Source organism: Coffea arabica, chromosome 2e (assembly GCF_036785885.1).
Source record: "Coffea arabica cultivar ET-39 chromosome 2e, Coffea Arabica ET-39 HiFi, whole genome shotgun sequence".
Classification (NCBI taxonomy): Eukaryota; Viridiplantae; Streptophyta; class Magnoliopsida; order Gentianales; family Rubiaceae; genus Coffea; species Coffea arabica.
In genome coordinates this window covers 21,271,433-21,339,518 of record NC_092313.1, presented here as the reverse complement: position 1 = coordinate 21,339,518, position 68,086 = coordinate 21,271,433, and the positions used below count along the sequence as shown (strand labels likewise).

General features: G+C 37.6%; 10 protein-coding genes across 16 annotated transcripts; 6 read left to right on the top strand and 4 right to left on the bottom strand.

The window, feature by feature from the left end:
• Positions 1-4,436: 4,436 nt before the first annotated feature.
• Positions 4,437-14,698, bottom strand: LOC140036875 (mitotic spindle checkpoint protein MAD1-like). 2 transcript variants are annotated; one of them, XM_072079905.1, is made up of 16 exons: positions 14,316-14,698; positions 13,491-13,590; positions 12,900-13,060; positions 12,149-12,346; positions 11,976-12,068; positions 11,556-11,672; positions 10,149-10,396; positions 9,683-9,854; positions 8,901-9,011; positions 8,618-8,821; positions 8,065-8,227; positions 6,387-6,477; positions 6,233-6,302; positions 5,997-6,125; positions 5,771-5,809; positions 4,437-4,795 (listed from the first exon to the last, which is right to left on the bottom strand). In XM_072079905.1, exons 1-16 carry the CDS (start codon positions 14,547-14,549, stop codon positions 4,706-4,708), a joined length of 2,220 nt encoding a protein of 739 aa, XP_071936006.1. In that variant the 5' UTR covers positions 14,550-14,698; the 3' UTR covers positions 4,437-4,705. The 2 variants fall into 2 exon arrangements, with proteins under 2 accessions (XP_071936006.1, XP_071936007.1); XM_072079906.1 differs by lacking the exon at positions 14,316-14,698 and having other exon boundaries at positions 13,463-13,591.
• A 6,859-nt stretch (positions 14,699-21,557) lies between these two features.
• LOC113731954 (auxin response factor 1) lies at positions 21,558-28,215 on the top strand. The gene is made up of 15 exons (XM_027257506.2): positions 21,558-21,932; positions 22,684-22,824; positions 22,912-23,027; positions 23,552-23,647; positions 23,774-23,830; positions 23,987-24,139; positions 24,222-24,306; positions 24,571-24,661; positions 24,778-24,942; positions 25,482-25,601; positions 25,717-25,792; positions 26,611-26,776; positions 26,862-27,304; positions 27,566-27,756; positions 27,874-28,215. The coding sequence occupies exons 2-15, from the start codon at positions 22,779-22,781 to the stop codon at positions 28,052-28,054; spliced, it is 1,986 nt and encodes a 661-aa protein (XP_027113307.1). The 5' UTR covers positions 21,558-21,932; positions 22,684-22,778; the 3' UTR covers positions 28,055-28,215.
• Positions 28,216-29,527: 1,312 nt separating this feature from the next.
• On the top strand, positions 29,528-30,049 carry LOC140036153 (uncharacterized). The gene has a single exon (XM_072077451.1). It carries the CDS (start codon positions 29,528-29,530, stop codon positions 30,047-30,049), a length of 522 nt encoding a protein of 173 aa, XP_071933552.1.
• Positions 30,050-30,783: 734 nt separating this feature from the next.
• On the bottom strand, positions 30,784-38,684 carry LOC113731953 (DExH-box ATP-dependent RNA helicase DExH9). Of its 3 annotated transcripts, none has more exons than XM_027257503.2 (15): positions 38,340-38,684; positions 37,832-38,106; positions 37,527-37,727; positions 37,208-37,426; positions 36,267-36,605; positions 36,008-36,112; positions 35,770-35,880; positions 35,100-35,350; positions 34,515-34,638; positions 34,158-34,440; positions 33,888-34,042; positions 33,277-33,426; positions 32,969-33,201; positions 32,262-32,526; positions 30,784-31,791 (listed from the first exon to the last, which is right to left on the bottom strand). In XM_027257503.2, the coding sequence occupies exons 2-15, from the start codon at positions 38,102-38,104 to the stop codon at positions 31,513-31,515; spliced, it is 2,988 nt and encodes a 995-aa protein (XP_027113304.1). In that variant the 5' UTR covers positions 38,105-38,106; positions 38,340-38,684; the 3' UTR covers positions 30,784-31,512. The 3 variants fall into 3 exon arrangements, with proteins under 3 accessions (XP_027113304.1, XP_027113303.1, XP_071936005.1); XM_027257502.2 differs by having other exon boundaries at positions 37,832-38,146; positions 38,340-38,683; XM_072079904.1 differs by having other exon boundaries at positions 36,267-36,612; positions 38,340-38,676.
• A 985-nt stretch (positions 38,685-39,669) lies between these two features.
• LOC140036152 (uncharacterized) lies at positions 39,670-40,662 on the top strand. Its single transcript, XM_072077450.1, has one exon. It carries the CDS (start codon positions 39,670-39,672, stop codon positions 40,660-40,662), a length of 993 nt encoding a protein of 330 aa, XP_071933551.1.
• A 478-nt stretch (positions 40,663-41,140) lies between these two features.
• On the top strand, positions 41,141-42,412 carry LOC140036151 (uncharacterized). The gene has a single exon (XM_072077449.1). The coding sequence runs from the start codon at positions 41,141-41,143 to the stop codon at positions 42,410-42,412; it is 1,272 nt and encodes a 423-aa protein (XP_071933550.1).
• A 1,372-nt stretch (positions 42,413-43,784) lies between these two features.
• Positions 43,785-45,284, top strand: LOC113728772 (uncharacterized). The gene has a single exon (XM_027253136.2). It carries the CDS (start codon positions 43,785-43,787, stop codon positions 45,282-45,284), a length of 1,500 nt encoding a protein of 499 aa, XP_027108937.2.
• A 108-nt stretch (positions 45,285-45,392) lies between these two features.
• On the bottom strand, positions 45,393-54,924 carry LOC140004389 (uncharacterized). 2 transcript variants are annotated; one of them, XM_072079902.1, is made up of 9 exons: positions 54,417-54,924; positions 53,106-53,243; positions 52,856-52,993; positions 52,495-52,653; positions 48,978-49,070; positions 48,567-48,683; positions 48,195-48,269; positions 47,809-48,032; positions 45,393-47,103 (listed from the first exon to the last, which is right to left on the bottom strand). In XM_072079902.1, the coding sequence occupies exons 1-9, from the start codon at positions 54,828-54,830 to the stop codon at positions 45,804-45,806; spliced, it is 2,658 nt and encodes an 885-aa protein (XP_071936003.1). In that variant the 5' UTR covers positions 54,831-54,924; the 3' UTR covers positions 45,393-45,803. The 2 variants fall into 2 exon arrangements, with proteins under 2 accessions (XP_071936003.1, XP_071936002.1); XM_072079901.1 differs by having other exon boundaries at positions 53,106-53,255; positions 54,417-54,923.
• Positions 54,925-54,999: 75 nt separating this feature from the next.
• Positions 55,000-59,137, top strand: LOC113731952 (NADPH-dependent pterin aldehyde reductase). Of its 3 annotated transcripts, none has more exons than XR_011840437.1 (6): positions 55,001-55,386; positions 56,246-56,315; positions 57,047-57,240; positions 57,422-57,594; positions 58,141-58,263; positions 58,891-59,137. XR_011840437.1 is itself a non-coding variant. In XM_027257501.2 (5 exons), exons 1-5 carry the CDS (start codon positions 55,105-55,107, stop codon positions 58,208-58,210), a joined length of 789 nt encoding a protein of 262 aa, XP_027113302.1. In that variant the 5' UTR covers positions 55,000-55,104; the 3' UTR covers positions 58,211-58,529. The 3 variants fall into 3 exon arrangements, 1 of the variants encoding a protein (XP_027113302.1); XR_011840436.1 differs by lacking the exon at positions 58,891-59,137 and adding an exon at positions 58,351-58,529; XM_027257501.2 differs by lacking the exon at positions 58,891-59,137 and having other exon boundaries at positions 55,000-55,386; positions 58,141-58,529.
• On the bottom strand, positions 58,899-67,679 carry LOC140036874 (DNA (cytosine-5)-methyltransferase 1B-like). The gene is made up of 13 exons (XM_072079900.1): positions 67,396-67,679; positions 67,138-67,242; positions 64,253-65,570; positions 62,418-63,849; positions 61,932-62,096; positions 61,532-61,724; positions 61,336-61,447; positions 60,962-61,109; positions 60,487-60,684; positions 60,105-60,383; positions 59,850-60,011; positions 59,328-59,546; positions 58,899-59,042 (listed from the first exon to the last, which is right to left on the bottom strand). Exons 3-13 carry the CDS (start codon positions 65,566-65,568, stop codon positions 58,899-58,901), a joined length of 4,368 nt encoding a protein of 1,455 aa, XP_071936001.1. The 5' UTR covers positions 65,569-65,570; positions 67,138-67,242; positions 67,396-67,679.
• Positions 67,680-68,086: the final 407 nt, after the last annotated feature.

The window sequence follows — 68,086 nt, the reverse complement described above, 5'->3', positions numbered from 1 at the left end:
CGAATCAATTTAAATGGGACAGAACTCAACTTGCGAGACCCTTGATCCCATATTTATTTATGAGTTCCCAAAACAACATATGTCAACTCCGACATCTATTGTGGTTATCTAACGAGTGGTCAAATTTTAGCGGGACAACACGAAGATTACTTGAGCTTTGAGGAGATCCTCATAAAGTTGAGTACCGCAAGATAATCCAAGTATATGGAATTCCAGTACAAAGATTGACTCAATTCATTGTAGGATATGATAAAATTGTAGTCGGCATTTTGACTTCAACTGCGAGATGACACAATCTCACCAGACAATACATCTCATGTGCACTTTCACTGTCAATTCAAGATTTGAAAAATCTTATGAAAATTAGAATCGCATCAGAGATATGATCAAAACTCCTTGAAATTAAGTGGACGAAAGGAAAGGAAAGGAAAGGAAAGAAACGACTCTGCACAACGTTGACAACACACATGTTAATTGTCATGGGTCCAGGTTAGTCGAGGTATCAAATTCAACTGGGCTTTTGTTGAAATTCATATCAAGTCGTTGTCAGAGGCATGAAAACAAGAAACTAGTAGTATAAGCTGAATCAGAAGGCTGTGGCTATTAAAACATTGGAGAATCAGTGCAAACTATGCATGATCTTTTTCATAACAGTAGTTATGCCAATCTTTTTCCTTGCTAGTGCAAAATGCTAGGTAGCAATACGTATGAATTGCTGCTAAAACTCAGCGATGAAAATCCTAAGATATGAACTTCTCACGGGCGCCAAAAGTGGTAGCGTATCAATTACTCCTAACAAACATGCCTCTCATCAGTTCCAAAAGTGCTATTTTAGCTTACCCATTACTAACATATCTCAGGTGACGAATCTTAGATAATGTAAGTTGTTGAAATGATGACAGTTTGCACCAAGAACGACCATGTGATGGTAGTATATATGCCAATTATGCATGTATGCAGTAGTATTGCATGCTTTAATTGGCAGGGGCTTTGAAAAATGTGTCACCTCCAATTGAATTGCTTCTAAGTTCGTAAAATCACTAAAAGGGTCTCCGAAGAAGGCGGCACTAACACCTAATTTGCACACTCAACCATGAGTCTTGGACTAGAGTCCACCACCACCATGTAAATCCAACCTAGACGATACCCATTACTTGCTCAAATTTTAATAGCAAAATCACTTTCCTTGTTACTGTCCATTTCTTGAAAAACAGGAGTCGTTGGAGTTTTGCTGAAGGATCCTCCATATATTAGTGACACTAATCATGACCACAATTGTATTGTATCCATCCTATCCCACTCAGTTCATCACAAGGGAATTCTCCATGAAGTTCGTTCATGGCTGGCTGGTCCTTGGTGGTGCTTCATGACGTGAGAGACATATTCCAGCACATGGCCTCCATCACCCCCCATGGATCATCCATACCTATCAACCTAACTAAAAAGCATTTTTGCCTTGATATGAATGCTATCTTTGTTTTCTAAGAGATTCCTAGCTTTATTTTCCTTCACTTTAGAGTGATCCAACGTTATTCACCTTTAGGTAAACACACAAAATGGAACCCTTGTCCCTCATTATAACGCATTCATAATTGCATGGGCTAAGTCCTCCTAAAGTGGAATGGAGATGTGGGAGAGCCATCCATTCTGATCAGACAGATGAACTTGGCTTGGATGTGGGATTCATGTCTTCAATCATGCTACTAAGGACTTTTCTCACTGCACTTGGAGCTGGCAACTGTGATACAATTGGGTGGTACATGCCATATATGGTAACGCAAGGATGGTTCCTTTGTGCATATTGAATGGATTCGGGAGGTTTCCCAAGTCCGATCGTCCGAGACATCACTATGTCCCGCGAATGCTTTAGGGTCCAAACAGGGCATCAGATTCCCGGCATGACGAGACTAAAGAGTTATGGCATCTCGCGATGTCCCATTACTATGGACTAAATTCAGCCGGGTACTATGTAGAAGTGCTGCAAATACCTAACATAAATTTGTGCAAGGGCAACCTTGAAAAGCTCGTGACTAATGCGACGACTTTCTTTCGTCCCTCTGAAGTGACAATATTTATAACCTATTTTATCCTACTTTAAGGGATAGAGAGAGAACCCAACTAAACTATATGAGAACTCTTATAAGGAGAAAGGAGAGTTCAACTGCACTATATGGGAGGGTTGAAAGAAAAAAACTCATTTAGACGAGAAATGCACTATGATACTTTTGAATTTTTTGTTAACTATAGATGCAAGAATTCATTCGAACACTCGACCTACAGTTCAAAAAAGAGTTTAGGCCAACTTACTAAAGGTAAAGGTAAGTGGTAAGTTGGTTATGACTAAGGCAATTACAATTTGTGCCCTTTTCACGATTTTCTTACAATTTGTTGGTGGGGTTTAATAAAAGTAGCCTTGAATACTGAGTATAGGACAAATTGAAGTCATGACCACCACCGTTGAACAGTCGAGCATTAAGCATAACATACTGAAAGATGAAGTGTGAATTAAAAAGAGTCCATCTAACAAATGCCCAGTAAGGGATAATTTCAGAAATCTCCCTTGAGGTCTTTAACAATTTCAGGAAGCTCCCTTTAGGTTTCAAAAATTATATTCATTTCCCTTGCTTTCACTATTTATGCTTTAAAATAGGCCTAATAGGCTACCAATTCTTTCAAATACCCTAAACTACCCTTTTGTCAAAAAGATAAAAAGGAAAAAATAAAAAGAGCTTTGTTGATTGCCTTTCTTCCAACACCAAAGCCAACAAACTCTTTCTGCCAAAAAATAAAAGTTTGGAAAAAAAAAATTCAACTATGATGATTGCCTCCTTCCAAGCAATGCCACCCCAAAAGTCAAGCAAACACCCCAATTTAAATCAAAATAAATTTCATTTATGTCCAATAATCCCAACCCCTACATTTACTACACAAGCCAATTAAATTCATCACTTGGTGCTAAAATGGATAAAACTCGACCTCAAATTTTACCCAAAACTAACACTTCATTAACAATCAATAACGCAGCTTTCGTCTTCCTCTCTTTGCAACCTTCTTTATTTTTTTTTTCAACCACCTATTTCTAAAAGCCCATCCATCCCTCAAATTCTTGACTTTTGACATCACTAAGTTTTATCACCCATAATCAACCAACATTGGATAAAATAAATAGATGTAGAAAAATCAAACCCATTACACTTAGAATTAAAAGGATAAAAAGGATGAACCTAATCTTATTTGCCAAAAAGAAGGGAATGAGGGGGATAAATACGAGTAAGGGATGATAGATAGAATTTATCTTGGATTGAAGGAAGAATATCAAGCAGAGAGGAACGGGTGGTAGGAATTTAGCAAAAGAGGAAATGGAAGAAAGAGTGAGGTAGAAAGGAAAAAGCGTGAAGAGTGAGAGAGAGAGAGAGATAGAATAAGTCAATTTTGGTTTTTTTGAAATTTCTGAAATTTTCCAAAAAAAAATGTCATTAAGTATCCTATATAGGGGTAGTAGAGTACTTTTGTAGCAATAGGAGAGATATGTGTAATTTTAAAATATTAAAGGGTGGTTTCTAAAATTATCCTGTCCAATAAATACTCTCGTTAAAGTGTATGCTGACATGTCAAATTTTTGAAAAAGTAAGATTAATTAAGAAAAGTATTATAAATACAAAGGTAATAAATGTTAGCGTGTGTTAGTGAGTACCCAATGAACATCCGTTAGAAAAACTCAACTAAAAATACATGTTTGTTGGCTACCATATATATACTGTGATATGATCAAACTGTAGATTCGTAGTCTACCATGTATATACTTTGGCACCAGAGTCTGCCATATGTACTACTTACTATTCTAGCAAATAAAAGCAAGTCAATGACAACGGCCGTTTTGGACGCTGCAAAAAGTGCGAATGCTGCTGCATCCCTCTCAAAAGTCTCTTGAATCAATTACCCACCTTGCTTCTTGGGTCTTACTTGTCACAGCATCTTGCGTTTTCAATGTGGAAAAGATGGAAAACAAGAAGACAAATTTGACTGCGGTATCCACTGCACTTACCTTTGCATTCATCAGATTCATAGCCAAAATGTCTTCCTACAATGTACATGTGATTTATGTCTACCCACTCTGCAGGACAATGTCCATAAACAAAACAAAGGACCGCTCCTGCTGTCTTTACTTTTCCACCTCTCCACAGCTTAGCACCTTTGTCTTCAACATTGTCTGCTTAGAAGTCCCTCGTAGCACCCTTATTATGGGGAAGTAGTCGACCAAGCAATCCTTTTACGGGGTTGAAGATTTAATGTAGGTATTAACTACTATTAGATTCTCGAGATATAATCCACTAACCATCGGTTAGATACCCGGCTTAAAAATGTTCAATTGAAAGAGTTTCTTCCAGAATTTCCTTTTTTTTTCCCCTTTTCAGCTGGCTTTTTCACTCGTCGAATAAACAAATTCCGGGCTCTTCTACAAAATCAAAATATTTTGAAAAACCAACAAACTTGAACTGAAAATAATCTAATGCTACCACACAGATTGTACAAAAGGATTATAAGCTAACCTAATTAAACGTAGCTGAGAACATCCACCGTGGAGAACCCACAGAATCGGTGGACCACCCGATCACTAGGACATCACACATTTAATGACATCACAACAACATCATCTCCCCTTATCGATGATGACATGGACAGCACCAAGGTATCATTGCATATTCTAAGATAGGGTCCGCTTATTGAAAGATTCCATGGTCAAGTTGGCTGTGAAAGCAGGGATGGAATTCATCTTCCGGATAAATATTTCAACCTGGAAAAAAGACGAGGAAAAGAACCATTTGAGCTTCAAATTATATCCTTGTCTTCTCCACTAAACAAGCATTAAGTAGTTCTTGCTGATGATTACCACAATAAAATGCTTAAATTTAAAATTCTCTTCTTTTACATGGCTCAGAGCTTTTAATAATCCACATAGTAACTACATAACAGTACAAACCATTTTCAGTGGGATATGCGGCTAGCATTAAAACCACATCAAACAACTAGCCAGAACTTACATATGCAGAAGAATATGATGACGGCATCCAGCACATGTAACTTTTAATGAGCATGTACATCTACATAGGCTTAATTTTATTATTATTTTTTAATAATTGTAGTTCAAACATTGTTTTCAAAACAGACTGCTATCCTCCTTGGTATGAGTTGCTTTCAACTTATGCCAAAAAAAAAAAGTATTCACACGAGCAATGGGTTCACAAGATAAATCCATATAAAGCATATGTATAGACAACAAAAATCGAGGAATAACTGTTGCCATCAGGTCACATAAATGTTCCAAAATCTTATTCTATATGGTCAGATTTTGATCTTAGGGGACTTCAAATCATTTTTCAACTATCGAAAAATATACAGTCCATCCCTTTTAAATGCTTAAGCTTCAGTCTTAGTATCTCATCCTCACTGCACCTTTTGGTTCGAGAAGTTCTCAAAACCACTGCAAACTCCCTCGCAATAAAAAGCGTAGATACAGTTCGCCTCTGTAATATAAAGACCATATCACCTTCCCCTTTAGGCATTTTAGCAAGCTACAAATCTTGCTCGGTTATCTTGCCAAGTGTCAATAACATCCTCACAACTACATTTCACTTGTGAATGAGATAGTTTCCAGCACCACCCATAATACAGGGTGAACAAGTCCGGTGGCAATTATGGAATCAATATGTTTGTTTTCAGAATCAAACAAGCAAGAAAGATCATCCATCAAGTGAATCAACTTTCGTACCTGGTGAGATATCTCAGGCTGTCTAGTGTAATCATTCACCTAGTAAAACAAGGAAACGAAAGTAGGTTAGTGACATGATCATTAGCAAAGAATCATGTCAAGTGGATTAAAAAAATTATTGATGAAACTTATACAATAAATTTTTCTTACTACCAGCCACCCTCCAAATTTGGAAAGCTTACAAATTCAAGTAATCAGGAAATGAAACCATAAAGTTGCAGATTACCGTGATATTTGTATTCCCTGATTCATATTCAAATTCAAGCCTCTCATCATCAGCTTGAGCATAGATAGATTGGAGTGTAAAACGTGTGACAGGGATTCCATCTGGTCGCTGATGATCGTCCATCACAATCTGAGACCACATTATAACAGGAATATCCCACAAAACAAGTGCCATACAATTTCAGCAACAGTCACTTGAGAAGCTACAATAAAATTCAGTTGAATTGCAAATAATACCTTGTAACCAAAAAGTTCACAGCAAGCCCTTCTAAAAACTGATATTCTCTCCGCAAATACAGTCTTGTATCTGTTCAAGTATTCAGAGCTTTATTTACTCTTGAGAAAGTTAAATAGCAAAGCAAATATTTAGACTATTTCACCAGCTGCTGACCTTTCCTCACGTTTTTCAAGAGTAGCAATTTGCTCTTTCAACTGAACAATCTTTCCAGAAACATAGGAGTCTACCAGTGTGCCAGCATCAGCTAAATTGTCCACAGAAAACAAAGCCAGATTATAAGAAGTTGACCAAGTATAACATGAGGATTTTAATCCATAGCGCCCAGTTAGTTTAGAACACACACAAAACCAATAGAGGTGTTTGTTTGTGGTCAGGCATTACAGAACTTGACAAAAAGGAGTTACAAGCAAATTAGGATGGTCCAACCAGTCCAAAAACTGTCTAACTGTCTTAAGCTGCCTCCTGCACTTCCATACAATCATTCTGCTAACTCAGCAAAGAGACAGTCACAGCACATTCATCCAGAACTTAAGTTTACCAACATCTTCACCCAAAACTACTATTACTTACTCATGCACCTTATCCAGTACCAATAATCAAATATAGCCAGCAATATGGTCTATCATTTTATTATGTTCACACTGTAGGCAGTTGATTTTTCACCACTTACCATCACTTCTTTTCCATAATCACCATAGTCTAGGTTGTGGATTGTTAAATTTTTCTCAGTTTCTCAAAGTAAGAATTCTTCATGGAACTCCACTGTTGGTCCCCATTCATGTGGCATGGACCACTGGTCCTTGATTTCAGTTACACCACATCTAAGCCCTCAACTTTCTAGCTTGAACCAGTTAAGCAACTCGTTAGAATTGTGAAGACACAGCGAGCATTGTAATTGACAGGAAATAAATAATCCAAACCCCATTTAACTTCCCACATCCTCCAATTTTACTCTCTTTGCAGAGGTCAAAATTAGGAAAATCAAACTGCATCTTTCACCTTCTACCATTGTGTCCAAAAAGTGCAATAATGGGCGGCATTAAAGAATGATTTAAGTCATTACGGAAATGAACTAATGTGGTAGAGGAGGCAAAGAATGTAATTTTCCATTCTTACAACAACTAACATGTTCTGCATCACCCACCAATGCGACCAAGACCAAGGGCTGCTTTACCCAGCTTGTTTGCAGAGTTTTACAGCATAAAGCATATGACAAATCCAACAAAAGTTTCAAGGAGGCACATGTTAGGCAATTTGTCTGCTTTATGGTAGCTGTTGTTATTCACCAAATAGGGGAATCACTGGACATAGAGTCAAGTCAGAATCAGAGGTTGGTTATCTTGCTGCTGCATTGGTAAATTGATGCTCCAGTGTCCTGATGTCTTATGAAGTTTATAGGTGGTGGCTGATTTTCATTTTGGAGCTCCAAAGTTAAATCCCTGAATTTCAAATGCCTATAACAGATAGTCTTTGTCTTAGAAATGCAACAGTTGAATTTCAGTAAGATTTTATGTTTTACTCAAACCATACCTTTCACAACATCATTCCTCTAATCAATCACCCTATTCTAGCAAATGCAAAGCCTAACAAACAGGCAATGCTTCGAATGAAACAAAAAAAAAAGCCTACCAACTGCTAAATTCCTGGAGTATTTAATCTGCAACTGTATATATTTATGGCAGCCTATTCTTGAGAAAAGTAGTCTATCTACTCCAAATCCTTCCTTAATTGGGAAGCCGATCCATATTTGAAACTGACAACAGTACCAAAACAAAGTGAATACTTCATGTTAATTATCCTATCACTTGCACTTTCAGGAGTCTCAGATTACCTGATTGCTTTTTCAACTCTTCAACAGCCTGTAACTTCTCCTTTGTCTTTTGCAGCTCATTTTGCAAAGCCTCTATTGTTTGTTTTGCCTCATTGTCTACAGCAAGAGTATTCACCATTCTCAAAACTTTTGTATTTGCAGATGAAAAATCGCCATGCCCCAACTGCAGCAAAAAAATAAATAAATAAAGGAACTACTACAACACAGAAGTTCATGATGCTAGAACAGAAGAATATACAACTTGTTCTCGTCTGCTAAAAATCTGCTGATTCTAACTTTTGCCTTAAGAAAGTCCTTTTGTAAATCTTGTTTGGCAACCTTCTAACTTCTAATGTACAATAGGTGAAACTTTTAAATTTAGTTCAGACTTCAAAGTAGCTCATCATCATTCTTTGCTCTCACTTTTCTTTTATAAAAACATTAAAAAAAAATGGGGCGTCTTTTGCCACTTCCTATTTGGTTACCATACCCATAAGCGTGAAAAGGTGCTCAAGAATGATAGGGACAGCAAACATCAGAACATCCTAGCAAATTTGTAGTTTAGAAAACAAACCTTGGACTCCAATAGAGCTAACTCAGAACGAAGTCGATCACCCTCCCTCTCTAATGACTTTATTCTTCTGGCTTCATCAGTTAGCCTCACACTTAGCAACTTAATTTCATTTTGCTGGTGGATATTAATAAGGTTTTGCTCGTGCAAATTGCTTTCTAGTTCCTTTATATAGTTCTCCTTCTTGGCAATAGATGCTTCCAGCTCCTTTCCTCACAAACAAGTTACAGGCATTTTAGTTAAAAATCCACAAAAGTATATGTTGAAGAACATTGACCACACCAACCTGAACAAGTGCTCCGCTTGTTACTTCTGGCCCACCCTGAGCATGCTTTTCCCTATTTAATTCATTAAACATATTTTTTAGGCGGTCTCTTTCTTCCAAAGCAGAAGCAAGCTGCAGTGACACAAACAAGCACAGCAAACCTCATAAATGTAGAAAATACAGACAAGAACTGAGTTTTGAGGAATGAGATGGCAGTACTTGATTTATTGCTAACCAAACAACAGAAAAATCAACCTGCACTATGTAGCTTTTGGAACTTTGACATAAAGTTTACATTCATCATTGCCTCAAATTCAAAACACAATCTTGGAGCAGTATCATAAGATTTCCAGTCATTGAACCATGAAATGGCCTACATATGACTTTTCACCAAACAGACCTTCAGAGAACAGTCAAAAGAAAAAGCACAACTAACTTTACCAGTTCTAGCAAATTGACAAAGCTTCAGAAAAAAGGAAGACCAAAGTGCTCTTGCCTCTATCATTCCCTACACCCTTCGACCCAAATTAGGTTATGAACACTCAGTTCTTCATACAGAAAAAGCATTTTCTATATTACTAGTAAGATAAAATAATCATGAATTTTCCAATAGATTATTACAGCTCACAGAGAAACAGAATGGCTTCTGAAGACAGACACAAGAATGTCCCATTTTGCTGCAGAAGCTTAGCAAAAGTTGCTGCACTTTGAATATGATGACAGTAAACTTCTTTTTGAGGGTTGGGAGAGGGGAAAAAAGAGAAATACTATCAGGCACAACAGCAAAGTCATGTCCTACTAACCATCAATTCAATCCTCTTGACCTCTGACTTTGACGATTCTGCCTTCTCTTTAGCCAATGTAGCTTCAGTAATTGCATTTTGTTTATCAAGCTCTGCAGCATCTAGAGCCACCTCAATCTCTTTCAAACGTACCTGTGCCTCGCCAACTTTCATCATGCTATCAATCACTTCTCTGAACATGATGCCAATCCAAAGTCAAAAAATCCCACATGCAGGAAATATTCATTAACATATAAGAGATGATGTCCAAAGAAACAGGGTTTATTAATTAAAATATACCAAATATTAATTTAGTATAAGCTACCCACTTTCCAGCATTAATGAATAAGAGAGCACTAAAATCCAAACTCATTCTTCAAAACATGTAGAAACTCCTTTATTTAGCAATTAAAAATTAAGTGAAGTCTTTTGCTTTTGGAAAGTCAAGTTGATGACCACAAAAGGTAGGACTGCGTCAAATACATACTTTTGCAGAGCTGCAAATTTCATAGGTACGTCATCAGCACATGACACGCCCGGAATATCTTTCATCAAAGATTTCCAAGCAGACAACTCATCCTGTAGCTTCTCAATCCTCAATTGGATTTCCGGCAATTTAAGGATGTCTAACTCCGCCCTTTCTCTACGTCTCTTTTCTTCTTGTAATTTCTCCTTCAGTAACTCAACATTTTCATGAGAGGATTTCAGTTTTCTTGCCTCATGTACTTCAGATTCCTGATTATTGGATTAAGGTGAATTTAAATGGCTTATCAAATACTTACAGCTGCAATGTGAAGGGAAGACACAAAACAAAAAAAGGAGATACATTGTACATATGAGCAGTGAGAAAGGGAAAGCAGTGTCAAAACTAAACAATAGAAAATAAAAGTGAAGTACTGATTTGGAGCATCTCAACAGTCAAAATCCCAACAAAAAATGAAGTAAGTATTGTTGTTGTAGGGTGGCCAAAGGCCGAAATGTATATTGGGGAAAAGAATTTTGTAGCCAACACACAAAACATTCCAACTAAATGACTTCATAAATAGAGAAGAGAAGTAATAAAACTAAGTCCACCATGTGAAGTTTTTCAGACCATATTACGTGATGATCTGAAGTTCAAGATATTAAGAGCAATCAAAATTGCAAAGATGCTTTCATAGTTCATACAGAAAACATTACATGCACTTTCAAACAAGTAAGCTGTCTTTACAGAAGAGGAAACAAGGAAACAGCATAACTAGATAAAGCTAGCTGATATTGTACATTGAGGCTATTCGGCCATATGAAGTGATAAATAGGTAAATTCTCCCAAAAAAAAAGAAAAGAAAAAAAGATTTGTATTACTGTATATCCCACTTGAAAGTCAGGATTTTCTGTGATGCACTATTTGGAACAGAAGAATCATCTTGCCACCCTGCAAGTCCAATTACCAGCTTTTGGACTTGCTATTAGTTTCTTTGTAAGCGACAAGCCGAAAATACACCCATTGTGAGGTATATTGTACATCTCTTTCCCACTATTTTGAGCTATTTTCTGCAGTACATTATACACACCAAAAAGGCATACAAGTGTGCAGTAAAGACCATGCAATCTAGCAAACAGGAAGCAGTACCCATTGGACTCCGTCATTTGATTAAACTTAGTAGCCAGTAATTAAATTCATTTTTCCTTAAATTTCTCGGCTTTTTGGTTTTTATTATCTTCAGTTGTGCCTAGAATATATTCAAAACAACAATTGTCCTATACCGAATCACATAAATACTTTGAGGCCAGGATCATTCCAACTCCATGTACCCAAAATTTGAGGCATCGGTTCTTCAGCATTCTCCAGTGACTTGGAATTAGTAAGAAGGGAAAACACATTTAGATCATAACAGATAAGAATACGACTTACATAATTCCTGAGTTCTTCTTGCAAATGCTTTAGCAATATACTACTGTCTGTAGAGGGAGATTCTTGTGGAGTAGCATGTAACAACCTTTTCTCCATCTCACCTTTCTGCTGCATGCACTGGTCAAACAAGAAAGATCAGTATCTTAATCCAATGGTAAGAAAATTTCAGCAAAATACTTAAACCCCTAAAAAACAAATAAAGAAGCATGACTGTGGCAACAGTAAAATAACAAAAAGAAAAAGTTCAAGAAGGAAAGCTAAATTCAAAAATAAGTATTCCGTGTCAATCAGTAAATCCATTGATAGGCTGGTATGGAAAAGCCAAAATCATGACTCGTAGCAAATGAATGAACCCCAAAGTCTTGGGTGAAGAACAAGGACTAACACTTCATAGAATATGAGAACTAGGAAATTTATAACCTCATGAAGTCGCTTTCTGAGTTGTTCCATCTGATCCTTCAATAGTTTTGACTCTTCCTCTGCATGTTTAGCTCGGCATTCCATTCTCTCAAGCTAAGCAGCCAAAAGAATAAATTTACATACAAATGTCCAAATAAACATGATAAAAATAAGCAAAACAAATAGATACCAACATCTGCACTAATTCTGGACACAGAAAGTTTTGAATCGCTTTTCAGGTGCGCAAGCTCATTCTGGAGCCGAATTTTCTCCTTTTCGGTACTCTGAGAGACCTTTTGTAATTTCGCCTCCAGTGCGCTTGCTTTTTCTTCAGCCAATGCTGCCAAAGATTGAGCCTTTTCGCGAAGATTCACCTCATTTTGGAACTTTATCTACAAAACCAAAAACAACAGTGACTTGTTACTTTTACACACAAAATTAAACAGGATAACCATATAAGCATATCATGTGGTGTCCATAATTATTCAAGCTAATTGCAACGTACTCAAAAGTATGTATTTACTCCACACCAAGCCCAAAGAAATGTTAGTTTGACACAGAACTGCATGCATAATGATTAAGAACTAAAAAAACATGAGACACGTTGCAACATAAAAGCCATGGCCACAGGTTTCACAGCACAAACTTGCAGAATCAAAAGGAAGCTCCTAAATAAGCCTCTGATATGGTGCTGTAAGAAAATTACGCATTAAACCGGTATCAGCCCCAGTTTTCCATTTTCTACCCACTTATAACCCAGATTCCAGTGCTTCATGCAATAGAAAAGAAATTTGTGAAACTTATAAATCTCAACGCAGATTGAACTCCCTCTACCAAAATACTTGGAGTAGCAGGACTCCATAAATTTACATCAGGAACAAGTAAGCCAACTTCAGGAACAAAAGAAAAATAAGCATGCATAAACTGAAGCTGTATGGGAAGCACCTCAAGCTCATTAAACAACTGCAACTGTCTCCGGAGACGTTCTTCAGAAGAGTTGACCCCCTTCATTAGCTGTTCTTGAAGATCCTGTTCACGTCGTTTTGCCGCTGCAAGTTCTTGCTCTGCAGATAAAAGTTTGTCTCGAAATCTTTTCCTTTCAGTTTCTGCAACAGCCACAAACACATCACAGTACTAGTTGACATCAGTAAATATACTCATCAAGAAAAAAATTCTTCATACAAAAGAAAGAACAGGGGAAATTAGATCACAAAATTTGTCTCTGTCTTTGAGTACCCTAGAGTACAGCTCCTTGTAGTGTGGAAAACACACCACTGAGAAAATCTTGATACATAAATTTACAATCTTTTAAATATATTAAGTTGGGTGCTATAGATAATTTTTTCAACTAGACAAAAGTATTTTACACTGCCAGATGTTTTCAAGACTTCAGTAAGGCATTTGCTAACCTTAACCAAGCCTGTATATCAAGACCTTGATTAAGTGAACTTATAGTTCATTGCACAAAAGAGAGAGGGGGGGGGGGGGGCAAGTGATCTTAATCTTACATTGAACATGTATTATTTTGTTACCCACCAGCTTTGCAAAAATCTTCATTCAATGCATCAAGTTTGGATTGACACTCACGAGCCTGTTTTTCTGCATTGCTTAGAGCATCAAAAAACTCAGCTTTTACCTGCAACAATGAACAAGTATTGCAGCCATAAGTGATAGCATTAGCAGATTTATCAAGCAAAAAGGATGTCTAAACATATAACGTTTTCTGTAAGTGCAAATAAGTAATTATCTACCATACCAAAAACAGCTAAGTTTGGCACGACATGCTGTATATTAGAAACATAGCAAGATGAAAACCTGCAGCTGAAATATTTCCATAATAAAGTTTCTACTTCAGTTGGGAAGATTATAAGTGGAGCAAAAAAATGCTTGATATCCGAGAAAGGGGCCTGTCTTCGTTAGCTTCGTCTTAGGCCAATTATGGACAAGCAATTATGATAAGGCTGTTTGAAAAATTCCGAACATGTTTTGTTATCAAAGTTTGTGAAAAGACAATCAGTTGTCTTAAGCACCTGAACAGTTTTGTTTTCTCAGAATCAGCATATTTCCTCCTTAAAATTAGCTAAAAGCAAGGCCGGATGCAAACTAGAACACATCCAGAAAACTTTCAACTTTGAAAAGGCTACAATCAGCTTATTTTTAAGCTAACGATATGAAAACATGCCGCGCACATTTTCAGCTCAAGAACCGCCAAATTGTATAAAAAGTAATCAAAAGAATTCAGATTGAACATACAAGGGATCCAAAAACCTCCTAAACTCTTCGGCTACTCCAGAACTAGCCAAGCCACCTACTAATTTTCCATCAAATAAATAGCAACAATTTGAAACAAGAATAAAGTACCATTTGACGGCATTGATAAGTACAGAGCATATGGTCGGAGGTGATAGGATGGTCATGAGACGATTCCGGCACCGGAGCCGACGGAGAGTCCTCGTAGATGACCAGCTGCTTGTTACTATTAGAAACATTATTTTTAGTATTATTAGGGCTACGACTATTCAAAAATTGATTATCTTCTTCAAGCAACGCCGATTCTGCCCTTCGCTTTCTCGGCGCTGGAGTTCTCAGAATCATTGTTTGCTAATACAAATAATCAAAATTTAAATGCGCAACTGAGATTCCTCTCGTTCCTCTAGTCCTACGTCTTCAATCAATCTTCCTCCCTCTATAAATTCCCAGTGTCAAACGCTTGCGAAGAGTATCTGCAACCTGCAAGTTTGAACTGGATTATCAAGGCGCCTTTGCTAAAGCCTATAAGGACCGGAATTTTTCAGCTGCATCGTTTGCGTTTGCTCCTTTTTTTTTAAATATACGGGTCACTTTTTGGGCTTATCGTAATGTATCCTCCAGTTTAGCCCATATTAATCTCTCTCTCTTACACACACACACAGATGTTTTATATTTTTTTTTATTAATATGAAATGCCTATTTTGTCCCTTATTTAAAATTATATAAAATATGAATTTATATTTCATAAACTCAATTAGGCTCGATTAAACTTAATTGAGCTCAAAATAAGCTCAATTGTGCTCGTTGAGCATGAGTTTGAACTAATACAAAATAAAATTGAACTCGAACTTAAAGTCGAATTAGACTTATAAGGGTTCGACAAACTCGAACTTGAGTGCAAAATTTTTAACTCAAGTCCAACTCGAATAATGCACTACTCGATTTCGATTCGATTACATCCCTAACTCTCACTTTTCAAACTTCATAATTTATCTTTTTCCTAAAGTATGATAGTGGTTTATGTTCCGTAAAATTGAGTAACTTACGAACTTACTCAGTCAATACTTGAGTTTGAACTCACATTGACCAATCTCAAGCGGCTCAAATTACTTGACGAGTCAAGTTCAAATTTAATATGTGAATCTCAAAAACTCGTCGAATTTAATCAAACTCAATCGAGTTTCACATATATATGTTTTTTAGTTTTTTTATTTATTAATATGAAGTGTCTATTTTGTCTCTTGTTTTAAATTATATAAAATATTAAATTATATTCCTTAAACTTGATTAGGTTCGATTAAATTTTATTGAACTTGAAGTAAGCTCAATTGAACTCGTTGAGCATGAACTCAAGCTAATGCAAAATAAAATCAAGTTTGAGCTCGAATTAGGCTTTCAAGAATTCGACAAGATCGAGTTCGAATTCGAATTTAAGTATTTTAACTCGAGTTCAAATCTAAGTATTTTAACTCGAGTTGAGAGTAGTGACTTTTGATACTCTTTCATGTTCTTGCACAATGACTCGAATTTCATAGTTTATCTTTTTTCTGAAGTATGATAGTGGTTTATGTTCAGTAAAATTGGTTTTCAAACCAACGTTGTTGACATTGCATTTTTCCTTCTTTCGTTATTTTTCTGGTACAAACTAAACAATCTTTTAACCACTAAGTTGATTTCTATTGCGGACAACTGCATATTTTTTAGATATTTCATCATACAGCCAAACTACTACTCTTACCAGAATAGCATTGGGCAAGAACATGCCTTTGCCCCCCAGTTCTACTGATCACATCGTCCACCAAAAAAAACCTTCACGTCTTTCGCCGACAGAAACCAAAATCTCCTGATAGACCGGGGGCTTGAGCAAATCTTGCCACCCGCAAATGCCGTCATATTTCCTATTTTCCTTGGCCAATTTCCTTGAGGGAGCTTTGTACTGGAAGCCCGTCATTATTCCAAGAGGATAAACGGCTAACGAGACAAGGGCCCATCAATTCGTCCTATGGGAAGTTTCTTGTTTCCAGGACTCTTTGATGCCATGTTCTATCATCTTCCTGACATTCAAGTGTTGTGGCAAAAGGGGTTCTGAATGATGTAAAAAGGCAAGGGAATCATCCAAGACGACTAGGCTGGGATTTGACGGGCAACCTTACTAGCTAGCATCTCAACTTGAGACACCCTCAGGCAGCTCATTCATCATTGTGCTTTTGATACTTCAGAAGAATCAACATCAACAAAGTGTTCATTCACCTGGCCAGAAGGTAGAAGGACATGCCTTATCAAAACAGTTCTTGATGATTTTTTCCTTATGTTTTTGTCCTTTGTGCTTATAATATGTTGATTTGGCCGGGGGAAAAATGAATTATTACAATTTCTGCACGGGTTAATTAGTATGGAAGGGGATCCTCACCGCATCCAAATACAATTCCCTCTCTTTTTTTGGCTCAGAACTTGTGAATTCAAAGACAGACAGATAGACAGACATGCAGATGAGATGGAGGACCCTTCCTTACCTCCTACAAACTCATTCTCTTCTTGAATCTTTTCAAGAAAGTTGGAAAAGCAAGTGATACAATCATGAATATATCGACCAAGTAATGTGGAAGAAAATTGTAAACCAGAGTCAAACTTGACGGCCTTGCAAATATGGAGACAAATTTGTATACAGGTAACTACGCTTGACTACTGAACAATGCCAGATCTCTATAAATTAGTCAGCAGTACCACCTGCATGCATGGTCATGGTGGTATCATCTTTCATTCCTTCTCCAAAGAAACCAAAAGGACCTGTGGTCGTGTGTAGTTTTTGACACTTTCAATAATGTAAAGAAAGATCATTTTTGACCTTGTTTGGATTGCTTGTTTCCGTCGGAAAATATTGTTGTTTTCCGTGATCACATTTCCCTATTACTTTTTTCCCTCACATATATCAAATTCCTACAGTAATTTTTCTATGAAAAATGACGAAAAATGCAATCCAAACACAATTAGTTGGATGGAACGACTAAAAAATTTTAATGTTTCTTAATTATGAAGAATATTGTACTACAATTCTAATGTTTTACTGAGCTTGCTGGTTAAATTCTGATTTGGATAAATCCACTTCAGCAATTTACTCTAATTTTTTCATTTATAAAATAACTTTTCTTTCTACACTACTGTAATTATATTTAAGCGTTGTTTGGACAAAGAAAATTTGCAAGATTTATTTCAGATTTTGTTTTGCTTGCATCATACACACAATTCCCAATCACCTTTTTATATCACATACATCACATCACAAAAAGTACTACAGTAACTGGATCAAATAAATCATCCAAATAAATTCTTATCCAAACAAACTTCATCGACATCTGTGTGAGAATCATGACAGCTTTATGTGGGCACAAGCTATAATAGTGAACATGCATCTATGAGTCAATACAACTAAATTGAAAAAAGAAAAAGTTAACAACAAATCTCAGGATGAAAGAAAAAATATTCAATTTGTTAGAAGAATGGTTATTTTTAACTTGCTGAGAAAATAATTGATAAAAATCAATTGGTGTACTTGGACAACCTGTACGATTGGATAGCCAATTTGTTCCTGTTTGGATTGCTATTTTATGTAATTTTTGTTGAAACATATACTACAGTGATTTGATGTGTGTAACATTAAAAATTGATTGAAAAATATAGTCACGGAAATCACAATTTTTTTTTCTTTGGGAAAAATGGCAATCCAAACAAGTTAGTTACTTTGCCTGTTTGGTGCAAGGCAAAATTACCAAACAGACCTCCTTGGGATGCAAACCAAACAAGTTATGTTTCCTGTTGGTGAAGTCGGGGATTATCTACAGCGATTTGATGTATGTGAGATAAAAAAAATGTGATTGAGAAATATATTCATGCAAACTTAAATCTTTTCAAGAAAAAATGGCAATCCAAACAAGTTAGTTTTTTTTTTTTGTCAGACACTATAAATTCTGTACTACACCTACTGTTACTCTATACTAGAAGGAAAGGGATTGGAAGGGGTCAAGAAAGTGACTCGGCAGGGATTGAACCATCACGGGTGCAAGGGATTTGATTCCTTAGTTTACATCGATGTAGAATTTTAAAACTCTGGCTCTGTTTGGATTGTAAATTATTTGAGATATTTTTACTGTAGCACTTTTTGTGATGTGATGTATGTGAGATAAAAAGGTAATTGGAATGATAAAAAGGTGTGTTGAAAATTGTAATGATGATGTAAACAAATAAATTTTGGCAAATAATTCTCAATCCAAAAATGGTCAACTGCTGCGATAGCAGTTGGTTCAAACAAGTCAGTTACTTTGCCTGCTTGGTGCAAGGCAAAATTACCAAACAAACCTCCTTGGGATGCAAACCAGAAAGAGCAGCATTTTTCTACTACCTTATATGTGTTCCTGTTGGTGCAGTTGGGGATAGTCTACATGCTTCAAAACTAGGCAAACAACCAAAATGTTAGCGGGCTGAGGCTACCCTCCAAAAGTAACCAGGCAACGTGTGGACTCTAGTATTCTGATCAATGCCAAGCAAGCAGCACCCTCAAAATCCCTATTGGCCAATCAAATCTCTCATCTGTGTTTAAATGCTCTATCACCATGTGTCATCCCCAGGTTAAGTTGTCAGCATATGCAGCAATAATTGCCTCCAACTTTCCTTCTCACGCTTTACATTGGCCATAATAGTTTAATTCATTTATTCTTTTTTTCTCCTTTTTATTTTTTTTTTTACTCAACCTCTTTTTTTTTTTTGGGGGTAATTGTTGCCACAAGAACTCGTCTCTTACTCTTTTTTAGCCACTTTTGGTACATATGAGGGGGTCTTTTTTTTTTTTTTTTGTTTTGGGAAAATATGAGGGGTTTTCCGTTAGTCCTAGGATGGGGTGAAAAATAGAAGGGTAGAAATGAGAAAGTGAAACACCATTATTATGTGTTAAATGCTAGAATGTAAATGCTTTAATGGTACTCGAAATGACATAAGTGGAGGTTACATACTACTACTGCATCACTTATCTCACAGTAAGGGGAACGAATGAGTTAAACTGTGAAATGACCATTTTTTTTAATGCCTTTTTATTCTTATATGACTTTTTATTTGTTTTGTGACAAATCCTTTATAAGGTTGGACGTAATGTATTTCTTTTGTAATTTAAACACAAAGAGCCTGTTTAGATTACAAATTTTTGAGATATTTTGTTAAAAAATATATGGCTTGTTCTCAGTTGACTATTTCAATTGATTATAGATTATGATTTTCGATAATCTATTTTTGCCATGTTCTCAGTTGCTTTTTTAATCTGATTATATATATGTTAATGATAAAAAAAAAGTTAAAATTTATAATCACCCAAAAAGTAGTTTTTTACTGATAATGATTATTCTCTATCATCAAATTTAATAAATTCTAATGCAATCAAGAACAAGGCCGTAGTGTAACATTCTTTTTAAAACTGCAACGTATGATGGTAAAAAAGTGACTGAAAAAAATGCAATAAAAAAATATTTTTACGAAAACCCACAACATTTTTATGCAAAAAATGCAATTCAAACGAGGCCTAATTTGTTGAAAGGTAAAAATGAGTAGTTATTAAACCAGTGTAAATCTTCAGTATGTCCATGTCAATTCGCCAATTGAGATGCTTGTTATACCTCATTAAATCCAATTATCTACTAAATAAAAGTTCAATTACTCTAGACATATCATTTGACTCATGTGAAATCAATTTATTTGTTCTCTGTGCAAAAAAAAAAAAAAAAAAAACTTTGTATTATGATTTCTATTATTCAAGTAGTTTTCTTTACCCACACGGGTTTTTCATTCCTTTTTTCAGAATATCTGAAGTTCATCTGGGCCAACAACTATACTCGGAAATCCATCAGTATTACCACTAATATAATGGGCTAAAAATTTATATACAAGAGGTCAAGTTGACTACTTTTGCCCAGACAATCAAAGCCACTTTGAAAAGTCAGGGCCAAAGCACTAAACTAAACTGAAATTCCATTAATGACATCCATTCCACTAATAAAGCATGTTAATCACAACACACCCAAAAAAAAAAAAAAAGAGAGGAAAAAAAAAAGAAGATAATATCGCAAGCAAGTTAGTCTTGTTGTAGAAAAAGATACCTAGGTGGTAGCCTCTCTTTTCCTTAAGAGTAGTTTTATATTTTCTTGAAACCATCAAGTGCAATAATTACTTGCTGCTACTTAATTAATTAAGTTTATAGTTAATCCCCATTTCTTCTTATTCCTCATGGGGTTGTCCGCTTTTGGGTTGAAATTTTTTTAATAAGCGCGTGGACGCTGCTTAGGAAACCTGTACCCAATTTTAGGACACGCTTTTTGTTCCTTTTCTTTACTCCCTCCGCCTTTCTTGCTAAGGCTCCGTTTGTCACACTATTCGGAGTCCAAACGGACTACTCCTACTTGAGAGAGTTAACTTTTAACCATGGTCAAGGGCTAATAAGTCCACCAACTTTTAACCATTGGTTGTCAAGAAATCTCCTCTCGTTTGATGAAAATGTTGCTTGAAATCCTTGAATATTTTTCTTCTTGTGTCAAATCGAGATTAAGAATCCACGTCAATCCCAGTTTCATTGACATTCTCTCATTGAAAATTGAGATTTCTTTGCTACTTTAATCATTAATCTTCAAGAATCTAATTTGACGAGAGTTTAGTCACTGTTTCAGCTACAACACATATATTATCGAATCTAATATTTAACTTCGTCTCACTTAAATCTACTCGTTATTTTAAATATTTAAAATAATTTGTCATAAAATTTCGTTAAGATGTAGGCAAGTTAATTAAAACATGTCACGTCCTCAACGAGTTTATCTAATACAGTGTCAAATTGATGGCTGTTATTGATGTAAACAACTTAGCTAAATTTTTGTGGGATATTCTCCATTAATTTCAGTTGTGACTTAAAAGCAAAAACAAAGAGAGAGAGAGAGAGAGAAATAAAAGCTCATACATTTTGGAATGTCATTTTTTCTCAAAAAATTTTTATATTTTACTAATCACTTCTTTTACTTCACATAATTTTCTTTTACAAAAATTCTAAAAAATAACAATAGAAACGGACCGTAATAATTTCTTTCTGATATTGACATAAAAAAAAGAAAAAAAAGAGTCTAATCTCTTTGGAACTATTAGCATGGTATTAACTTCCCTTGTGTAATGTGTATGCCGCAGACCGTACATTCAACCATATACCGGGACCAAGGAAAGCAGTTCCACCCAAGGGGGGAGAAGGAAAAAATAATAATTTTTACTTGGGCAAACAACCTATAGATACAGGAAAAAATATATGTATGGTTTGTGGAGAGAGAAAGCGAGAAAAAGCACTGTCGGCTTCAACCAGGCAAAGACCATCACACCCTCTCTCTATACATATCCCTATCTTTACTCTTATATATTACTATAAATTATTATAGTTGTGGTTGGATTAAATCCTGATATTTTTGGCTATTAGATACAAATTGATCGATCAATCCGAGGAAATTTGATTTTTATTCGAATTTTTGGGAGCAGCTGGAGCTAGTAAAGTAATAGTAGTAGTATCTAGTTGAAGCTGCAGTAGCTGAAGAAGCTGAAGCTGGTGAAATCTTAGGAAAAGGAAGATGTAAGAGGATATTGAATTTGTTTAATATGGAAATGGCGGAGATTCTCCGGGTTTGGATATTGAAGACCAAAAAGTTCGTCAATAAATAGGTAAACAAGATGTTTGGTAACTTTTTTCATTTCCTTTTTTTGTTTTTGTTTGTGCTAATTATTTTATGATGTTCTCACGGGCTTAAACTTGTGCAAGTACATGTAGGAAATTTTGCTGATTGTACTATATAATTTTGTATTTTTTTTTTGGGGGATGTGTGGTTTTTTTGTTGTAGCACTCGGATCTTCGGATCTTGAGTTTGTGCAGAAATGAATAGTTTTAATTCGACTTTTTATGTCTATGTTGTGAATGGTTCATGGATGAATGAATTTATAGTAGCCATCAAAGTTAGTTTACTTCCAGTGTCTCTGTGTGTGAGTTTGGGGTGTGGGTGGGTTATGGTGTAGGAGGTTTGGCTGTTTAGGAGTCATTGGAGATAAATGGATCTGATGTTGAGTGTCTGGTGACGGTGTTGAGAAATTGATGAATACATTGGGAAACGTAAAAGACAGAATTTGTTGACTTTACATGGCAAATTTTTGCAGAATTGAAGGATAAATAGGATCAAACATTCACTTTTACATGTGATTCACGTATTCTTGCTTTTGGATTTCAGTAGAATAAAAGGTTTACTTTCTATTCCTTCTTCTGCCGCATTTAAGATCAGGAGAACAATACCAGAAGCTATATAAAGAATTTACTTCTTTCCTTGTTTCTGTATATATTTGCTAGTGGCTAGTTATGTAATTTTTTTTTTATGTTGATTTTTTATTGATGAATTTCTTCTTTCTTTTCTCTTGGCTCCTTCAGTGCTGCAAAACTTGACCGTCATATATAAGTTTTTGGTTGGTCGGGAGCAATCAAAGCTTAGGTAGTCAATATTGAGTAGATTGAGTGGTCTCCCTATGGCACACGTTGCTGCAAATCATTTTTCTGGAGGACCTAACCCAGGTTTAAGTTCTTTCATGTTAAATTCTTGCAAATTTTGCATACAATTGATGTGTGCTGGTGGTTTCAATTTTATGCTTTCTGTGACAGGGTCACCTAATGATGCTCTGTATAAGGAACTTTGGCATGCTTGTGCTGGACCCCTAGTTACTGTACCTCGCGAAGGGGAAAGAGTGTATTACTTTCCACAGGGACACATGGAGCAGGTTTTTTGGTTTTCATAAATTTCACCGTCCTCCATTATTTCATTGAAATTCAAATTTGATAGGATGAGTTAAATGAATCTTTTTAGTAGCTATTTGCACTTAAAATATTTTTTCTGTGTATTCTCTATTCCACCATGTTGTGCAGTATTTATTTATGTTCATTTCCAAATCATTTGCTTAGTTTAATCGAGTATGGGGAAGTACTGCCATTTTTCATTGCTTCTTGTTCGGTATTGATCATCCAGCTGCTGTTTAAATAAACTATCATTTTCTCATCTTTGAAATGTACCCCTTGCCATTCCCCTCTAATGGCCTTAATACATTTTTTCTGTCCAATTGAAGCCTTTGAGTTTTTGAAAATGCATAGATCTTCCCCTCGTGCAGTGTTATGGACCCTTTACTTATCTAAAAGTTGCATATTTGTCAATCTAGGGATGGTTTGTTTAATTTAATTGGCGTCATTTTCTCTTGATTAATGAACTGATTTTAGCTGGAGTTATTTATAAAGTGATTTCGTATTACAGCTTGAAGCATCTACTCTTCAGGGGCTAGATCATCAGCTTCCTTCTTTCAATTTGCCACCTAAAATTCTGTGCAAAGTTATGAATGTTAATCTTCGGGTAGGTTTATCTGGATTATCTTCTTTGCCAGTAATTGGACTTCCTTCTCCGTTTGCCTGCACATCAAAAAGACTTTTGCTCTCCCTTGATTCACTTATTTTTCGAATATTTCTGCTGGGATTGCAGGCTGAAGCAGAGACGGATGAGGTCTATGCACAGATTACTCTGCTACCTGACTTAGATGTATGCTTTCTTAGTAAAACTCTTGTTCATTGATCTTAATTGTCTTCTTAAACATATTGTGCAAGAACCTGCCTGCTCAATTTATTGCTTTCCTTCCTATTTTCATTTTCCCTTGTTCTTGTGCTTGCTTTATTTAAGTTTCCTTGTTTGTTACAGCAAGGTGAAGTCACAAGTCCTGATCCACCGCTGCCAGAACCTGAGAGATGCACTGTCCATTCATTTTGCAAGACCCTTACAGCTTCTGATACTAGTACACATGGTGGATTCTCTGTTCTCCGGAGGCATGCAGATGATTGTTTACCTCCACTGGTATTGATCTTTTTATACACTGCTCCAGATTCCTACAAATGTTAGCTTATGCTAATGTGGCTTTTGCATCATCCATTTGCAGGATATGTCCCAGCAGCCGCCTTGGCAAGAACTGGTTGCGACTGATCTTCATGGCAATGAATGGCATTTCAGGCATATATTTAGAGGTTGGGATGCTTTTGATTTCTTGATATTGAGGACTGCAAACCTAGATTGGGGTTCCATTCACTGCTAAATATGGGAAAGTACAACTCTTGAATTGTTCAAAAAGCTTCTAGTGACCAACAATAATAGAGACATTTGTCTCTAATGTTACTTGAGTTTACGCAGCTTGTGGTAACATGAATTTGGGATTCTTATACTTTAGGCTCTCTGTGAGTTTGGGCTCAGTAGTATCTTGTTTTGAGTTCTTACAATCTTGCTGCTTTCAGGTCAACCTAGGCGTCACTTGCTGACAACTGGCTGGAGTGTATTTGTTAGTGCAAAGAAATTAGTTGCAGGGGATGCATTTATATTTCTAAGGCAAGTAGAAATGACCATATAGATGTATGTTTTACCTTATCTTGAAATTGCCCTTTTTTTTCCTCGCTTAAATCTAGTCCATTTACGAATAGCGTGTTCTCTTATTAATTTTCCAGAGGAGAAAGTGGAGAGCTTCGGGTTGGAGTAAGAAGACTTATGAGGCAACCAAGCAATATGCCATCTTCTGTTATATCCAGTCACAGTATGCATCTGGGTGTGCTTGCTACTGCTTCTCATGCCATTTCTACCGGGACTCTCTTTTCAGTTTTTTATAAACCTAGGTAATTTGCTCTCCTCTTTTGACATAATGCAATTAAAAAGTGTCTATGATAGTTTGGATTTGTACATTATTGTTTTACTGCTGGTTTTAAAGCATGCAAATGATTTTGATCTTGATCAGAGTGCTAACCAAGTTTGATTGTCTTGAGAGTTCATCATTAATCGTTTTCAATACAGTGCTAGCACCATATGGGATGAATGAGATATCTTCCCTTTTAGGTAGTTATCCTTGAACTAAGAATCAACGCGTAATTTATCACATCTTGCATAACAGATTTATTATTCATGTAATGTTTTGTCTTAACTTTACAAAATTAACCAACAGACTTATAATTTACCATAATACTATGTACATATTACAGTCTCCAACACGCTTAAAAGAATTTTTTGAGTTGGCTTGAAAAGTTTTTTATCTTCTTAAATTTACCACTTTAAGTAATACTTGCTATTGTGCTATGTTTTTTGAGCTGGCTTTCTAGTGGATCCATTTTGTGTGTGCGCAAGAAACTGTTCTAGTAAACTATATTACTTTTTTGGTCAGGACAAGTCGATCTGAATTTATTGTCAGTGTAAACAAGTATCTTGAAGCTCAAAGTCACAAGCTCTCTGTTGGTATGAGGTTTAAGATGACATTTGAGGGTGAGGAAGTTCCAGAGAGAAGGTATTTCTACAGATTATATTCTTTGTTGACAATCTTTACCTGCAGTCCGCATCTCACTTGTTAAACAGAAGAACTTCGGAATTATGATGGTCTGTGTATTTACATTTTCTTTCAGGTTCAGTGGAACCATTGTGGGCGTTGGAGAGAATACGTCATCAAGATGGCCTGATTCTCAATGGAGATCTTTGAAGGTAAACATGGCTATTTGGTGGAATTTTGTTGGATAATGAGACTTAATTGTGATGGTTGAATGTTGATGTCTTGTGACACATTGTGATAATTCGACATTGGTTATGTGATTCAAAATTTGCACTCTTCCAACCCCTTTTCAAATTTGCTGTCATGTCATCACATATGGAGAAGAAAAATAGCACTGGCTCATTTCACATTTAATAGAAAAACAAGCCTTTAAAATTTGAAGAGGGAGAGATCCTATGGTTGATGCAAGTTAGATCAATGAGTTAATGTTTGGTTGGTTGGAAGCCCTGACATGTGCCTTTTTTTCTTTCATGTTCTTCTCATTTTTTAGTGTTAAAGAGATGGTCCTGGCATGGAGGGCGTCAATATCTTGGGGTTTAGTATGGACTATGATTAAAGATGCAAGTGAATTGCATTTTGTTGAGTATTTTGGATTTGAATGGTTTCACCCTTGCGAGTCAAGTTTTGTAACCCAGATTTCAATGTCCCATGTGAGATGATAAGTAGTTAAATTGTGGGGTCTATCTTTTCTTATTCTCACTTTGGTGAGGGGTGCCCTTTATTTTTTCCTTTCCTTTTGGTTTTTTTTCCCCCGGCGGCCAGGGGGGTGGGGTTGGGGGGGGGGGTGGCTTCTGTTGTGTGTTTATGATGAAACCACCACCTCATGCAGATAGTCTGAATCTCATTTTTTCTTTATTCATTACTTATGTTATTTTGATGAGCATTGATAGTACTGTTATCATGAATGTTGATTCTCCTCGGTTACAATCTTCTTTTGTAACATATCAAATATCAATTCTCTGCTACTCAGGTTCAATGGGACGAACCTTCATCCATTGTGCGACCAGACAGGGTTTCACCGTGGGAGATAGAGCCTCTGGTTGCAGCAACTCCTCCAAATCCTCTGCCTCCACAAAGGAATAAGCGGGCAAGACCACCAGTTTTACCTTTGGCAATGCAGGATCTTTCCTCCCTTGGTACTACCTTTTACTGGGAGTAAAATTTTTCTTGCTTATCCACTTTCTTTGTACTTTAATTTGAGGTTTGCCTATCTGCTCATAGGGGTGTGGAAATCTTCTGTCGAACCCTTGTATTGTGATACATCACGTTCACATGACTTTTATCCATCTCCCAAATTATCTGCTGCAACCAAGGCCAGCAATCTAGGTTACAGCGATATCAAATCCATGTTTTGGTCCAACCAAGTTGAAACAGCGACAGAGTCTGTTGCACCTGTTACTGAAAAGAGACAAGTTAATGGATACAGGCTATTTGGGATTGAGTTACTGGAACGTGCAACAGTTGAAGACACTTCAGCAGTGGTTGCATCTGGAGCTGTGGAGGGGGATCAGCCACATCTCTCCCGAGATTCTGGATCTGACCAACTTTCGGAGCCATCTCATCCTAATAGGTCTGATGTGCCTTCAGTAAGTTGTGATCCTGAAAAATCTTGCCTAAGATCTCCTCACGAGTCACAAAGCAGGCAAATCCGGAGCTGCACCAAGGTATTGTCCACATATATAGATTACACTGCCAATCGTTTGGTATACTTCGGCCTTTAATATTTGATTTGCCAGATACCAATAGGACTAAGCACCATCAGTCTTTACAGATAATATTCATATTAATTTCTCTTTACTCACTGGAATATGGGTAATTCTAATCTTTTCAATTTTATTGGAGAGACGAGCTAGTTTTCTTTCTGTTTCCTTTGTTTTTCTTTTTTCCCCTTCTCGTGTTCCAAGTTATTGATTTTCTTTGTGCAGGTTCACATGCAAGGAATTGCAGTTGGAAGAGCAGTTGACTTGACACGGTTTGAGGGGTATGATGATTTGCTCAAGAAGTTAGAAGAAATGTTTGAGATTGATGGTGAACTCTTTGGGTCTACGAAGAAATGGCAAGTTGTCTACGCAGATGATGAGGATGACATGATGATGGTTGGAGATGACCCATGGCAGTTAAGTCTTGGTCCTTTTTCATTTACTTCATTTCACTTTCCAGCCCTCTTTCATTTACTCTCTATTTTCTCCATCTCTGATTACTTAAAACTGGATTCTGCTGTTAATGTGCGCAGTGAATTCTGTGGCATGGTGAGAAAGATCTACATCTACACGAGCGAAGAAGCCAAGAAGCTTTCGCCAAAGATAAAGCTCCCCGTTGGTGAGGTCAAATCTAGCAAGGCAGCTACAGATGTGGTGGCTCTGGGCACTGAGGAGCAGTCATCAAATGTGGGGTCTGGGGGGCATAGTTGTTAGAAATTTAGGGCTTTTTTTATTTGACGATTTCTAATAATCGACTGGAGAAAAAAGTAGTTTTGAAACTGACCTCATTCCGAACGCGCATGTAAACAGCTATTATTGGTTCGATTTACGATTTTATTAATATACGTGTAAACCGTGCATCGAATCAAACCAAACTGGAAAGGGCATTTCCAACAGAACTTCCTTGGTAGTGTTTGTATATTCAAATTTGCTTGGCGGTGACGTTAGAAGGTTCAGAAGCACCCGGAAAAAAATAATAATAAAAAAAGGATAAAAAATAAAAAAGTCTCCTGTAATAAATTTAATATATAGAAAAGTTTGTTATGATTTCAAAATATGTAATACGGCAATTCGTATTTTGGACTAAATTATAAAGGTGGCGGGATTCGCTAAATTTAACGGAAATGGACGAAATGATTCAAATGTCCTAATATAATTAAACAAAAGACAGATCAAAAAAATTATTTGTTTTATTCTCTAGATAGAGAGAATTAAGGGTTAAGATGTAGAACAGGTATATTTGTTAAAAATTAGATATAAATTTTTTTTTAGGTTCCAATAAATCATTTCCGTTAAGTTTAACACATTCCGTCATCTTTACAATTTAGTTTAAAGCATGAGATGTCATGTTATACGTTTTAAAATCACGGGAAACTTTTCTGTATATTAGGTGAGTTTTTTTTTTTTTTATATTTTACCCTAAAAAAAAAGCTCTTGACTTCTTACAAATTCCTGATAATATAGCAAGGCAATTTAAAAAATTCATTTGCTTCCTTAATACTACTATTATCATTTGTTATGCAACTTAGTAAACTAAGGTCTTACTTGGATTGCTTGTTTCCGTCGGAAAATATTATCGTTTTCCGTGATCACATTTTCCTATCATCTTTTTCCCTCACATATATCAAATCGTTACAGTAATTTTTCCATGAAAAATGACGGAAAATGCAATCCAAACACAACCTAATATTCTTCCCCAAATTATGATTGATGTGGAGGGAGGGCGAACTTTACTGCCCTTTTTTTTTTTTGGTATTTCTCGGTCGGTGAATATCCAGCCAGGTTAGTATTATATTGGTCATGATCCGCGATTCTAAAATGCAGCAAAAGGGCAGAGGATTTCAATCAACGACGAAATAAAGAAAAAGCACGAAAAAGACTTCCTGTTTCTCCATTACAAACGTTGGGACTTTGGAGGAGCCATAACAACGGTCATAGGATTTGAAAAAGGAGCTGGTGAGGAGAGTTGCAGAAGTTTTTTGACTTCTCTGTCTTTGAATGCTTTGTTAAGTGTCCTCCGTAAGGCTGTCAAATCTCTCTTCCACTTCCAGATCCGTACTAACCACAGCCAAGTTATCTCTTCTATTTGAATAAATCAACTTACAAGATTCCGCTGAACAATACCGCACCAGTGGACTTTTTTTTTTTTTTTTTTCATTTTCTCCGCGAAAAACAAGAAGGCCAGCCATGAAGATGATGAAGGCCGTGAAGAAGCTCAAGTTCTGGTCAAGAAAGCAGAAGAAGAAGAAGAAGGCATTGTTCATTGATAACCCACCACCACCACCACCGCCACCACCATGCCATTGTCAGTACCAATATTACTGTCCGCCGTATGAGCCCTCTGCCCCACCATTACCAACATCATCATCTTCTTCATCATGGGTTGAGTACGATCACGAGGCTCAAGACACCGTCTATGCAAACTCTGAGTTTATCTCATTTACCTCGTCAAACCCAGCTCAAGCTCAAGATCCCACATTTGGTCCACGAGACTTCAGTTCGGTTCCGCAGGATCCTACAATGCCAGCTGCTGCCAGCATTACTTCCTATCAGCAGTACATGGTGGCACATCCTGTTTACGGTGTTCCACTTGTACCTCAAGTTCGAAGAGAAAGGAGGGGTGGAGCTTTTGGATGCATGTTTGCCTTTGGGGCTCATTTGTTTCGTTGCTTCTTTCCATGCTTCCACATTCGGGAAGCCAACAAGTGACCAGTTTGCTCCTCTGCATCAAGCCATCATCAGCAAGAAGCATCATGTAGCGACAAGGAATTTTCGTTTGGCACAAGCCTACTGATATTTCTGGAATATGAATCGTTTAATGCCTTGCGTGAACGGTGAACCACCAGGAATTTAAGTAATAATGGCCTCTACACTCTCAGGGCACGGTTAGTCCAGAGTCCAGAATTGTACAGGAAGGGATGTTGACTGCGACGACAGTCCTTCCTAATTTTGTCCAAACTCGTGTTTCTAGGATGGATCAATTCTCATTGTTAGTTACTGGACGACCGAAGAAATAGTAGTACTCCATCACTTTCCCTGCTATTCTGCTATTTGCTTTTTCTAGTTTCTTAAAGTTATGACTGGACATTTTTCATCGATTCTAGCTCAGAGGGTTTGGATTTCGCTCGGTTGAGAGGATGATACCGTACTGCAAGTGGGAAGAAAATCTGGTTTATTTTCTTTTTATGCATGGAAGAGAAATAATAGCAGCACGGAATATTAATAAACTAGTTGAAGTGCAGGTGATTCAGGAGATGGCCAAAACACATTTTATTACTCTACAATCAAAATTTCTTCTAAAAAATCCGTCCGAATACCTAATTAATTAGAGTCTGGTAAAATCTAGAGCCTCCACTCACCGACACGCATATCTATATGTGTGTGTGTGTGTCTGTGCCTAAATCAATAAAGACAAATGCAACAACGTTCAACACGATGCTCTCTAGAACTGAATTTCTTGCTGCTAATTATTCGCAAAAGATGTAAATTTCAAGCTTCACACACACATATACATACAGAGAGAGAGAGAGAGAGAGAGAGAGAATCATGCTACAATAACTAAACTACACTTGCAAAACCTTGATCTAAATCTACCACTGTTGAGTGGCACAATACACAGAATGATAAAAAGAAGGGTATTTCTGTTTATAGGTCACAACAGACCAAGGTCTAAGATTTGTAGCCAACATGCCGTACAGCAACGTACGAGTTGGTGAGATGTAAGTGAAGGTTCCACAGAGCAAACTCCAATCAGTCCAGGCAGCTTTGTGCTCTTCATCAAGTTGTACAGCGAACCTGCTATAGTCCAAGTTGGTAAGCTATGAGTGAAGAACCCACAGAGCTAAATCAAAACTGCAACGAGTCCTGCAGATTTGTGCTCTTCATGTCAGCGCCATGTGCATTGATTCTAGATTGTAGCCCTCTTCAAACATATGTTCACCCCTAAGGTATTGAAATTAAGTTTTTTTCCACCCTCAGCCTGAACTTGTTGCAACTTACTGGAGCGGAAAATAGTGAAAGCAGACACACCATATAGCATTTGAGGGTAGATTCAACCCAAGAAGTAACCTAAGTAGCCCCTTGCCTTCATGCCACTTGCCAGTCCCTTAATATGCATCAACCAAAACACCGTAAATTTGCCATAGCCTGGTCATTCTTCTCCCACAGTAAGACTACAAATAGAGAGATGCTGCAAAAACAATATCCCTCTTTATCTTAATAACTGCATCTTCAAACTTTGCTTCAAGCTCAGTTTCTCCAATGGATTTTGCTGCTTGTATTAGTTGCTGAAGAACCTCTTCCAGCCTCCTGATAGCCCTAATTAAGCTGCCCTCAAAAACCTGAGTGATTTCCATTATCTCATAAAATTTCGATCCTTTGGCCCAAGCAAAGACGGCCTCCATAATATCAGGACGGAATGAACTTACAAAATTCTCAACATCAATTTGAACCTGCACAGTGCAGAACATAAATTATGTCCTAGACAGTTTCATCAGTAAAGCAAGAACTGTCACTAGTTCAATATTGCACTTTAGAAAAAATTAATGCACTATTTCTCTTCCTCAAATTTTCTGTGGCACACTAACTGGAATTTTTTTTTTTTTGAACATTGGATTAGTTTTACTGGCGTAAGATTGGTTGCAAATAGCAGTAACTACCAGCAATTGTACCCCTTTTCCAAGTCATGATTAGCCTTTCGAAACACAAACTAGACAGATTTCTCCTGCATATCTTAATTTAACTTGGCCGCAATCTCATGTCAGGATATGGGTTCAGACAGACCACTAGCTGATCTCCAAACAGAACACATGGGCAATCATACTACATGATGTTGTCTAAACTACCTTTTGGAGTATAAAGCTTGAAATCTTTTGCTTCTAAGAAAACTGTAAACATTTTTACCAAATTTCAGAAATATTACCTTGCATTCAAGCTGGACCTTGGCAACTCTCCGAGCTGTATCTTGTAATTGTGTAAAAAGTAACTCAAGCTCATCCCTAGGCTTTTGAGCATCCTGAAGTTTCTCTTGCCAAACAAAACAAGACAACAGAGACACCATCTCTTCTACCTTTATGTCCTTTAGAACCCCATTAAACATGAGCTCTGTCAGGGTCAACTCATCTGCACTACTTATTTCACAAGCAACTTTCCCCTTTAACTCGACAACATCATCACTTGTGATGTACCTACGCATATTCTCAAGCAATTAAGGACATTTTAGATGATCTTTTAATATTTAAGAACAAGAGATTAGGCATAGAGAGTTAAAAAGGCCACAAATGCATATTGTTTAACAGTTAAAACATGGTTACATGAACTTGAGAAATAACATTGAGACCCAAATCTGGAATCTTGGTGTTTCATCTAGCAATAATAACATAATCCAAAGAAGATAAATGTGTGAAATTGCAGAAAAGATGTTGAAAGCAAAACTTAAATACTAAAGCCAACAAAAAGTTGAGTACAAGGAACAGAATATGGGTATAGGAGGATAATTAACACAAGAAGTTAGATCAGCCTCTAAAACAAGAAGGAAACTATACCCATTCCACCAACAAAAGGAAATGCTGAGGAAATTCCACAGTGAAATGAATTATATCCATTCAAATATACGGGAAACTATCTTACCCTAGTCTCCGAAGCACTCTTTTTCTTGCTTTAAGTTCATCTTTGAAAGCCAAGGCTGTCGAGGAACGCATTGTTCTCTTGATTGATTTAATTTTGGCAGTAAGCTGCTTCTTTGTATGCAAAAGTTTGAGCTTTTGCTCAATAAGTGGAGATTTTGCAATTTCATGTTTTTCAAACAGGTTCTCAAGGGCCTCTATTCTTCGTACAGCTTTTCTGTATGAGCTACTCTGAACCTATAGAAATGCAACAAAAGAGAGAATATCAAATTGGTTGCTAAAAACCTGTGCAAATGAAAAATCTACAAGTACCTTCATGTCATCTTCTGGGTCTAATTGAGGCAGTCCGTCTTTAGCAAATCTAGATAGAACTTCAGACACCTTTTTCAGGGTATTTTCCCGAGCTTCCACTGGCAAAAGATCCTTGGGTATTACAAGTCGAACACTACTCAAACTATCAATCTGTTCAAAAAAAGCTAAGTCAGGTAAACACACAGATACATATGAACATGCATCCACACGAACAGACACACAAATAGATATATCAATATAACATCTGTTTCATAAGTTTTCCCATAAAGATAATTTAAGGAAATACTAATGATGCTAACAGGAAGAAATCACCGATTATAAGGATCACCAATCACATGGATAATCATAAAGCAGTTACTATACCTGTCTACTTACCATCTAAAGGAAAGTAAACAGGTAAAAGAATATGTATTTTGACACCAAATGCTGGACACCTGTAGCATGCAACTAAAGCAAACTACATTTTCCAGCTCTTTAATAACTCATGTTTAAAATTTAGGACTTCGTATTTCACATTATAATGCAAATTTCCATGTAGCAAGACAAAAGCCATGGATAACGAAATCTATAAGAGCAGATTATGGGTATAGAATGGTCAAAAAGACTTTTGCCTGAGATATAGGAAGAGAAACAACAGCAGGTTCCCCAGGATCCTTCAATGGTACAATCGAAATTGTTCTTTTACCAGCTTCATCCTTATGGACTGTACATCTTGTAAGAATATCCACTGTATAACTTGCATCCTCAGGCTTTTTATTTGTATCATCTGAATAAAATTAATGTATTTGTTATTAAGACCTTTTAGTAAACAAGAAAAGCTTTTTGCCAGAAAAAGAATATCACGAAAAGAAACCTTAACACAGATTAAGAATTATTTTCACCTTCAGAAAGACCTTTTATCCTTTCAAAATTGATAATGACCCCCCATGTGACATCATCCTTGACGGAAAATGATGGCAAATTATCATCAACCTTTATGAGCTGGATGCTTACAAGCCTGCCAGGCTGCAGGAAGGGTAAACAATACTTTGGAGAGAGGACAATATCACGCACATCCTTTTTTAAACTCTTAAATTGCTGTAGTAGAGAGTAGTAATTCTCCAAGCTATCTTCTTCCTCGAGTATGATTGAATCCCTCTCTTCTTCAAGACTTTTTGCTTGTTTCTGCAAGTGCAAGTGAGACGCATTATATTTTAGAACTGGTTCGTGAGTCAGAAAAGAATAACCAATTGACTAACCACAAGATCGGGAATGGCTCGATCCGCTTGGAATTGATAGAAGGAATTGCGAAGCAAATTCACAGGATCACCATCTTCAGACCGTATCTGATTCAGAAGCATATTGTAGCTCAAGTGGAAGGCACTGAAGCACATGAAAACAAACATCAAAGAATGCAAAACATCCTATGCAGTACTTAGAAATGGATCCGCAAGAACATTGCCTGTTATTACTTGGGTCATTTTAAAAAGGGTCTAAGCTAATAAAAAGTTTCATAAATTACCTCAGTGTCCTCCAAACACATTTACATGTTTAGGAGAAAGCACTGAATTGAGCCAAAATTATACAGCCCAAAGTTGTAAACTCATTCTTCAATCAAACAGGGGTTTATGGCTCCAAGTAAATGCAGAAGGTAGACTGAATTTTAGTTGGATAGTCATAACTAAAAGTGTCACCATAATTCAAATAAGCCACCAAATTTTCCGTCAGAACCCTGATGGAAGCCATAACTAGCAAAACTTATAATATTTAATGACTGAAAATCATTGACCAGATGCCTCAGATTTAGGTTCATACATAACCACACTAACCAACAAAACAATTACCTGTTCAAACTATCAGCACTTCCTTTTACCATTAACTTAGCTGTAGAAGGTTCCAGCTTCTCATCAACCATAAGAATGCAAATTCCTCGCTCATCAATCCCCCTACGACCAGCACGACCACTCATCTGAATATACTCTCCACTGGATATCCATCTAAACTTATCTCCATCAAACTTGCGAACATTTGTAAAAACGACCGTTTTTGCAGGCATATTCAGTCCTATACTGAAGGTTTCTGTGGCAAATAAACACTAAAGCACCATATTTCAACACAGCAATGTTTAAAACTAGACAACAGACTATAATATAAACATGCTAGGAGTAGAAGTAGAGGTTGCAGGAGAGGAAGTAAAAAATGAACAAGCGAATATCATGGGATAAACCATTACAAGGTGTCATGTGAATCTTGTAGGCCAAAAAATAAGTTGTAGAACCACAATTGTTTATGATTCGTGATAGTCTTTTTGCAGTTATTATTGCTGAAATCACTTGTTCATAAACTCCTTTTTTTGGCATGCTACTTTAGCTGTTTATATTAAACAGAAACTCATAAACAGATACCCATCTTAAACTTAGAGAAATGGCTTGGGCACGTGACAAGCATATAAATTGCACAGAAGAGACGGTTGAATTTACATCCACTATAAATGACAGAATTTTGTCCTCCAACCTTGATTAAGCCTTCTTGGAATAGAATTTCTATCACTTCCTTTAGTATGGGAAGCAAGCCAGAATGGTGCACGCCAATTCCACGTTTTAACAGAGGCAGCATATTGGAGACCTGGGGTTTGTTTAAATACAGACACATTCAGAATCTAATGAAAAAAAATACTACTGTTGCAACATAGAAGCAATTAGAAAGGAAACTAATGAAAGACAATCTGCTAAGCAAAACTAGCAAGAGTCACCTGTGGCAGCTTTTTATCATCCTCTGACAACATATCCATCGCACTCCAGAATATCGTTTCAATGTTCACCTTCTCATCCTCATTGTTAAGATCCATTTTAGCCATCTTAAAAATGAGAAAAACAAAATATTAAATTAAAATACCTGAGCTCAGATTCTCTCTCTTTTAGTGCTAATCTGTTTAGGAGGGCAGTGAGAAGCACACTCAAGAGTAAATAACCTTGCGCTCTGAAATTAAAATATGATACCAGTGCTTATACCTGCATTGCAAGAAATTCACATTCTCTTTTGCTGAAGCTAAAACATATGACAGGATCATATTGGCGCTGAATAATCATTTTTACCATCTTAAATATGTCACTGTCTTCGCCTGCTTTACCAACAAAAAGCCCCTTCTGCCATTTTCCATTCTCCCTTTTCTTATCCCCTTCACCAGGAGGAACAAGAGCATTTAGAGCTTTCTGAAAACTATTCTCACGAAATTTTCCTTTTTCGTCAACCACTAGGTAAAGACCATTGCCTCCAGAAGGGAAGATGTAATGCTGAAGTGGTGTTGGTCTATAATCAGTATAAACGATATGACATGGTTGCTGATGGACCTGCATGCTGGGAAATAAACATTAGAACAACCATACAACTAAAAGCATCACTACAACAAAACTTAATCATTGGATATGGTGGTCAGTCATATTTTCCAACATGCAAATTTTCCTTGAAACCGATGTATTTCTGGCATAAATGGTATACACAAATGAACTCATCAAATGATCAAGAGTTTGAGCACACAGAAAAAATGACAAAAGATTAGACTCAGACTGGGCAGAAGCAACTTGATCTTCAGTTAAACATTTCTATAGTCAAGAAGGAATGCGTTTCTATCCACATTTTAGCAACTATACATCTGCAGGATTCCTGCTAATATCCTGTCCCATCTTTCCTATCTTTATTTCTTCTTAATCCATATAATACCATGTGATGTCCAGACTTTTGATGGCTCAGACACTATGGCCTGTAGATGGACTTTATAGTACAACAATTTTGATATCCAGAAACTTTTACATCAGAAATGTGTTGCTATTGTTCATCTATAACAAAATTTTTTACTCCACACAAACTGAATATCTGCAAGCTCCAACTTTTATCTTAAGCAACAAAGCATATATGTATGGCAAAGCATAATGTACTAGGAAGCAAAAATCACCTTTGCAACCCAATCTGCAAACTCCTTAGCATTAGGGACAGTGGCAGAGAGAAATACAAAACGAGAATTCTTTGGAGCCATAACAATACTCTCTTCCCATACAACACCTCTTTCTCTGTCACGCATGTAATGCACCTCATCAAAGATAACCCATGCCACCTCCCTCGTAACCTCAGACCCCTTGTACTGCATGCTACGCCAAATTTCTGTTGTCATTACCTGAAATGAAATCAACCATTAGAGCCCCCACAAGCACCCACTGTATCAAAAACATGTAAAACAAGAAAAAACAAATGTCCCACCAGCAATTTAGACCTACCAAGCAAGAAGCATTAGGATCAATAGTGACATCCCCTGTCATCAAACCAACATCCGAAAGCTCCTCTTTAAACTCTCTATACTTCTGATTACTGAGTGCCTTAATTGGTGAAGTATATATCACCCGTTGCTTATTCTGCAATGACATGGCAATGGCGTACAATGCCACCACAGTCTTACCAGCTGATGTATGCGCAGATACCTACATGATCAAACCACCTATAAAAATTCACACTTTCTACACATTCCATCGTATTTCTTCTCTCCCCGCAACACTAAATTTGAGAGAGAGAGAGAGAGATTTACCAAAACAGATTCCCCATTCTTCAGACACTTAATTGCTTCCGCCTGAAAAGGGTCGAGAGTAAAAGGAAATTCCTTGGCGGGTTTTGCATCTTTATCAGGCAAATTGGAGGTCGAAGCACGAGGAACATAGCCTTCAGGGTAAGATACATCGTGGACACAGGCAACTGGTTCGTCCAAATTCAAAAGTTCATTACCTCTCTTCTGCTGCTTCTCAGCAGGCGTATCATATCCCTCGATAGGGTTTTCAATTGACTTCCTTTTTACTGATCCCATCTCTGCTCCCAAAGCCCAAGTAAACAATTCAAACGCAATCAGCTGAAAACAGTCCAGGAAAAAAATATGCACAAATAAATGCCGGGAAATGCATAAAACGAAATAAGTGTATTTCTTCTTGCACGAAAAATTGAAGAGAACATATTCATACAGCAGAAAAGTAATGAAACAAGGCAGAGTAGACACGAAAGTTAGTTTCAGGAAAGAAAATATCCAAAACAGGATGATGATAGACCTTGTGAAAATTCCCTAGCTTGAAGTAATTTGAGTTGGAGTTTTGATTTTACTGTTCCTGTATGGTTTCTGCTAAGCTCAGTTGCTTGTTGCGACTCCCTCAAAATATCTCAAGCTTTAATAGACTTGAATGAAAGCTTCTGTGGGATTACTGCTTGCTGGTAGTAGTAATTAATAACAGTTGGAAGCGTATTTCAGGCGGTTATGGCCGATGGCGGCGCAGAGGAGGACGGTCCTGTCCTCCTCCAGATGCCTGCGAGGTGTTTGTAAAAATTCTCCCCTTTGTTTTCGCGGGAGAGAGAGAGAGAGAGAGAGGCGGCTTCAGTCATATACTCCACACACCTACGATTATGCTCATTGGTTCTTAATAGTTTTCTATAGACCGTTAAGCCCAGAAGCTTTGGGCATCCAATTAGTGATGCTACTAACAATTGTTTAAGAAGCCCAAGAAGTTACCAGTGCTCATTTCTGATCGCAGGTTTCAATTTCCCAACTTTCCTTATTTATTCTTTTTGTAAAGGTTACTATTGTTAGAAAATCTGGTTGTTACTACAGTATATATTCTGAAAGGGCAATCTGAGTTAACATATTCGTGGGGTTTTCAGAATCACAAATTTGAGATGAGATACTCGTTGAATAGGGACGCCTAGGATAATGCCACTCTTGAGAATTCTGAAATGAAGATAGATAGATGATCCGAGGACTACTCTCCAATAGTGAGAGCTTCTCTCTCTAGGAATGAGAGCTCCTCCCCTCGTTGTAGGAGGGTAAACCTGAAAACTCCCGCCAAATAACTAAAATCAAATTTTCGAATCCCAAAACACAACCTCCAATCTTTCAGTAGGTGAGAATGATCGAGCAAAGATCTCCAAAAGATTGTTACTTAGTCACCAGTACCTATTGAAAAAAGTGCCGTTTGTTCACATTATCAGATTCGGTTACAGACGGTGTTTCTCTTCTACCAAGACCAGTTTTTCTTTTCATGCAGCTGGAAACACAAGTAATGAACCATGAGCAGGAGGCAGAATCCATGTGCACATTGTTCAGAACTTGAATTTCCTCTTTCTGTGTAGAGGGGGGAGGGGGTTTCTTCTCTTTTCTCTGTTTTTCTTTCTTCTCTGTTTTTCTGTTTGTTGTCAAGTTTCGTTTTTTTTCTTTTTCTTTTCTTTTTTTTCTCTTAGATTGTCGGCTCTGTTTTCTTCTAATCTTTGGAAAAAAAGGTTTCCTCTTTCTGGTTTGTTTCAGGGGGTTTCTGCTTCCTCAACTGGTGGTGCAGGAGCTCTTAGATTCGAGAGATAGTACGGGGAACATCGTGAGCTGCCCATAAGAAGATGGAGGAAGTCCTTGTTAGTGCACTGAAAAGGTTTGATCTGTCAGAAACTGAGGTGGAAGGAATAGATCTGGAGGATGAGGACGTGGAGTTAAGCATACAAGACTGTAGGGGAAGCCTAGTGGGGAGAATAATGGGAGACAAGATTGCTAATTTTACAAGAGTCAAATACTTCACAAATCATGTCTGGGGGTATCCCAGAAACCTAAGAGTTACGGAAATAGGACCCAATGTCTTCCAGTTTCAGTTCGAGAAGGAAGCTGAAAGAGAAAGAGTGCTAAGAGGAGGACCATGGATCCTGGATAATCAGGTGTTAGTGATTAGAGAATGGAATGCAGGTTTTGAAAAGAAAATTGAGTGCTTCAGATTTTCACCCTTATGGATTCAGATATGGAATCTGCCAACCCACTGGATGAGCAGTGCAGCGGGAGTAAAGATCGGAAGGGTGTTTAGAAATGTAAAGGAAGTCATTATACCTCCTGGAGGGGGAAAAGAGGGAAGGCACATGAAGATACTGGCAGAGGTAGACCTATTACGACCTCTTATTAGAGGTACCACTGTTAAGCTTAATGAGGAAGTTGTTTGGGTAGAATTTAAGTATGAAAGATGTCCGGATTTCTGCTATAAATGTGGGATAATTGGACATGGAGATAAGGCGTGTAAACTGGAGATGAACTTGAAGCAGACGCACAAAGAGGCTCAGTTTGGTCCATGGATGAGAGCAGGAAACATTATGCTATCTCCAATTAGGGAGGGCCTTGGGAAGGAGATGGTGGTGAAAAACCATACCATAGGACAAGGGGAGGATAGAGTTCAAACAGTTAGGACAACGGAAGGTTTAGACTCAGGAAAGCAGATTGAAAAGAGAGGAATAACAGAAGGGGGAGGGAAAGGGGTTGGGGAAGAGAAAGAGGGAAAGATAGGGAAGGTAAGGGACAAAGGGGAGGAAATTGGGGAAGGAATTGTTAGAGGGGAAAGGGAGGGGGGATTTTGAAGGTGTCGCAGAAAGAAAAAATACAAAGGGTAGGAGGGAACGAGTTAACAAATAAGAATATGGATGAGGAGAATATAACTAGTGTGATGGAGAATAAAATGGAGATGGATGGGCAGGATGTGGAGGCGGGATCAGGAAACACATCTTCACCTGCACATATGGACATTACAAATGAGAGCATGGAAGGGGAAAACCAAGGAAAGCTGGTACTCATGACTAAGCAAGGAAAGGAAGAAAAAAGGAAACAACAAAGAGGATTTCACAGATCAAAAAGATCACCACTAAGGGAAATGAAGACAAACATCCAGGTGGTGGCAAAAGGAGGGAAAAGGAAAATATGTGGAACACGAGAGGTTGGGGTGCCAATGGAGGAGGATGACTGGGAGGAACCATTACAAAAACTACTCAAGAAGGAGGTCCAAAAGCTCAAAGAGCAAGGGGAATTGGAGGCTATCCCTGGAATGCCTCCACTATGCAAATGAAGACATTGGTGTGGAATTGTCGAGGTGTGGGAGGACCCTTGACAATTCCCCAACTAAAGGAGATGATATATCTCCACTTTCCAAGTATTGTGTTCCTGAGTGAAACAAAAAACAAGAAAACTGTGATGGAAAAAGTGAAGAGGCAACTGAAATTCGATCAATGTTATGTGGTAGAACCGGTAGGCAAGGCAGGAGGTCTAACTCTATTCTGGAAGGAGGAGGTGCAGGTGGAAAGTATTACTGATGGTAACTTCTTCATAGAGGTAAAAATAAAGGACCTGGAGGCAAAGTGTGAATGGTGGTTAGTGGGAGTGTATGCTAGTACTGATGAAAACATTAGAAAAGAGCAATGGAGAAAGATAGAGGAAAAAAAGAAAGATTGGGGGGATCTCTGGATCTTAGTGGGGGACTTTAATGATATAAGATCAGGGGAAGAAAAATGGGGGGGGAGAGTGAGAGCCGAGGGTAGTTACAGAGAGTTTAATAGGTTTATCAAGGAAAATGATTTGGTGGATATAGCTTTTGAAGGAAAACCATGGACATGGTGTAATCATTGGGAAGGGGAGGGAGAGGTGAGGGAGAGACTGGATAGATGTTTAGGTTCTGTGAACTGGTTCCAACTTTTTGCAAAGGCAGTTTGCATTCACCAAGAAACCGAAGCCTCAGATCACAGCTTTCTGATCCTGGACACTATTCCCAATCAGAGAAAAACAAAAAGAAGGTTTTACTTTGACCAAAGGTGGGCAAGAAATGGGGAAAGCAAAGGTATCATAGAGGCTGCATGGGGAAAGGAACAGAAGGGATCAAGAATGTTTAAAGTGATGAGGAAAATTAAAGAATGTCGAATGGCACTGTTGATATGGAACAGAAAGCTGAGGATGAACTCTGGGATGAAAATGGAACAGATTAAAAAGAAAATGCAGGAATTAAAAGTGTCAGATGGAGATGGGATACGAGGGCAGCTAGTGGATATGAAACTTCAACTCAGCAAAGCGTACAAAGAGGAAGAACTTTACTGGAGTCAGAAAGCAAGATGCAGGTGGCTGCAGGAAGGGGATAAAAACACTGCTTATTTCCATGCAAGTGTGATGGCCACAAGGAAAAAGAACAAAATCACAGCTTTACAGAGGAGCAATGGGGAATGGTGTGAAACTGAACAAGAAGTGACAAACGAAATTTGCAGCTATTACCAACAGCTGCTCACAACAGCAAATCCTGAACAGGAGCAAGATGTAACTCAAGGTGTTCCAAATACTATCTCAAGATAGATGAATGAGCAACTGATACAACCAGTGAAGGAAGAGGAAATCAAAAAAGCACTCTTTTCTATGCATCCTAATAAATCTCCTGGTACTGATGGTATGTCTCCGTTGTTCTTTCAAAATTATTGGAATATTGTTTGCATAGATGTGGTTAATGCAGTAACTAGTTTTTTCCATACGGGAAATATGCTGAGGGCGGCTAATGAAACTCTTATCACCCTGATTCCTAAGGTTGATAATCCTTTAAATTTGACTCAGTATAGGCCTATCAGCTTGTGTAATACCTTGTATAAAATCATTTCCAAAGTGCTGGCTAATAGGCTAAAGATTGTGCTAAACAAGTGTATCAGTGAGTCTCAATCTGCTTTTGTTCCTGGTAGGCAGATTATGGATAATGTCCTTATTGCTCAAGAAGTCATGCATTTTCTCAAAAACAAAAAAAAAGGGAGAGTAGGCTATATGGCTCTAAAGTTAGATATGTCTAAGGCTTACGATAGGGTGGAGTGGAAATTTGTAGGGAGAATGATGATGCGCATGGGCTTCTGTCCTATTTTTGTTCGATGGATTATGGCTTGTGTATCCTCTGTGTCATATTCTTTTAACCTGAATGGAGAAAGGGTGGGATATATCACAGCCAGCAGGGGGCTGAGACAAGGGGACCCCCTTTCTCCGTATCTCTTTCTAATTTGTGCAGAGGGACTTTCTTATATGATCAACAGGGAGATGAACCAAGGAAACATCACAGGAGTCAAAGTATGCAAAAATGAGCCCCAAATATCGCACCTATTTTTTGCGGATGATTCGGTAATTTGCTACAAAGCAACAGTTCAAGAGGCAAAGCAAATAAAGGAAATCTTACAGGCTTACTCAAAGGCGTCGGGGCAAGTGATCAATTGTGACAAATCAGCTGTGTACTTCAGCAGGAACACTACTAGACAGGCCAGAGTAGAGGTGTGTCAAGAGTTAGGGGACATGAGGGAAGCAAGCAGTGGTAGCTACCTGGGTCTGCCTATGGCAATAGGAAGGTCAAAGAACCAAGTTTTCGGGTACATCAAGAGCTCAATCATGAAAAAATTAAAAGGGTGGAAAAACAAAATGTTGAGTCCAGCTGGAAAAGAAGTCCTGATAAAGTCTGTGATTCAAGCTATGCCAAATTATGCCATGGCTTGCTTCAAGCTGCCGAAAGGATATATGCAAGTGCATAGCGAATTTCTGGTGGGGAAGTGGTCAACAAGACAGAAAAATGCATTGGTTAAGTTGGAAAAAATTATCAGAAGTTAAAGGAAAGGGGGGTTTGAGTTTTAGAGACCTGGAAGCTTTTAATGAAGCCTTACTTGCCAAGCAGCTTTGGAGAATACTAACTTCCCCAAATCTGCTAATGAGTAAAGTGCTCAGAGAAAAATATTTAAAAGACCCAAATGCGCTGGATAAAAACCCTCCACAATCAGCATCATGGTCATGGAAAAGTGTTCATAGCGCAGGGAGATTGATCCAGAGAGGCATGTGGAAAAGGATAGGAGATGGAAGTCAAGTGAACATTTGGAAGGACAGGTGGATAATAGGAACAAGAACAGGTACAGTAACAACAAGTCGTGCTCCAAACTGCCAGATTCAGACAGTGAACCAGCTAATAAAAAATGGAAGATGGAATGCAGAAATTATAAAGCAAATCCTCAATCCAGAGGATAGTATGAAGATCATCAGTATGCCACTCAGCTGTTTTAGAAGAAAAGACAGGCTATTCTGGAGCTTCTCCAAATCTGGGCAGTACACTGTGAAAACAGGATACGCAAATGTCGTGCAAGAAAGGAGCAATGAAATGAGAAGAGACAGGATAGGAGAAGAAACAAGTTGGGAAATCAGAAAGCATAGCTTTTGGAAACGCTTCTGGAAACTGAACTTGAAACATAAGCTGAAGCTTTTCATCTGGAGGAGTTTGCAAAACAGCTTAGCCACCAAGGAGACAATCTATAACAGAACAGGCAAAGGTGACAGGATATGTAGTGGGTGTGGGGAGGATGTAGAAACTATGGAGCATATGTTTTTCAAATGCCCGATAGCTCAAACAGTGTGGAAGATAGCACCAGTGAGATGGGATGGGTTGCAAGACCTTCAAAATAACCTGTGGAGATGGTGGGAGGCAGTCTCACAAACTGAGAAAATGGAAAAAGGAAAGGAAAGAATCTGCTTAACAGCAAACATACTGTGGCAAATATGGAAGTCACGGAACAAGGCCCAATTTGAAAATGAAAAAGGAGAAGCAAGGAAAATAATTGGGAAGGCACAACAGGAGTGGACTGAATATGAGGAGGTGATAGGAAGAGAAAGGAAGGATAGGGAAGGAGGAATAGGGTCAGATCAGCAGAGAAGGGTTAGGGAGTCACCAAAAGAAGGTATCATAAGAATTCACACGGACGCGGCTATAAGTGCAAAGCTGATCAGAACAGGAAAGGGGATAATAGCTAGGCACTGGACAGGAGAGATATTGAGGGCAAGAGGAGTAATGGAGATGAAAATAGGAGAGGCACTAATGGAAGAAGCCTTAACCATTAGAATGGCACTCCAGATGGCAAGGCGAGCAGGATGGGGAAAGATAGAAGTAATGTCAGATTGTAAAACAGCAGTCGACATGATCACAAGCAACAATGTACAGGAAGGTCTTATAGCAACCATCTTGGAAGACATTGAGGATCTAATCAAAGGTTTTGATTTTTGCACAGTCCTTTGGGTACCTAGATCAGCTAATGTAGGAAGTCATAGGCTAGCACAATTTGCAACAAAGCTAGTTAATGACATTGACTGGGAAAACAACTTCCCAATGTGGCTTATAGAAGCAGCCAACAAAGATTGGAGGGCTGAGGCCACCTTTTGTAATTAAGTTCTTGTAGTATCAAGTTTAATCTATAAAATGACATTTAACGTTTGTTGAAAAAAAAAAAAAGATACTCGTTGAATAGGAACTTTCAAAGATAGAGGAAAGACAGAATTCGCAGATCAAGCAGCTCAAATATTTGTAAACTTTGGGTTAGAGGATACAAGCATCCGTACAGATTTTAACTCGAAGAGAATAAACTTTGCATCAAAACTAGTGACCAACAGGCCAGGCCGCTTGCATGACATCTACATTGACAAGTTCTTGAAGCCTCCCACTACCAGCATAAGAGAGAGGAGGTTCTGAAGCCAATGGCCCTATATTGAAGGGTCAACGTGGTAGTATGGACTTAGAATATCTTCATTTATCCCAAAAATCGAGCTTCCCGCAGCACCACAGACAATACTCTCTTGAAGATGTTCAAAGCCTGGGTATGAACTGGTAATCTCGTCTTCCTTTGCATGGATCACCTTGCCATTAGCTTCAACAACCATGCCATCCTTTCGAGATTAGTCCAAATTTTCATCAGTCCCTCTCCCTCGAATAAGATTTCCTTTTCTGGTTGCTTGACCTGCTCTTTCTAGAGTGCTTGTCAACATTCTGATCATGTGACCCAGACCTGCCATGAGATTTTCTTCTATGTTCATGGTGCTCTCTTGTATCGAGTTTTTCAGGTTCCCAGTGGCCTCCTTTGTCAATGTCCTCATGATGCTCACCAGCATAATCACATTTTCTGGTTTTTCTACTTGAATGGTTATGCTTATGGTATTCTCTCGCATCAACCATTTCAGGTTCCCAGCAGCCTCTTTTGTCAATGTCCTCATCGTGCTTATCAGCGTAATCAGCTTTGCTGGTCTTTCTACCAGAACGGTTGTGTTTGTGGTGTTCTCTTGAATCAACTTTTTCAGTTTCCAAGTGGCCTCTTTCGTCAATGTTCTCATCAGCATAATCAGCATAATCAGCTTTTCTGGTCTTTCTACTCGAATGGTTATGCCTATGGTGTTCTCTTGTATCATCTTTGTCAATTTCACGGCGGCCTCTTGTGTCACTATCCTCGTCCTCATCAGAATAATCGTCTCCTCTGGTCTTCCTTTTACAAGAGCTAGTACGTCTCCAGCCTCTCTGAAGATTGGGTTTAGCATGTTCAGATCCATTCTCGTCATACTTGTCATGTAAACTTTTCCCTGATTCCTGGAGATCACTAGAAAATCCTGCAGCTTCATCTACACGTGCCGATGATTTTCTTGTTTGCACACGGCGACTCTCTATGATCCAATCGGACCAGTCTCCAGCGGAATCACTATCTGAGGCTCCCCTCCTATACAAAAGGTCTCGTGAGGATATACAGTCTTTATTCTCGTGTGAAAAGTCCCGGCCAGAATCAGTATAAGCGGATGCTTCCTTATTGCAATCACTATCATTTGCAGTTCCAGATAACGCATGATTTTTTCTTGAGATCTTTTCTGGAATTTTGCGCTTGTCAATTTCTCGACAATCATGTGATTGTGACCTTCTCCTAAAGGGGCTTCTGGAGCTTTCTCTTGTGTTTCTTGTGCTGTAATAGTACCCATCAGCATCTTTTTCTTCATCCAACCAAGCTCTATCGAATTCCCTCTCATATTGTCCTCTCTTGCCACGCTGATGGCTTCGGGATTGTCTTTCCTCTTCATATTCTCTTTCATCAGGAACCTCCAGCCTCTTTGTGTCATCACTCCTGTACCTTTTGCTGTATTTACTCCTCCTAAACTTGTCTTCTTTGTAATTATCTCTTGGACTACTGTTTGAAGATTTTATTTCTCTAGACAAAGATCTTCGAGAGCGGTATCTGATAACATATTCAAACTTTGTCAGAGGGCAAATAACTAAACTCGAAATTAACACATAAACCAAATAAATTCTATCAAGATAAAATTCGTACCCCAACAAGATAGAACTGCCACAGTTGTCATGACAGGGTCACATATATGGTTATGCTTAACAAGAGGCACAAGTGGATGACATGTACTTGCACTAGTCATATACAACGGAAAATATTATGAGCAATTTAACAAAGAAAGACTGATCATGCTAGTTCCGTTTGACCTTTGTCATTCTCTTTATGGAAACAGAAAAAACCAGGAATGAATCTAACAATGAAAGACTGGTCCATGCTAGTTGCCTATGGATTTTGTCACTCTTTAAAGAAAGAGAAAACGCAAGTAATGCATTTTCTGCTGCCTATATTCCACAACCTGGCCTTAAATTTTTTTTTGGAGGAGAAAGAGAGGGGGGGGGGGGGTTGTATTGAAAATACCATTTCAACAAAATAAATAAAAAGAAGCAGGGTGTATCTTTATAGCTCCAACAATAAAAAAGGGGGAAAGTTGAAAAATGGAAATTGACCAATCAGGGAGTGAACAACAACCAGCAGGCAAAAGTTTCTTAAGATTAGTGGGCTAAACAGACTCAACAAAATATGTCCATTGAGAACAGCAAATTCAACTCTCCCAATAACAATATCAAATGCTATCTATAGCGACAACATACACACCTTTCTTCATCAGCTATCAAACTTTTGCTGGAGTTCCTACGTTGTCCTTTGGTTTCTTGTTCAACCCATTTGTCATACCCAGACTCGTGTGAATAACCAAACAAAGCAGCCATCCTTTTCACCCAATACTTTGGGGGTGGTTTCTCCCAATCAGCCCACTCATAATCCCCACCAGGATTGCGGAAACAATGAATGAAATTACATGCAGTCCCACGAGAACATGTCTAACAAAAGAAAAGATGTTACATGAGATGACAAGTTGCAGAGAAAACAACTTACATGAGATGACAAGTTACAGAAAATGCCACAACTTTATAAATGAAATGTCTTATGATAACTGATACCCTAAAAGGTTCTGCATTTGCTTCAGATATTATTAGCAATACCTTGAGCTTTGACTTCATATACTCTCCGCAAATGGCAACTTTCCATCTTGTTACACCAACAAACTCACAATTCACCTAAGAAAAAAAGAAAGCTTGAGAATTTTACCATGTAAGAAGTGGAAACACAGTATTCATGTATTGGCACATAAAACACTAATACAGATAGTTGTTTTCTCCTAAAAATTTATAAATGATCTAAGACAAAGGAGATATTTATATCTCCCTCCAATATATTCGACCATAAGATCATATGAAGACCGATGATATTCCGGTTGGCTCCCATCATTTTATATAAAAAAAGAAAATCAGTCAACTGCAAAGCATGGACCAACATTTTTTCTAGTCTAGTTAAGAAAATCCCCAAGGCAATACCTGTTTGCCAGCAAAATAACGGCCATTGATAAAACGGCGGGCAAGAACTGCAGAATCCAACTCTCGGTAGTGTACGTAGACATTCCCTCGCAAATGATATGAACCATTCCTGCAAACCTACATATATTGCAAAAGGTATGTTCTTGGACTCAAGGACATAAATAAGCAAAAACAAGCTCTATTTCATCTAAAAGAAGACAACATCTCAATGCTTTTCTGCATTTCACTCCTACATCTAGGAAAAGATTTTCATGTCAGCACTAGAGAGGAAAAATTAAACACTGCACCCTTCTTCCAAATTCCACAAATCAGGAACTTCATTCATGCAATGTGATTTACTACTAAAACTACAGCACAATTATTGCCAAAACCTAGGCTACCAGAACAAACTCCATTTTGGCTGATGCATACCTTGAAGTTAACTATTTCTCCAAATTTCAGAAACTCTGTATGCACATCCTCATAAAATTCTTCATAAGAACGCTCAACCTCCTCCTCAGTATACTGCCCAAAAAAAAAAAAGTACAAAAAGGGATTCATAGCATAAACATAAGAAAAGCCCAAAAAAATAAAGAGAAATATCAGTAGTAAAAACAAGTCACACAATTGTTGCTGATAAGGTAAAGCAGGGCATGACGTGATTGAAAAATTGAAACAAGATTTTGTAACCATATTTCAACTTCCATGAACATCAAAAACAGCATTTATACAGAAACAGTGATTCCAGTCAGCACCTACAAGCATATTAGGAGTTTAACAAGTTTTACATGTGCTTACACACTACTTCACCATTGGATGTAAAGAAGTCATACTCCTTTAAGCCTAAACATATTGACATACACTTTCAAGTACAAGTGAAATCCGATGGTTTACATTGCAACCAAGAGAACAGAGAAGCATCTTAATTTCTGAACAAACACAACAACTCACAAACTTATAATGCATAAAGATAGCCCACATTCATTTAATTGCCTGATATTCTGGTGGAGCTAGTAAATCCCCACCAGATAAGAACTTGAAGCCTTCTTTAACATACTGATAACACATGTAGAACAAAGCTAGATCGAGATGTTGCATGGATTTAGAATATTAAAAAGACACATTAAACTTCAAACATGTGGTGCTTCATTAGAAAGCAATCTTAGGGGTTGTGTATCAACAACCCAAAAAAAGAGGTCAGAACTGCTACAATAAATGTGCAAAGAAGAAACAGACAAGTCAAATATTTACAGAGATAATTCCCATACATTCAATTAATGCAACATGGAAAGTTGGAAAATGAGCAAACAAAATATAACTAACCCTGATATTTGGTATTAGCAAGTACCACACCAAGCATGTCTCAATTTAATCAATTTTTACATGCACATGTACTTCTTATTTTGTTGGCAGGAGAAAAGGGTGGTTTCTTGTTAGATACTACAGTAAACGGTTCAATCTCCAATGTTTCACCATATAAAAAAAGGCAAGGGAATAAAATGCATATCATAACATTTCATCATTTGTGAATTAAGCTAGTCTAGAAAAGCTTTTTACTTGAGACAACAAGATAATCTGAAAAGCTCAACCCAATTTCCTTTCTTGTAAATATATTTAATTAGACCCTTTATACTTTTCACCTCTCCTCCACAACCTATACCCGGAGTAGAGAATTTTGCTACTTCCTATTTTGCCCTCCCCCCATCCCCCCAAAAACAAAAAAAAAGAGGAAATAACCCCCAATCCATCTAGCAACAATGCTGTAAACTTTTGTGAATGATACACTATTCTGAAGTTAGAATTTTGACCTAATACAAGGAAATCCTTCAGCAATAGCTTTTTTTTTTTTTTTATCACATGTGACATTCAACAAAAAACAAAATATGCTTTCCACTTACAGTCAAGATTGTGTAACTCCCTTCCTCTAGTACAAGTCTGCATAATTCTAAATGCTGTAATTTTCTCAAGCCGCATTTTAGGAACTAGCCAAACTTATTTGGGAGGAGATCGGCTTCCCAAAGTGCTAGTATTTGTTAAGAGAAACCGAATTCACAGATGCATAACAATCACATGGTTCATGAGCAATCTCAATAAGTACAACACAACCATCTTAAATCTTTAGAAGAAGAATATAGGCTAAAAGTTACATGGTTCTTAAGCAATCTCGAGCAGCAGAGAGCAGCCATCTTAAATCTTCAGAAGTGGAATATAGGCATAACAAAGAGTTAAAGAATACATTACTTTCCATTTTTTTCCATATTCTTTTTCTCCAGCTAGAAAAACTAAAATCATTTTTTTGGTCAGTTGAAATAGAGACAGTATTAAGGGACCATTATCTACATTAATTTGACTAGCAATCGAATAATTGCATGCTACTATTCAAAAGCAACAGCAAGGTAGAAACAGTGACTTGACACCAATCAAATTGAACAAACAACAATTCCATCCAATAATAATTCAAGCTTGTGTAGGATACAGATTGGAAATCTTTCAGCTCCAACCAAGCAAGGCATGAGCATGCACCTCCATCAACATGGAGCAGAACCTCTGTAATAATCTGAGTTAAAGAATACAACAAGACAACCTACATAGTGTAATTCACATCAAGGTCTGTACCAAATAACTATACACAACAACAAGCCAAATGCTCCTCTAACTCGAAGATAGTAAACCCCCCCCCCCCAAACAAAGGGGGGCCCATTGGAGAAAAGAAAACAGAAATCCTGAAATGCTTAGAAGTTAAGGTAATCAATCACCAGAAGACCACAGCAATTATAATAAGCAAGATTAAAAAAAACTCGGTTGGGGGGGGGGGGGTTCACTGCATAGGATAAACTAGGGACAATAATAATATGTTGACCATCTTTTAAGAACATAGCCAGTAAAGCTCGTAAACTTGAGAATAGCAATCAGGATACAAGTACAGCAAGAGAAACTTAGGAAAAGAACATCCAAGTTAAGTCTGCCATTTATTCAGAATATTGACACAGGAAACAAAGAGCCTCAAATGGATACAGAAAATGTCCAAAGGGAAAATTATTCCAATACTTGGTGCATTAACACCTACTGTTAACATATAGAGGCAAGAAGTCTCTCCAATGAAACCAATAAAAAAAAAACCTTTTGTATAAATAATGCCGTTACAGACAACTTATTTTTTTCAGAAATACAATTAATTGGAAGTACTTTCCTAACAAAATTTTACATTTTTCCCCACTGGAGTAAGTTATCTAAACAGCCAGCAAGAAGTACAAGAAGCATCCATTCACAAGGAAACTCATACACACCGTATGACATCAAAACACAGTGTACCTCCTCATAGGAATTTCATAGAAACAAAAAACAAACACTAGAAACTTTGCCAGATAATTATCAAAATGCACCAAAAGCACGTCAAACTTATCATGTTCCAAACGAGGGATACATGACCCTTTACACTGTTAAACAGAAATTACCTCCTCTTTGTTGGTAACAAAAGGAACATGCAATACACAAAGTTCTGCATAAACTAATTAGCAAGGACTTAGATTTTCTGTAGCCCTACATAAAGAAAGAGATCGTCTCTGTGTTCAGTTTGCCAAGTTACCATTGGAACATTCTCCATTTTCTACTAGACTACACCAGAATATGAAGTTAAATGAAATAAACCTCCACTTTCTGTTCTCACCTAAGACACAAGTAACAATAACTATGTGTATTTAAGTTTAACAACATGTTGACCAGAACTATACTAATAATAATGACCGACTTTGCATGGAAAGAATGAAAGGCTGTGGCCAGCCTAAAAATCTGGCCCCAATCCATCAAAAGTAGGCTCCTGACTTCAGAATACGAGAAACAAGTTTGACATGTAATTGCTATCAAAATGCTAAGATACAAAATAACCAATAGTTGAAGTATTGAAGTAGTTCAAAGACAAGAACAGGATACTAGTCACTTCTTAACAGACCTCAAGCCCCTCGTCGTGCTCCCAGGCAAGGCCAGGTCCATTGTACATATTCTTGATGAGCAACGTACAAGATATTTCAGGGTAAAAGTGAACTCTGCTGCATCGAGACCCAAAACGACAGGCCCCTGTTTTCAGGTGGAATGGACAATGGGCTTTGTCCTGCCATACACCCAGCAAACAAAAAGAGAAAAAGGTATGACTTTCCTCACCAAAAAATAAAATTGAGGAAAGCTAACACAGAAATCACTTTGTAAACAAAAGATAAGGCTTGCCTACACAAATATCAAAAAATCATGTAATCAGACAAAAATGGAGTGAGCAATGGAAGCAGTAACAAAGAGCAAAGACAAAGAAAGTGTACCTGTTCAGTCCCAAAGTTTGGAATTTGCTGAGCAACATTCTCCAACAACTGTTGAGCTGATACGGTTGATGAACTCTTGAAATCAGCAAAAGCTTCAGATTGCGGAGGAAGAGGATTTGATGTTGGTCTATCAGGATCCTGCAATATAACCTTGTCTAAAATGTGTTGCCATAGAGGCAAGGGACAAGAATATATACATAAAAAGTGGAGTAATCTGGAAGTAGAATTTGGACAAATCAGTTAGCAATACCTCTTCCCATTTCTGTTCAGCATCCTTCTTTTTCATTTTGACTTTATTCTTCTTGACAATTATCTCATTTCCCTGCCAAATAATTTCTGGAAGGCCCTCCTCTATATATTCCCACTCGTCTTCACCATTTGCCTCAGTCTCAAGTCCAACCTGTTATACATGTGTAAGACACACTAGAGGAGTTATTGTACATTTAAATGTATCTTGCACACAGAGGGCGAGGGGGGAATTTTCTAGAAGACCCTTAACTTGCATCAAACGATTGCAACTAGTAGACTATTTACCACAATTGCAACTGCTAGACAATTTTCTGATTCTTAAAGATGTTAAGGCTGCAACATGCTAACCTGATAAGGGACTCATATTCAATTGTGAACCTGAGGTATTACTAAAATTCAGGACAAATAGTTACAGTGCAATAGGGCATGAATCTAAAAGAAAAGTCGGAAAAAAGAGTACTTAAGAAAATGATAAGCACGTAATAGATAGAATGTTGCCATTACCTTTTTGATATATGATCTATAGAGAAAAAAGTAGTACTATTCTATTATTCCAAACTTTTTAAGGGAATTGGCAAAAATTTGGCATGTCCAAAGTAACAAAAATGCAACCTATTCTTTAAGTTAAGTTTGATAACTAGCTACCTATGAGACTCAAACTTACAATTTCAGATAAAAATATCCAGAAAGTTTCCATCACGCTACTAGCAGGCAATGTTGGAAAACAGAAAAACCACAAGCACGCAACCAAATCCTTCCAAGACATGGGGTCTAAATAGTTCTTTATATAGATAAAAACAAATAAGAGCACAAAAACATCATCAAACGAGAATCACCGCAATGAATAAAATTAACACTTAAAACTCATCATCACAAGTTTCCGTGTCCGTGAGCTTATTAGCTCCATCACCAATTCTACCACGCCATACGAGCATGTGTGGAATAAATTTATTTTCTCTTTTTTCCTACGACATAATGATTCTGACAGTTACACCGTCTTCCTCATTCTGGATTCAACGGGTAAGGAAAGAGGAGGCACTTACACCTCCGGTAAGGCCAGTAAGGGATCAACCTGGTTTGCGCACCTTAATACCTCAACTGAGGCATCTTTACCAGATTTGAGATACTCAAACACATATTCTTTACGCAAATCATCAAAATCAAAAACAAATTTCGCGGTAAACCATAAGTATTCCACAAACTAATTAGCGAGTTCATTATAAGCAACCAGTATATATCTCTTCATGAAAAATTAATACCTAAGATTGATGTAGTAGCGCATTTCGGACAAAGGCAAATGAAAAAAGTGAACCTGATTCTCTTTTAATTTTAGTTCTTCTTCTGTCATTATTCTTCTTTGCTCCTCTTCTTCTTCTTCCTGAGCTTTTTTCCGAGCCAAGGCTTCAAGGAACAGCCGTTCTCTCTCCTCGAATTCTCTCCTTTCCCTTTCTACCCTCTCCCTCTCTCTCTCCTCTTCGAGCTGAAGACGGAGCTGCTCCTCAGGATCGTTTAGTCGAGCTTCCTCTTCTTGCCGCTCCTTCTCTGCTGCCTCCTTCCTCTTCTGCTTCCTCTTCTCCTTCTTCGACGCCTTCCTTTTTTCCTTCCGGCAAATGCTGGCCACCGCCGCAGCCGAGCTCGGCTCACTCATTGAACAACCATCTTTTATTCCTTCTTCCCCTTGCTCCTGTTCTTCTTCCGCCATTGCCAATTCGATTCTTTCAGTCATCGCAGCACTCTAGGGTTCTGTTGTCGGTGGTGAAAATTAGCAATCCACAGTTGTTTGAATTTGTATAAATTTAAAGGGTCTTCCGATTTATACGCATTTGTACTTTTTTTTTTGGGTGAAAAGGGCATAAAACACTTTTTTTTTTTTTACCAATATTGCCACTGAAGTAAAATTAAAAATAAAAAAAAACTGTATTAATTAATCCCCAAATAAGTCGGGAGAGGGGACGGAGTCGAGCAGGTGGTAGAGACTACTCATTACCGTGAACAGAAGAATGACAGCTTCCCCAACGACGCCGTTGGGAGCTCCGACCACTACAAACATGGCCAGAGTAACGGGAACTCATCGGACGGTGCTCATAACCGGAGTGAGCAGAGGTTTAGGTAAAGCCTTAGCTTTAGAATTAGCGAAGCGCGGGCACACCGTAATAGGTTGCTCTCGCTCACAGGATAAACTGAATTCTCTCCAAGCCGACCTAGCTGCAGTCTCCTCCTCCAATCCTTCTTCTCCAGCTTCTGCCGTTCAAAACAAACACCTTGTCATGAATGTCGACGTGGTACGCATTCTTCACCTATCACTCCTCTTCAGCTGTTCTTTTTTATTCATCCTATGAATTTGGTTACAATTTTATGCTCAATTACTTCGTAAAATGTGCAATTCCTTTTCTTTTCCATTGAATTTATCTTTTATCCTGTTTTTTGTGATCAAGTTTAGGTGTACAGGGTGATTTATTTTTCTATTCCTTGCACTTTTTTGAAATTTTCTGGTTTTAATATTTTAGAACTCCTAAAAGTTGGATATTGAAAAATGAAATGGAGATGTTTGGTTAAAGTAGTACTATGTACTGCGTAGGAAGTTGTTTTACTTCGAATTTTCCCAATTCCAATTATTATATTGTGCAATGTTCTGGATATTTTTGAATCCGAAGCTAGTAAAATCTGGACATGGGACTGGGAGAATCATATGATGAAACTGAAACATGAAGTGAAACTATCCCACATAGTTTGCAGGAGGCAGTTGTTTTAGTTTTTTTTTCAATTTTAATTTTATGTAAACTATTCTGGTAATTCTGCAGCATGAGACTGTAAAAGTTGGATAACAACATTATATGAAATAAAAAAGTGATTTTAAATTTTCATATATAGGTCAGTGGAGGGGGTTGTTTTAGTCCTTGTTCTGGAAGTATGTGTTTTAGTTGATTGGCCTGTTGACCGGCAAGTCAGGCCTTCTGGTGATTACACGTATTTTGCTGAAAACAGATAATGAGAACTTTGTCGAGCTCTTGATCTCTAAAAATGAAGGTGGTGCTGTTATTCTTCTGTTCACCTGTTCCTTCTCATAAATTCCTACACACTGAATTGTGATATATGTGCGGTTGGCATATTGGTCGTAAGACTTTCACGTTTATTGTGTAGAGGTCTGATAGCAGTGTTCAAGATTTGGCACGAAGTGTGGTGGAAAAGAAGAGCATTCCTGATATAATAGGTAATTTTTCTGTGCTCTTACTTTTTTTATTGTCCTTGTCTGGACGGGTTCTACATAATTATAGCACTTTTTGTGATTCAAGTAGAAACGTGTATTAGGTGCTCTATTTCACTTTGAAAGTCGCATGGTAGAGTGGAACAGAGTAACAAAGCAGTGTAACTTTTTACTAGATTTTGCATTATAGTCTTTGGAAGTCTTTTTTGGCTTCAACTTCATTTTGATGGATAGCAATGGAGTGTGATCATTCCTGAGCTGAATTTTATAACTGGACTTGTTTCTTTACTTCAGAAAGTTTTAGTTTATTCCAGTAAATATTTTATGTCCTCTGATGTTTTCTAGGAAACTTTTGGAATGGTCATAGCCAAAAAGATAGTACTGTCAGTAGTGTCTTTTTACTATAAGACACAGGCATGCCTTGTTTGGGATGGTCTGTACACTTCTGACTGATCCAATTTGCATCCGCAGCACCACCATGTTGCATAAATATGTGTCTTAATTCCTCTTCAAATTCCTTATTTTCACATGGAAAAATGGGCTAAAAATGATAAGTTTCACCTGTATGATACACATGGTAAATCATGAAAATGTAAGATGCATTTTATCTTATTTGAAGGTTCAAGAGAATCCTTGTAGGATGAATGCATTTTAAAATCCATACTTGCCTATCTTTTTGTAGGATAAATGCATTTACTTTTCGTTGAGATTGGTTATTAACTTTATCTTCTTGGCAGTAAACAATGCAGGCACTATTAATAGGAACAACAAAATTTGGGATGTTCCTGTGGAAGAGTTTGATACGGTCATTGACACGAATATCAAAGGGATTGCAAACATGTTGCGCCATTTTGTTCCCCTTATGATTGAGCGTAAGCAAGGAGTAATTGTTAATATGTCATCTGGATGGGGAAGATCTGCTGCTGCACAGGTGGAATTAAGTGCTTGATGTTCTAATATGTCAGATTTTTTGGTTGTATATTCTTCCATGACTTTTGGGAGAAGACTGTGACCCACTTAGTATATTTATTTCTCTTTCTGTTTTCATCATCATCATTTTTATTGACTTGTTTTTTTTATAACACCATTGAACTCAGATTAGATGTTAACAGGTAGCACCTTATTGTGCTTCAAAATGGGCGGTTGAGGGTCTGACAAGGTCAGTAGCCAAGGAGTTGCCTGTTGGAGTGGCTATTGTTTCACTTAGTCCTGGTGTGATTAACACTGATATGCTTCAATCCTGCTTTGGCAGTTCAGCTTCTTTCTATCAGACGCCTGAAGCTTGGTATAGATGTGTTTTCTTTTTGCCTTGTTACTCTTGTTGAGCATATATTGGAACTTCTAGAAAAGAAGCTGTCACAAGAATTTGATTAAGACTCCATTTTCTCTTCTTTCCATATAAAGTAAGAAAATAATTCTGGAATGTCAAATGACTCATAGGGAATACTTCTAGGCTCTGTTCTGCCTAGAAAAGAAATGCTGCAAGCCTTGTAGACGTGTTTTCTGGAGACTTTGACTCTAGCGGACAAAATTCTAGACATTAAGTCGAAGTTTGTAACAATTTGTTGAGCGTGCAAAACACTTTTTTTTTTTTTTAAAAGAAAAGGATATATTGAAACAATGGATTTCATGATCCAATTTGCAAACTTCTACGACTAGGTGGACTCGCTATAAGCTTTAGGATTCTAGTCCTCAATGAGTTGATTGCACATGAAGAGGGAAAACCTAGGGGCTTCAACAAATGGAAGTTTGCCAGCATAGCTCGAGCTTCTTAAAGCTCAAGATTTTATCGCATTGTTGATCTGATTTTTTTTTTTTGCACTTCCAACAGGGCTCCAAGGGCAGCTACAATGATACTTAATCTGTCGATGGCTGACAATGGTGCATCCCTTACTGTTTGACTTGCATTTTCTGAGAAGCATTGGTTGTGCAAAGCTCCGTTGAGAGGGAAGGAGTAGGTCCTCTCCTCCTCTTGTCATCATGTATTTCCTCAGAGCTAGAAACATTAACCGTCTTATTGATGATATTCATTGGTCAATAGGTCTCAAAATTCTGGAGGACTTGTAATCTAAATCGAGTCTAGTTTATCTGCTATAGTGAAAACTATGTATAGAGGGTGGGCCGATTGCCATCAAACATCCTCGTTGACAACGGTGAAACATATACCACCAGTTTGGTTGTGAGATTCAATTCATAGGTGGCATGTAATTTCCTCGTCAACTTGGACTTTGAATGCTTTATGATACCTATAAAGCTAAATCACAACTACATAATGCCTTGTTTGGATTGCTTGTTTTCGTCGGAAAATATTGTCGTTTTCCGTGATCACATTTTCCTATCACCTTTTTCCCTCACATATATCAAATCACTACAGTAATTTTTCCATGAAAAATGACGAAAAATGCAATCCAAACACAACTTAATGGTTCATAAGTGCATGAGAAAAAGACTAGAAGAATAGGAATATGGTGCTAAACAAGGCATCCTTTTTTTCTCTTCCCGTTTATGTTGATCCAAGTAAACCCCCCCCCCCCCCCCAACTTTATTGGAACGAACACAAAGCTAAAGTGTTCTTTTTCAGGATTTCATTCATGTTAATTCTGAGGATGTGTCTTCAATGGATTCGTTCAATTTCCTCCCTAATGCAAAAGCCAAAGGAAGGGGGACCGCATTCCCAACCTGCCTGTGTTTCTGTTGAATATTACCAGCAAACTGATAGCTGTCTGGAAAGCCCTGCACCCACAAGAAGATAATTTGAGCTCTATTAATTATTTTTCAATTGTGACAAACAATTTGGCATCTAGAAAAAATGTCTAATGTTCCATTTACTTGTGAACAGTCTTTAAGGTTTTCTTGTTTTGCTTTCATTTTATAGGGGCAACCATGTCGAAGCTTTAAATACAAAACAAATAAACAACATTTCAATAGAAAATAAATTTGAAGTGCCTTAAACAAAAAAAATTAATTTGTCAAGTGTTTAGAGATAAAATGGATGAAACATAACAAGAAAATGCTGACCTGAGCTCGAGCATATTCACGCACAGTAAGTATCCTATCTTGAGCAGGATGAAACCATCTTCCAACCTTACCCATAGGTTGAGGATCAGTTATACATGTAGGAAACTTTCCTGCCCAATCCAACCTTCCATATAATCCCTTCCACTGGTTATTTCTTCCTGCTGTCTTGAGCAACCATGAGGGCAGCAAATTAACCACCTTTCCATTTGACAACTCAACCTGCACCAAGTGTGTAAATGGAGACTACACTCATTACAGTATTCCTGTAACATCATGCTACATAAGTTGAAAATCCAAGAAATGGAGATACATGTGTTAGGCAAGTACGATGCAACGTAAAGTCCACTTGATCAGCATCAAAACTTCCATCAAGGATGAAACGTAGTGTACATAGGACAGAACAAATGAAAAGTTTCATCGAGAACCAGTAAACTAGAGCAGTTTTGTTAGACTGGAAGAAACAAAAACTAGAGAAAACCAAGAAGATATTTCCGCTGTTGGACGAAGAGAACAGGAGGGTACCTGTTTATCTGGAAGGTCATGCCAGTCAGAACCAGGACGTTTTGGAATTTTTCGACACCTTAGGAGGTTTAACTCGTTCATTTCCTTGGAAATGTGGTCTTTTAGATCCTGGATATCTCCTCGAATTTGGTTTTGAAACCAAGAAATAGGTCCATTTTTGTACTGAAGAGTAGGAGAAGAACAGAATGTGAGGGATCCATCAGAAACGCAAAGGTAGAAACAGCAAAACTTTGTGAATGGAACAAGAGACTCTACCTCCATTATTGGTTTTAATGCCCCGTTTCTCACTGCAGGGAGTTCCCCAATTGTATCTCTGATGGTGATTGCACGGAATGGAGCACCATTTGCCGTGCTACCAACTGCAGCATAGTGAATATTTCCCCCTAATGGGATCTTGAGTCTTGGGCCTTTGAAAACATACATCGGCTCAGGCCATTCGGGTAGATTCTCTTCAGGGGAAGCTGCCCATATAAATGCCCTTTTACGGTTTTGAGAAACTCCATATGCCCCAGCTTCCAAAATGCCAAACCTCACCTACAGAAGTGTAACAATTATGCACTCTAGTTTATAGTACCAGCTAGTGTGGTAGCTCAAGATTCAAATTTTGCTGCAAAACATATAATCCATGTTCATGTACCTGATATCCCATTTCCAGGAGCGATGCCAATGTGAAGCGAAATATTTGCCCTTTGTTAAAGAATATGAAGTTCCTGACGTTCTCAAGGAGAAAGAACTTGGGTCGAAAGTAATCCACAAAGGATAAAAATGCTAATATCATTTCGCATTGGACCTTGCTCCAAGACCTTTCCTTATATCTGTTCATCTTAGAGAACCCCTGCAGAGAAGGAAAATCAAGATTGAAGAATCTGCATTCGAAGTTTGTTAATGCGCATAGGTTACACATAAGAATTGTTTATGCAGTCACCAAGATAACATTCTGCGATTTTTATTGTCAAGTCGGTGATAATCAATTTTAAGGCACTAATCGCCTTGTTCTATGCGTACTGTGAAATGCCAATAACAAAGTAAGGACATACTTTGCCTAATCGTACTCTTACTGATACAAAATTTCTCTTTTTTTCATCTCCTAACATGGAACTGGTTCTAGATACCTGACATGGAGGGCCTCCAATGATGAACTCAACATCCCCAGGTCGCGGCAGACCATCAATTTCCTTTTGCTCAAGTTTATCAGCCAAATCAGCAGCCTCAGCGGTTGATATACAATCATCTGCATCCCCACAGACTGTCATGATGGCCCTGCAATTCAATATTTTGATGAACAATACAAAAAAGGATACAAAATAAAAATACAGATATGCAGATGTGCTAATATGAGACACTAGGTGTAAAATCTAATCATCCAAGCACGAAATGTTATAAACAAACAAAACCAACATAATCATCTCTGAACCACCTATCTGCCACCAAAAATGTTGCAGTACTAGCTGAAGCAAATAGGAATTAGAGAAACAGCAGGAAAGACCTTAGGATGACATTGCAATTTCTAGTGAACACTGTCGCGTCCGGATGATTTAGTTGAAATGCTTCCGAAGCAGATTTTTCATATTCAATTGCCCATTTTGTCTTTGAAACACCTGTAAGTAGTTTATAAAACTAAGCCTCGAATGTAATGGTCCACATACTTCTTAAGTCCAAGGCACTGTAAAACTTGAGATCACCTGATTGTTCCAAGCCTGAAGATAGGCCACCACAACCAGCAAAGATATCTAGAGTGGCAAGAAACTTGTTACAATCTGCAAACTCTCCACGAAATCCTCTTTCTCCTTTTTTACGCTTCTGTGATGTCTTTCTGTTTAATGCAGTTTTACCTGATTTCCTTTGCGAAAGACTCCGCTTGACTTGAAGTGGTAACTGTGTGGAGCAAGTTTGAAATACATGAAATGCAGAAGAGAAAACTTTCCAATTAATTTATAAACAGAAAAAAAATTTAAAAAAAAAGAGCCAAGGGATGAAGCATTAGTTTCAAACGGAAATAAATCAGCAGAAAGAAAAGAAAAAGGTAAATGACTTTATATTTGAAATGCAACCTATAGGATGAAGGCGGAAAAGAAAAATAACCTTCTGCAAAGCTCCAGATATAGGGTCATATAGTTGTTCACAGAAGAAAATATGCTGAGATACATAAGTAGTTGGGATGGGATTCAGATCTTCCTTCTCCCTTACTTCACACTTCCCTTTTACAGCCGCAACAGGCACCTTAATCACTTGCTCACTGTAATATATCTGAAATTTTCTAAATTTAGGACAAAATTAGAGCTGCAGTGGTGCATCTATCTCTATCAAAGGGAGGGCGGACATCACTGAGAAATCAATGTATATAAGTAGTCAGGAAGTTCCAAAAAATAATATCTTAAAAGACTTGACATCAGTTTTAATCAATATTGCTACTAAAAATATTCACAACCAAGAAGCATTGTCTGCTTTTAGAAAATGCCCAGGCATGCATAACTTATGCACCTACCAACTTGAAAAATCATTGTCTTCATCCAGTAAAGTTACCACTTACTAATTTGTACCAAAAAAAAGACGAAATAAGACAATTACCTCTCGGATGTCAGAATGGTATGCTTTATCTGCTGAAATATCCTCAGGTCTAAAAAATCTCCGAAGTTTAACTATCGTGGATTCAGGGTCAGCATTTTTAAATGGCTTATGCTGGTCAATCCCCAGAAATTGGCAGACAGTGAATGGTTTAAGAACCACACTTCTTGCGTTCTTAGGAGTTTTATCTGTCTCATCAGATATAGAATGGGGGGTTACATAAACGAAGTCATGAATATGACACTTGGTTCCCTTGAAGGTGAAATTGTACCTACTCAGCTTGAATACCGATGTGTTGCGCAGTTCCTTTATCTTGCAAGAGTCACAATACCCAGTACCAAGGCCCATTGAACTAGTTTTTAGGCATAAGAAAGCACCTCTTTCAGGGCAATACAAACTTCTACAGAAGAATTTCGTTGGCTTCCCTTTGATTTTCTTGTCTACCCTTGCCCTATCAATCTTATGATTATCAGCATTTGTCTTCCGATGTTGATAGCCCCAAGGAACTGATTGAATTTCTGTAGGCATGGTCCCTATGATATCAGAAAGCCCAAATTCCTGACAATGATTAGTCAAAAACAATTCCCGCTTGTCAGAAACATACCCAAGAACTGTCTGATATCCTCTAAGCATGAGTCTTCCATGAGCTAATTTTCTGGCATCAGAGTCTTCAAACATGTACTCTATAAAAAACACAGGAGGGCTTTCCTCTGAATCAGCTGTTTTCACTTGTACTGAATCACCCACAGAAACCACAAGTCCATCAAAGTTAGCCCGTTTGTAGAAAACCTCGCCTGAAGATGTTTTCCCAACTTCTTCTCTGTCCCATCTGACTTTTGTGCTAGCACACTGCGATTTTCTCTTTGGAACACAGTAAAACTTCTTGAAATTCTCATCAAAAATGCTTTTCGTTTCTTGCAACGCTTCAGTATCTTCATAGTTGAAATCTTCAGGCAAGTACTTTGAGCAATACTTGTGCCAAATTCTGCTGATTAGTTTGGTAGTAGTAGCTGGCATTGCTTTTGTCTCTGAGGTTTTGTGTGGTACTGCAGCTTCCAAATTCACATGTTCTTTTTGGCTTGGGAATATCTTTTTCTTTACCAACTTAGAGCGATGTAGTTCTTTCAAATTATCCCTAAGGCCTCTGACAAAAGCACATTTTCTGATAGACGGATCAGGATAGTTTGCAAATAGCTTCAATATAGTTTGCCCATGAACAAATATATACCTCTCAACATCCGCTGAAATGGAGGATATGTAAGCAGGATGTCCCTCGTTGAAATCTGAGATTCTCTTAACGATTTCTGGAAATGAAAGCCTCGATGCTCTTCTCTGTTCCTTCAACAATTCAGCAATGCTAACAGCTAAAGTTACTGTTTTCAGAACAGGTTCATACCATGGACCATACTGTGTCAATGGATTTGCCAACCTATACCTGAAACATAAATTTAGAGGATCATTTTACCAGTGAAAAGCTTTTATTCCAACAAACTGCTAGATGTTGTTCAACTTTGAGCTTTCTAGAATTACCCATATTATCATAACTTTACAACTTAATCATGCAGAAGAATTTGTGCCGACAGATTCCAAGAATAATCTGTTAACTGTTAAGTAATCATTCAGACATGGGGAACGAGTAGAAATGATCACTCATCAGAAATCATAAAAGCTTACTGCATCGTTAGAAGTTTCAGGTGAGAATATATAAGGTCCATTAGAGACTAGGTAGCAAAGTAACAAAGAAGTAAAATACTTGGCCTTGTATGGCCTTAAAACTTTCTTACAATGAACATAAATTTAGAGCTTGATCAAAGTAGGATGAGAATATGAAAGCTGACCAGGCTATATCTGTTCGGATTGAGATGGATACTGTTGATGATTTAAATTCAATCTTCCAGTCCTTTATCGTACTCAAGTACACGGGTATTCTGTCAGCGTTTATTACTGTTGGAGAACTTGGAGAATTAGAGCAAGTGTCAAGACAAAATCTGCTTCCATCACCAATTGTGGCAATCCCTGAGCAGTAAATCTGCTGTTCTATTACAGAAGAAGAATTCAATTGAAGGAATTCTAGAGAAATGAAACTCCCATCAAAGCCATACAGACACCAGTTGTGAAGCACATGGTGAGGAAGCTGATCAGCATCATCAGTCTCACCCTTGAATACAGCACGCTCATCTATCTCATTTATACCTCTTTGATAGTATGCTGGTGGTGGATAATTATCTGCTATGTCATACTCAATCTTAGTGGATGAGAAAACCTTATTCTTCCTTCTCTTTAATTTTGTCCTTGTAGATGCTAAACCAGCAGCTTTATCTGAGGCATCCCTAAGGGACACAAGTACAGGTAGATTCCTAAAAATTGTATCATTCTTGGGAGCTGTCTCATCCAAGCCAATAAGTTGATCATGTATGAATCTACCCCATGAAATGATTAGGTCCTTCACAGAGGCTCCACGAGGAACATTTGTTCTTTCTGTCACTGAATGATCAATAGCTGTGAGTAACTGATTAAGACTAAGATTAGGGTTGCCTCCGCAAGATTTTGATAGCTCTCTATATACCTCTACACATGTACATGCTTTCTGAAAGAAAAGACTGTATTGCTTCTGGTAGACAGTAGCAGGCTTAATACATTCATAATCAGCTGCTTCTGTGGAAACCCATATAATGGGTGAGTTATCATCATACCCCGACAATGACCATGATATTATGGGCCCAAACCCTTCACAACGAATCCTCGTCTCCTTTTCATCATCACAAGCATCCTCCAAAGGCAAGATTAGACCTGAAATATATAGATTACACTCTTCAACCATCTCAACAGGCTGTGGTTCACCGAATTCATCATGAAATACAAAGGCTGTCAACCTTCTATTTGGCAGAAAATCATCCCTGCATACTCTGGTCAATTGTATAGCAGCTACTTCTTCATTTCGAAATTGAAAACTTTCAGTCTCAACTGTAGTAGATTTATCTGTCAAGAAAATGGCTTTGCAGTGGGAAATGGAGGAGGCAGCTTCCTTTTTTGGAATCTTCCTAGAACCACTACCATTGCTTTCTGACCTCTTCCGTTTTAGTGGTTTGGAGCTTGCCTTGGTTTTAGCTCTGGATCTTTTGAGATCTTTGCCCTGTATTTCTGTCTTCTCCATCTCTGAAACAAACACTAGCATCCAGTTAAGAGAGCAAATAATTTCTCCAAAACAAAAATAGGAAATTTGCAAGAAGAGCATTCCTTTATTAGATGGAAAAATGTACTTTGATAAGTGACTGCAGAAGCCTTAAGCCTTACAAGAACAATCATTTCTTGGCCTAGGAAATGACTGACTGCAGAAGCCTAAAGGCTTAAGCAGCTAATACTATTACTGCTTCAGTCGACAAAACAAGGTCTACATTTATTATTCTTATTTTTTATCTCTCATAATCTGTATGGTAAAAAACCAAAGCCTACTATGGTAGGTATATTTGGTTTGAAGTTATAATACTTCACCACAGGTAAAGCTTTTCTGAAGTTTGCAAACTCTCAGTATAATTGTGAACCTTTTATTTGTTTTCAACTGAAGATAATTATAATGATTCAATCTATAATGGCTAATGTCAAATTCAATTGAAGCTTCAGATTCCCTATTATATGAATGAAAGACAAGAGATGAGTTATCAGAAAGAACATTAACCGTCACCTGGGGTGTGCAGTGGAGAATAAGGAAGATAGCATATGGATTTGTATATATGTAACAGGAGGGAGAAAAAAAATGAGGTAAACTCTCATAAAAAAAAATTCTAGAGAACTAATGCAAATAAAGGTGGAAGAAGATTGGCAGAGTGATGAAGGTCGGTTAAAAGTTTATAGAAGGAAAACAAACTGATGTTCTCAGAGGTCAACATGAAAATGGAAAATACTAAAAGAACTAATTCATAGAGTACATATAGGGACAGATTAAGCATGTTACAGATGTATTTGAGAACAAACACATGCTTGCATGCAGACATGAACCTGTAGGAGAGGGAAATGGAAAAAGGGGCGATCAGAAATGCTAAAAGAACAATGTATAAAGTATGTTACAGATGTGTTTGAGAGAAAACACATGCTTTCATGCAGACAATAACCTGCAGGAGGGGAAAATGGGCAATTAGAAATGCTAAAAGAACAATGTATTATGCATGTTACAAATGTATTTGAGAAAAAACATATGCTTGCATGCAGACATGAACGTGCAGCAGGAGAAATGGAAAAATGGCCAACCAAAAATGCTGCCATCCTTGAGAACTCTGGCCCTGTGTCTCCTAGTCATCCCTTCCATAATGCAATACTAAACCCTTATACATAATCCAGAAGTTTTGTCTTTGACTTCATAAGAGCCTCGGGTTTATTACGTGAGAATAACATTTGACTCTCTTGCTGTTGCAGAATCTTATAGTCATTTCTTTCTTGGAACCAGAAAAGCAAATAATCATCACAAAAATATGGTATGCAAATTAATGCCGTTTTGTTTTTGCATGAATAATCAAACAATTCCAATAATTGGACAAATACAATCTTTCAATTCAATGCACATTGCACATGCAAAAACTTCACAGCTCAAAAAAAAATTATTTTGACAGGAAAAAAGATGAGAATTATATCCCAAACTCATATTAACCAAGAAATTATTTATTTCATTAAACAAACACAAAAAGAAAAAGGAAAACAATTAAAAAAATGGAAAGAAAAACAAACAAACCTTTGCTCTTTCTTTTCTGCCACCACCTCTATAGATCCTCTTTCTCTTTTCCCTCTCAAAATCTTCAACCCTCTTCATCCTCTGGACTTTATACAACTTCCACCACTGTGTCTGTGTCATTAGCACCCAAATGCGCGAATCAGGCAAAAGGGCATCTCAAATTAATGTGAGAATGAACATAAAAAGAAACTAAATTCATACACAAAATAATGGCAAAAACAAGTAAAGATAATCCCGGATTAATTGAGAAAATCTTACCTGGTTTATGTGGGCTGTGCACAGTTCCACAATAACCATATGTCCGAATATGGTTATGGAGATTCGATTTGATGAGGGCATCGGAGCAAAAGAAGCAGCTTCTGTGAAGAACGGAAGCTGTTTTGATGCTGCCATGGCTACTCTGGAAAGTGTATAATGAAAAGAAGCCGTTACAATTGAAAAAATAAGCAGGTAGTTTTATGCCTACAACTGGCGCCAAATTTGGGAAGCACGCGCGCCTGAATTATTTTATCCAAAACCCCTAATTATTTTAACACGTGCACAATTTCAAACCCTAATTCGCATTAAAGGGTTGGGCTATTAGCCTATTACAGGAAACCGTGCACGCGCAAAGAATTGCAATATTAGACCTTAAAGTTTTGGGACTGTCCCAATTTTTTCCCGGACATTATTTGTAGTCCCCCGGAGTTGTTGAAATGTTCAAATGCATTGCTTATCAAGAATTGGCTTTTTTGATTGAACAAATAAAAGTACAACTCCTGTTAAAAAAAAAAAAAAAAAAAAGGCTTCCAGATGTCTAGATGAGTTTCATGGAGGTGTTGTATCCACTCTTTATCTAACAATTTAGCCAAATAAATTATTTTCTTCACATTTATGGATTCCTTATTTTAATTTTTATGCTTCCGTGACATTCAAAATAACACTGCAATCTGCCACTAGTGACATGCTG

What these genes read in the sequence shown, in the direction of transcription:
- LOC140036875 (XM_072079905.1), bottom strand. Translation starts at nt 14,549, where the DNA reads ATGATTCTGAGAACTCCAGCGCCGAGAAAGCGAAGGGCAGAATCGGCG. An exon ending in TCAAGAGGATTGAATTGATG is followed by an intron (nt 9,012 to 9,682) that starts GTTAGTAGGACA and finishes GTGTCACTGCAG; the next exon opens with CTTGCTTCTGCTTTGGAAGA. An exon ending in CAAGCGGAGCACTTGTTCAG is followed by an intron (nt 8,822 to 8,900) that starts GTTGGTGTGGTC and finishes TTGTGAGGAAAG; the next exon opens with GAGCTGGAAGCATCTATTGC.
- LOC113731954 (XM_027257506.2), top strand. Translation starts at nt 22,779, where the DNA reads ATGGCACACGTTGCTGCAAATCATTTTTCTGGAGGACCTAACCCAG. An exon ending in GATGCATTTATATTTCTAAG is followed by an intron (nt 24,662 to 24,777) that starts GCAAGTAGAAAT and finishes TTAATTTTCCAG; the next exon opens with AGGAGAAAGTGGAGAGCTTC. An exon ending in CTCAATGGAGATCTTTGAAG is followed by an intron (nt 25,793 to 26,610) that starts GTAAACATGGCT and finishes TCTGCTACTCAG; the next exon opens with GTTCAATGGGACGAACCTTC.
- LOC140036153 (XM_072077451.1), top strand. Translation starts at nt 29,528, where the DNA reads ATGAAGATGATGAAGGCCGTGAAGAAGCTCAAGTTCTGGTCAAGAAAG.
- LOC113731953 (XM_027257503.2), bottom strand. Translation starts at nt 38,104, where the DNA reads ATGGGATCAGTAAAAAGGAAGTCAATTGAAAACCCTATCGAGGGATAT. An exon ending in TCCAAGAAGGCTTAATCAAG is followed by an intron (nt 35,351 to 35,769) that starts GTTGGAGGACAA and finishes ATGGTGCTTTAG; the next exon opens with TGTTTATTTGCCACAGAAAC. An exon ending in TTTCTCTTCCTATATCTCAG is followed by an intron (nt 33,427 to 33,887) that starts GCAAAAGTCTTT and finishes TTTTTTGAACAG; the next exon opens with ATTGATAGTTTGAGTAGTGT.
- LOC140036152 (XM_072077450.1), top strand. Translation starts at nt 39,670, where the DNA reads ATGGAGGAAGTCCTTGTTAGTGCACTGAAAAGGTTTGATCTGTCAGAA.
- LOC140036151 (XM_072077449.1), top strand. Translation starts at nt 41,141, where the DNA reads ATGAAGACATTGGTGTGGAATTGTCGAGGTGTGGGAGGACCCTTGACA.
- LOC113728772 (XM_027253136.2), top strand. Translation starts at nt 43,785, where the DNA reads ATGAGTAAAGTGCTCAGAGAAAAATATTTAAAAGACCCAAATGCGCTG.
- LOC140004389 (XM_072079901.1), bottom strand. Translation starts at nt 54,830, where the DNA reads ATGACTGAAAGAATCGAATTGGCAATGGCGGAAGAAGAACAGGAGCAA. An exon ending in CAAACTTTGGGACTGAACAG is followed by an intron (nt 52,654 to 52,855) that starts GTACACTTTCTT and finishes GGTGTATGGCAG; the next exon opens with GACAAAGCCCATTGTCCATT. An exon ending in AGCACGACGAGGGGCTTGAG is followed by an intron (nt 49,071 to 52,494) that starts GTCTGTTAAGAA and finishes TTTTTTGGGCAG; the next exon opens with TATACTGAGGAGGAGGTTGA.
- LOC113731952 (XM_027257501.2), top strand. Translation starts at nt 55,105, where the DNA reads ATGACAGCTTCCCCAACGACGCCGTTGGGAGCTCCGACCACTACAAAC. An exon ending in TTGTCATGAATGTCGACGTG is followed by an intron (nt 55,387 to 56,245) that starts GTACGCATTCTT and finishes TTTATTGTGTAG; the next exon opens with AGGTCTGATAGCAGTGTTCA. An exon ending in GAGCATTCCTGATATAATAG is followed by an intron (nt 56,316 to 57,046) that starts GTAATTTTTCTG and finishes TCTTCTTGGCAG; the next exon opens with TAAACAATGCAGGCACTATT.
- LOC140036874 (XM_072079900.1), bottom strand. Translation starts at nt 65,568, where the DNA reads ATGGAGAAGACAGAAATACAGGGCAAAGATCTCAAAAGATCCAGAGCT. An exon ending in TATCTGGAGCTTTGCAGAAG is followed by an intron (nt 61,725 to 61,931) that starts GTTATTTTTCTT and finishes TGCTCCACACAG; the next exon opens with TTACCACTTCAAGTCAAGCG. An exon ending in TTGGAGGCCCTCCATGTCAG is followed by an intron (nt 60,685 to 60,961) that starts GTATCTAGAACC and finishes CCTTCTCTGCAG; the next exon opens with GGGTTCTCTAAGATGAACAG.